We start from the raw sequence: 63,693 nt of genomic DNA, 5'->3' as shown, positions 1-63,693 counted from the left end.
TAGCCGCACCACGCATGCGCAAAGCACAATACTTAACCTACTCGCATGACCACAAACAAAAACTGAGGACATTTAAAAAGCATATCTAATCAAGCAACGAAGCGCAAAAATTAAACTCAGACATGCGCAAAACGACTGACGTGCCACTTATACGCAAGTTCCTGTTTCTCTTTATCCAGAACTCTTCCATTATTTCACGGGTCAGATCATCTGAGCTTTTTTCAAGGACAGAAACACTTTAAATCATCGCCTCACAAGAACAGGAACGGCACTCGCAGACAAATGTGCTCCTGAATTATTTCGAATTGAAAGCTCACGTTCCCTAATTCTGACGTTCGAACGCCGTCCAGTTTAGCCGATGTAAACCCGGCCACAACTTAGTGGGATTAAGTACACCACACCCACCACGCAAACCTTATACATCGAATGGTGTATTTTTCCACAGGTGCAGGCACTTGGTGTTTTAGAAATACGTGGACATAGGCCAGCCAGCTTTGGTGGCGCAGAAAAAGCAACAGACACATTGTACCTGTTCACCACGTTCTTAAGGTTGACGGCTACTTTATGAACATATGGTACAACCATAGGTCGTTTATCCCTCGGCTGCCTGCATTGTCGGGTGCCCTTCAACTTTGGAAGGAGGGTTTCGGGAGCGGATACATTGAGAAAGCTAGGATAGCCAGCTATAGCCAGCTGAAATTTGGAGACAAATCAGATTTCTGCAAGACTCTCTACGGGCAAAATTGCTTCAAGTGCTTCGAGGTGGACAAGGGCTTGTACGCCCCTTGTCCACCTCTGTCGACAAGGGGCGTACCCTTGTCCACTGAGTTATCATCGTGTAATCACCCAGACAACGGAGTTTTGGTAGCGATGCACACTAAACGTTTTGCCAAAGAAACCCAGGAGGGTATTTGCTGATCCAGCCAAGCTTCATTTGCCAGACAACGTGGAGCTACCTGAACGGATTTCTAGCCGGTTGAAGAAAGGGACGAAGTTTTCAATACCACCGACCCTTTGGTTTCATGAACTACTGGCTATTAATAAGAGGATAGCCGATTGTGTTCCGGGAAAGGACGGAGAAACATTAGATGGGGTGGACGTCCTTTCGAAGAACGTTCAGCGAACGCATCTTCGCCCTAAGGACCCTACTAAGGCTGTTGTAGCGCGCTTTCGAAAGAACCACCTACAGCTCATGCAAGCCGACAAGGAAGGTGGTTTTGTGGTACCGGCAGCAAAAGGCTTTGGTGAAAAGGCTATTCCAGCTCTACAGAAGAACTTCGTACCAGCGAAGTCGCAAGCAAGCAAGGTGAAGGCCAAAGCTATTCTGTTATGCAAAGGTCTTGAACTTTTAAAACTTTCTAAGGCTATGAGCATCTCCAAGCTAGCAACCCTGTCCGTGTTATTCAGTGCAAAAACACGCAAGGTCGACATGGCTTTCAGGTTTATTGTGAGTGAACGTGACTGTGGCCGTTGCATGTAAGTAAATTTCTACTCAAATACCTTAGCACGGCAGAGGTCAGAGACCCGTTTGCAGTGCAGAACTCGAATGACGTTACGCAGACTCTGCACTGCCTCAAAGGTGATGCGTATGGCTTTTCAGTCGATGTTCAAGACCTTTTCTATTGTGTGCCGCATTCGGAGCTATATAAAATTGTTATACCTTGTATTGAAAAGAACGGAGTTTTAGCGTTCGAGAAGGTTACAGACGTGTCTATAGATAACTTTATGACGCTGTTAGAGTTTTATCTCACCTCAACCTTTGTATCACATGATGGCAATCATTACGTTCAAAGAAAAGGGATCTGAATTGGCCCTTGTTTCACTCCAGTGCTGTGTAACAGGTTCTTATCTTCCTTTACCACTGTTTCAGCTCAAAAACTTGACGATGCTAAGGTGCTGAAAGTCTTTCGGCATGTGGACGATTCTTTAGTAATTTTAAACGCTAACCCTTTGACAACCACTAGTAGTTCAGTGGAAGAAATATTACCACTTTTCAGTCATGCTCACGACCTTTCGTTTACGCATGACCTTCCTATTAACAATGAATTGCACTTTTTAGACTTGAGCATCATGTTCTCGGAACGACGTGTGTGCTGGGCGTACCACCCACGTTCACGCAAGGAGCTTTTACCTTTTGGTTCAGCTCATTCTAAACTTGTAAAAAGAGCCATTGCGACCATCTCTTCAGGGAGCGCTAGTGAAATCTTGCCATAACAGGATGCAGGATAGCTAGTTGAATCAGGTTAGGCAGCTGCATTCAGCTGACTATCCCAACTCTGTCATTGTATCCGCTTCCGAAACCCTCCTTCCAAAGTTGGAGAGCACACGAAAATGCAGGCAGCCGGAGGATAAGCAACCTATGTTGCACCATATTGCCGCGACAGGTTGGCCACGTCCAAGTAGCCCGCCGCAATCATCATGGCAAGAACACCAGCAAGACCCGGCTGGCAGGCGCCACGCGTTCGTGCGCTCCAACAACGAGAAAGAGGAAGTTAGTTGAATCTGTGCCTCTCGGCTACTCGGACTCGACGATCATAGTCATTAGACTTGTGGGCACAAGTTCGCCCTAATAAAGTTGCTTGTTTTTTAGCCTGTCTGCCTCAGCATCGCTACATTTCTGGTGGAGTTGCTGGGTTATGAATCGAAGCCCCGCGAGCTCAAGACAGCGTAGCCCCGACGACCAGCGTATCAACCCCGTGGAAGTGACTCCTGTACACCAGAGGGCAAGTCGCCGTCTTCGAGGTGACTCACCTGAGTTCGGTCCTCTTCACTTCATACCAAGGGGAATTCAAACTATGGATGCCACCACTATGACTACCCAGGTAACACCGGCACAAGTGTTCATTAGCCAACCGCACCAGCCGCCAGTATTCCACGGCGACTCGTACGAGGATGTTGAAGATTGGCTGGACCTGTTCGAGAGAGTGGCGAGCTTGAATGGATGGGACGAAAGAGAGAAGCTCCGTCGCGTATACTTCGCCCTGGAAGACTTCGCAAAGACATGGTTTGAGAACCATGAAACCTCGTTGTCTACCTGGGAGGTATTTCGACGACAAGCGGTGGCTACGTTCGCGAACATGCACCGAAAAGAAAAAAGCGGAAGCTGCTCTTCAATCTAGGAACTAGCTCACAAACGAGAGTGCTGCCATGTACATTGAGGACATGGTCCGTCTGTTCAAGCGTGCGGATTATAACATGGCTGAGGATAAGAAGGTGCGCCATCTAATGCGCGGAGTGAAGCAAGAGCTGTTCGCCGTTCTCGTCCGCAACCCTCCAAGCACTGTTGCTGAGTTTTATTCGGAAGCGACGGCCATCGAAAAAACACTAGAACAACGCGCTCGGCAGTACAACTGGAACCTTAACTGCGCATATGCACAGGTATTCTCTGGAGGCGTGCGAAACGACGTTGAAGCCCTGCGAGAGCTCATTAGATCAGTCATTAGGGAAGAACTGAGCAGACTGCAAATGCACCAGACTCCAACTGCACTATCTGTTACAGACGTTGTTCGTGACGAACTGAGGCAGGTCATACGAGAACCAGAGCGTGAGCTGCAGCCGGTTCGACCTATCCGAACGTACTCTGAAGTTCTCCGACAACCCACAGTACACAACAATGCAGCAGTTGCAATGGCGGCGACTACTCTCCCATCTACAGCACGCAGCGCACCTCGTCCACGAGAACCAACGGCTACCTATCTGTCCCCAGGAGCACGTAGCACGCATCGCTATGTGGAGCCTAGGCCCAGGAAAAGTGACGTCTGGCGTGATCACGAGCGCAGGCCTCTTTGTTTCCATTGTGGCGAAGTGGGTCATTTGTACAGATTCTGCCCTTACCGACAGGCCGGATTAAGAGGCTTCCCGTCGTATGCACCGTGCCCCCGAAACGGTGAACGACCAGCAGAGATTGAGAAGTACTTGTCCACGCGCCAGAACTCGCCACCTCTACACCAACGTCGGTCGCGGTCACCATCGCCTATGCGCTACCGGTCATCCAGCCCACGTGCACCTTCAAGGCAGCCTGGTCATCGCTCTCCAAGTCCACTCCCGGAAAACTGAAGCAAGCGACCTGTGGAGGTGAGGCCGCTGATAACATCAATTACGAAGATCCTCCAATATGGCTTGAGGGAGACGACGGTGTATTTCCGGTAAATGGGTGCAGCCACGAAAGCGTTACTTCATATTTGCGGTTGAGAATGGAAGGATGGGAGCTGAATGCCTTAGTCGACACCGGTGCTGATTATTCAGTGATAAGTCACAAGATGGTGAAGAAGTTAAACAAAGTTGTGACACCGTGGAGTGGATCGCAGATACGCACGGCAGGTGGTCACATTATTACGCCCCTTGGCAGATGCACCGCAAGACTTGAAATACGGGGCTTTATTTACGTAGCCGATTTCATTGTGCTACCAGAATGTTCAAGAGACCTCATTATAGGAATGAATTTTTTGCGAGCTAATGGCGCCGTAATTAACCTGTGTAGGTCCAGCGTGTCGTTTTCGACTGAACGAGCTATACCTGTAGAAGAATCTGAGGAGCGACGCCTAACTGCTCTACGCGTTGTTCATGATGACGTAACTGTGCCGCCACGCTGCAGTATAATGGTTCTCGTAGAGAATGACGCATTTTACAACCGCGAAGGCATAGCAGATACAAATATAGGGCTGTTTTTGAACAAAGGTGTCTGCGTAGCTAGGGGTCTTGTTCACTTGACAAAAGGCCGTGCAGATGTCCTACTCACAAATTTCTCCAATGAACTTCAACACATCGCTCAAGGCACGGCTATTGCCTACTTACACGACTTCTGTACGGCGACTGAACTATGCAGCTTAACGACATCAACCACTCGACCAGTGGCCTGCAACATCGACACATCCGTGACCGTCAATCAGAGCCTTCCGGACAGTCAAAAGAAACAGATTTACGCCTTAATAAAAGAATTCTCTGATTGCGTTTCGATTGCCTCGAAGGTCCAGCGCACGTCAATTACGAAACACAGAGTTATAACGCAAGACGACACGAAGCCTATATGGCAGCATCCATATCGAGTGTCACAGAAAGAACGGGAAATCATTAAGAAGCAAGTGGAATAAATGCTTTCGGATGATGTCATCCAGCCTTCTAATAGTCCATGGGTGTCCCCCGTAGTGCTCGTTAAGAAGAAAGACAATACGCTTAGATTCTGTGTCGACTACCGAAAACTAAACAGTCTAACTGAACGAGATGTCTACCCCTTGCCACGTATTGACGATACACTAGATCGGCTGCGATCCGCAAAGTTTTTCTCCTCCTTGGATCTGAAAAGCGGATATTGGCAAATAGAGGTAGACGAGCGGGACCGTGAAAAAACGGCATTCGTAACACCAGATTACCTCTACGAATTCAAAGCGCTTCCATTCGGCCTCTGTTCCGCGCCAGCGACGTTCCAGCGAATGATGGACACTGTCCTCGCGGGATTGAAATGGCAGTCATGCCTAGTGTATTTGGATGACGTGGTGGTATTCTCAGCAACGTTCGACAAACACCTAGAGCGACTGCGCACTGCATTACAAGCCATCCGGTCAGCAAACTTGACAATCAAACCCGAAAAATGCCACTTCTGCTTCGAAGAGCTGAGATTCCTTGGACATGTCATTAGTTCTGACGGTGTTCGTCCTGATCCCGAAAAGACAGCCGCTGTTCAGAGGTTCCCTACACCCAAAGACAAAAAGTCAGTGCGTCGATTTTTGGGTTTATGTGCCTACTATAGGCAATTTGTGGAAAACTTCTCAAAGATTGCGGAACCTCTTACAAAACTAACGAAAGACGACGTGCCCTTCACATGGGAAAGCGAACAACAGAAAGCTTTTGATGAATTAGGAAAACGGCTACAGGGTTCACCAATACTTGCCCATTTTGATGAGACAGCCGACACTGAAGTCCATACCGATGTCAGCAATGTCGGCCTCGGCGCCATCCTGGTCCAGTGGCAAAATGGTCAAGAGAAAGTGTTAGCCTATGCCAGCCGCAAACTATCAAAAGCTGAGGCAAACTACTCTGCTACTGAAAAAGAGTTCTTCGCAGTCATCTGGGCAATAAATAAGTTTCGACCCTACCTTTATGGTAGACCGTTCAGAGCTGTCAGTGACCACCATGCTCTATGCTGGCTAGCAAATCTCAAGGATCCGTCAGGTAGACTAGCCAGATGGAGCCTTAGGCTGCAGGAGTATGACACTACGGTCGTATACAAATCTGGAAGGAAACACAGTGATGCCGACTGCCTGTCACGCTCTCCCGTTGATCCAAGTGTACCTGAAGAGGAAGACTTCCCGTTACTAGGCGTTGTCGACGCATCCGAAATCGCTCAACAACAACGATATGACCTGGATTTGCTGGCGCTTATACAACACCTGCAGGGTCTCGACGTTCAAGTTCCTCGCATATTCTCCAGAGGGCTCTCCACGTTCTGCCTTCGAGGAAGTGTCCTTTACAGGAGGAACTTTGAACCTAATGGCGAAACGTTTTTACTAGTCGTGCCCACAGCCATGCGACAGGAAATTCTGCATGCATGCCATGACGAGCCAACATCTGGCCACATGGGTGTGAGCCGAACATTCGCCAGGATTCGCCTGAAGTACTATTGGCCTAAGTTGCTCGCATCAGTGCGGCGCTACGTGAAAACTTGTCGTCAATGTCAACGGCGCAAAACTCCAGCCGTAAAACCAGCCGGCCTTTTCCATCCAATAGAGCCTCCGGATGCCCCATTCCAACAAGTCGGCATGGACTTCCTAGGACCTTTCCCGACATCATGTGCAGGCAAGAAATGGATTGTCGTAGCTACAGACTATCTGACCCGTTATGCTGAGACTGACTCTCTGTACAGTGCGACAGCTGCCGAAGTCGCCAAGTTCTTTGTGAACAACATAGTGCTCAGACATGGTGCGCCCATCGTCGTTATTACGGATCGGGACACCGCATTTACTGCAGACCTTATGCAATGTCTGATGCGCATGACAAATACCGATCACAGAAGAACAACGGCGTATCACCCTCAGTGAAATGGCTTAACAGAACGCCTCAACCGAACTCTGACCGACATGCTATCAATGTATGTCGATGTCGAGCATAAACAGTGCGATGAGATATTACCCTACGTAACATTCGCATATAATACGGCCGTTCAAGAAACAACCCACGTTGCCCCTTTCGAACTAGTATTCGGCCGAAGAGTGACCACCCCACTGGATGCCATGTTACCACTACAGGACGAAAACAGCTATCCACCTGACTTGGATGACTTCTTGCAAAGAGCCGAAGAAGCATGACAAATGGCAAGGTACCGAATACGCCGTCAACAGCGCATCGACTCTAGTCGGTACAACAAGCGACGCAGTGACGCACTCTATCATCCCGGTGACAAAGTGTGGATATGGATCCCAGTGCGCCGCCGCGGACTCTCTGAAAAGCTTCTTTGTCGATACTTCGGCCCTTATGAAGTACTCAACCGTATCAGCGACGTCACTTATGAAGTGAGATCCGCGGGACACGTGAGCTCAAGACGCCGCAATACCACGGAAGTAGTACACGTAGTCCGCATGAAGCCCTATCATGACAGATCGTCGGAAAATGAGTGAGAGGGCGCATGTATCATTTCACTTTCTCAAGTATCGGGACGATGCATCTGAGGAGGGGGATAATGCCGCGACAGGTTGGCCACGTCCAAGTAGCCCGCCGCAATCATCATGGCAAGAGCACCAGCAAGACCCGGCTGGCAGGCGCCACGCGTTCGTGCGCTCCAACAACGAGAAAGAGGAAGTTAGTTGAATCTGTGCCTCTCGGCTACTCGGAATTTACGACCATAGTCATTAGACTTGTGGGCACAAGTTTGCCCTAATAAAGTTGCTTGTTTTTTAGCCTGTCTGCCTCAGCATCGCTACAATATGTTCATAAGGTAGTCCACAACCTTAAGAACCTTAAGAGTAGAGGCATGATTCTTTCTCATGAGAAAACATCTGTACTTCCATTCACAAGGAAATGCCTTAAGAAATTCAAACTTCAGATACACTCTCAGCGCTTGCAACTTGTGCGACAGCACAAATTTTTGGGGGTTACGTCTGTTTTGGGCACCACAGATAAAATCATTAGAGGACAAAGTCAACTCCCTAATCAATATATTACGTCGACTGACCGGAGTGAGATGGGGAAGTTCATGTTCTTCTTTATTGCGTGTACATTCAGCAATAATTCGACAAAGACTAGCTTACTCTGCCCTGCTTTTACATGGAATATCACGTAACTTAGAGGAGAGGAATCAAAGATTGTTGGCCAGAAGCCTTCGTATATGTCTTGGTGTACCGCGAGCGTCTGCCAGTGCTTTAGTAATTGCGCAGTCTCGCCAACCGACTTTCCATGCTATGAGGTTTACAGAAACTTGCCGGCATTATCTTCGGTTGGCAACTCAACATGCTAATCATCCCCTATACCGAGCTATTCAGGAGAGATCAGCTGCAAGAATGCACAAAAAATATAGTAGAATTCAACAGAGTATTGCCTACACTCTGAAAAATATTACACCCTTAAAGGTGTAAAGCGGGTGTACGCATTTAAAACACCCATATGAACACCTTTTTACACTTCATTTTTAAAATTTGAGATGATCGTAAATAAAACACCCCATTTACACCCTTATATTCGGGGTGTAATGGACAAGGCTACAAACAATTGATTGATATGTGGGGTTTAACGACCTAAAACCACCATACGATTATGAGAGACGCTGTAGAGGAGAGCGCCGGAAATTTCCACCACCTGGGATTCTTTAACGTACACCCAAATCTGAGCACACGTACCTACAAGGCTGCAAATGCATGCGTGCACGACATTTTCGGGCCGTTTTGCTTATACTGTGCGTATACGTTAACCATATTGATACCAGCAAGGCACCCACTACTAGCTGCTTGCTAGTCTAGTAATGAATTGAAGCAGAAAGTAATGTGACCGAAACGCAGTTTTCATCGATAAAGCACGCAAACTTCTATAAGATGGAAGATGCAATAGGAGCGACGCTTGTTCATTAGAGTAAGAACCAATTCTCCTGTACCTGTTTCTTTCATCTGTGTCACTTGCGTGAATAGTGAACAATCCCAAAGTGCACTGATTTGCCTGAACAAGGTGATGTTGCGCACATTGGTGTAGCCATGCATGGAACACTCCTCCTCCCCCGTTTCCCATAAGATCGTAGCTTTTAAAGCTGAAGATAAAACATCCACCACCTGCAAAAAAAAACAGCACAGTTGTTTATCATAACTACCACGTCAGCAGGCCATCAGGTCCCTTAAAAACGAATATTGACGTCATGAATTTTAGCAGGCATGTTTTATTTAATTACTGTAGCGAATGTTCCTCTTCATGTGTCCTTAAGAGTGCGTCATGAAAATTAGGAAGAGGACACCGACCATAAAGAAAAATGCAGAATAAGGACATTTCGGTGACCTTGACGCAGCCTTGCTCACAATGACGGGAGCCTTGTAGACTAAATTGCGAACGAAGCTCTCCTCAGGGGAGCCGAAACGCATTCTCTAGTTCTCTCTCTCTCTCTCTCCATTTTTTTGCGGATCCCCTTCTTTTAATTTATGTAACTTCCCCAGCAGACGTGCTCCGGTCAAAGCCTTGACTTTGTATGTATGAGAAAACAGCATTGATGAAATATTCTCAGCCATGGTCTTGTTCCAAGGGCTGCCAGCTAAGAAATGTATTGCCGCAACGTGAAGACAGAAGTAGTAATTAACAGGTTGAGAAAGTAGCAGCAGGTCCGTATTTTTGTTTACTGCGTGCCAGAGCGTTCCTCTTCCTTTTTATTATTGCTTGCTGCATAAAAGCGTGCAGATGCGCGTATGCGCTGTCTTCATCTTCCTAGTAGTACGCACGTGGCAATATGTTCTCATCGAATAGTGTGACGCCGATGCATGCAATGTTGCAATGTGTTTACCGAAATGAAAGTGCTGATAAAATATTGCCTGCGTGACCTTGAATGAGCAGTCCCTAAAGACCCATAGAGCTAAGCAAAAAGCTTCAGCTTAGCTTTTTACCAGTATTCACTACATTAGGTCAGTGAAGGTGCGCTAAATATTGCTCCTGAATATTACAAATGTGCGTTCTGACTAGTAGCTCGTGCTGACCGCACTGCACCGTCACAAAGTTCACTGCGATTCGGATGTACTGTTAAAGAATGAGTATAACGCAACAGATCGCTGCCGCAAAAAAAAAAGCAGCGCACGCAATCAGCAGAGGGCCGGAGCTAGCGTTAAACCGCATCTAGCCGGTCTGAAAGCGCGCCGATGCCATGAAGTCTCGTCGCCTAGACAACCTTGGCTTCCCGGTATTGCTGCGCGCCGGGCGCACAGCACGGGAAAGGGGTCGACATCGTCTTACATGTCACTGCGTGCGCTGGCGAAAAACCCTCCCGTGTGTGTGCGTGTGGTGCGCGTGGCTTCTCGATCGGTAGAGTTTATTAGTCGGTGTTCTGTTTGAAATGTGCTTGCGCTCTGTGCTCCACCAGTGTGTTCTGTCAGTGCTGATTATTGCGAAGGTGCACCATCCTGAAGACTGGACCTGTGGATTCATATTGTGGAGCACTCGAATTGAAATAGTGAGTACCGCTCTCACGTTGTTCCGTTCAACGCTTTCTTAACTGCGTGAGCACGAGAATAACGCCTTCAAACTATTTTGTTTTCAACTAGTTGATGACAAATCAGCATTTGTTTACTTAGCGAGAATATTTGTCCGAACTGTTTCACGGGGATGATGGCGAAGTGTGATTGTGGGCAAGTTTTTGTGTTTGTTTGTTTGTTTAGATTGGTTGGAGTACAAAGCAGAGTGAGCGTGCGCCGCTGAGGTTCAGCGAAGAAATTGAACAGATTTTTGCGGTGCCCTGTGTTGGCAGCCGTTTTTAACGGGGCCCGCTCGTGCTACACATCAATTTTAGTTTACTAATTAATACGTGTGTGGGGACGGCGCCTGTAAGCCTAAGCACCAACCGTATGTAAGACGCATATGCTTGGGCATGTCGGTAGTTCATTTACTTTCTTTTTTTTTTATTGCACAAAAAGACCGAGAACGGAAAACAAGGGCGTGCTGTTCATGTCGTTCTTCTCGGTTCTTTTTCGTTTTGTGCGGTAACGCTACCGTGATAACTCGGGTTGATGCATTGGGTGACAACACAGCATATTGCTTCGCGTTAGGTGCGCCTCGCGAAGTTTGCCTGCTTGCTTATACATTCAATTTCGTTAAATTTGCCTATACACCGGTATTTTCATTCACCCGCAACGTAGCGTGACACTGCCGACAGCCGTTCCTATGTAGCGGATCGAGCACTGAAGCTGGACTTTTGTTTGAAGAGACCTTTAGTGTGTGTGTGTGGTCGAATTGCCTACTTGAACAGTTGAAACGCTTGTTTGCACATAACTGCTAACGTTCGAGCACATTTTATTCAGATTGCTTTCATCATGTATAACTTTCAAAATATTCTTGTTATTCAGAGTTTCATTGCCATCGCCTCGCTTTGGCGTTTAACTTCGCTAAGTACTTCAGATGTTAAAGGTATTTTCACTATGTGAAGCGTATTATTAGTTTTTTGCTGCACAAGAACACTTTAATTTTTTACATATTGCACGGTATCTAAGCATGTTTTGCACCCAAAATGTAAGACTGGGCAGCACATCTATCTAGGAACACAACATGCACAGCCACTGGACAGCCTAATCTGCATCGGGAAGGAGTTATGCTTTCTCACCCTGACAGCATGATTGAAACAAATAGCCCTAATTTAGCAGTATGCAATGGTCATTGAGTGAAGGAAACAGGGTCACTTTCTTCGACATTTCCCAGCCAATTTTGTGGCTATGGCAAATGTGTTTGAAAAAAATCGTGCTGATTTAATGCACTAAAACACTGAACTGCTTGAATATTTTGGAGAGAAAAAAGTTTTTGGTCACATGGTTGCCTTTCAAACTTTCCAGACTGTTATTTGTCAAAAAAATATTTTACAAGTACCACACCTTTTTTATACCAATTTTGGTACATGTTAAGTAAAGGGGCTTATGTAAGGTGTTTGAAACTCAGCAATATTAATACAAATGTTCGGCCACATACGTCTGCAAGAATTTAGCCAAAGTGTGTTATGTTTGCATTTTCTCATTGCTATACTGCACTTTGTATGAATATCTATCTGAGCTGTGACTGCTTCACAGAAAAGATGTTTTGATGAAAAATTATTTTTAGGCATTTTAAGCTGTTAACCTCTACGAGAAAAGATCACTCATTTCACAAATATGTCATTTTTGTCCGCATTGAGACACAATTTGCACCATGTGGAGGTACAATTAAAAAACACCTTTTACCTAAATTGAAAGCAAAAAATCAGTTCTTTGTATGTGACGTTTCATCATTACAATTTCTATTTCAAGGAATAAAATATTTTTTGAATTTTCCTATCCACGGCAATGGAGAACTTCGAGGCGTCGGCTGCTGTATGACCAAGTATTGAATGGGGAACTTGGAACATTAAAAATCATTTAGGGGCAAAGCTCTTGAGGCCATGAGTCATTCCCTCCTCTGTAGTCGTACTAGTATTATGTAGCCACTTGATGAGTTGCACAATAGATAGCGTTAGTGATTTTCACAGCATATACACGGACAAAATGATGATTCGTGGGCGAATCGTTCGTCCGTACATTTGTGCTTTCGTCCGTTCGTCTGTGCATCCATCCGTCCGGGCTTCCGTGTGTCGGTCTGTCCGTGAGTCCTTCCGTCTTTCTGTTCGTCCACACTGGCGTCAGACTGTCTGTCCATCCGTTTGTGCGTCCGGACGGACGAACGCTACGCCCCACTCATCCTCATCACTCCGTGGATATGCTGTGATCTTTTTCTCAAAACATAAATTGCTATGACAAAATTCGGCCCATGAAAAGAACTGTTTATTTGCTTCAATTTAGGTACAAAGTCTATTTTAATTCAACCACCACATGGTGCAAGTTGCGTCTCATTATAGACAGAACAATTAGTTTGTGAAATTTGCGATTTTTTCTCGTAAAGTTTGACAGCTTGAGAGGTCTTATATATTTTCCCTCCAAATATACCTTACCCGGCTGCGGCGGCTGCATTTCCAATGGAGGCGGAAATGTTGTAGGCCCATGTGCTCAGATTTGGGTGCACGTTAAAGAACCCCAGGTGGTCAAAATTTCCGGAGCCTGATATAAACTGGTCTCATGCATCTCATTCAAGACCATGGCACCTTATTTTATCAGCTGCATGCATGCAGGTATAAGTGCAGTGGGTAAGACCAGTATCTTCCTTCTTCCCTGTCAGCCGCAGAGAAGGTTCATATAAGATTCTCCCTGAGAACAATTGAGGCTTGGGCCAGTTGGTGATGCATATTTGATGGAATGGAGTGCTGTGAACGGCTCTCTTCAACACACAAGTCTAAGCGTCACCTCCTGTGTCTCTGCTTTTGTTGCCCGTTAATTGCGCTTCATTTGATCAAAGTAGGCTCATTCATATAACTGCCATCGTTTCAAGGGGGTTTTCAGTGTACACCCCACTGGCATGAGTGTAGCTTCATCCTACACTCATAGTTTAGGGGTGCTCATAAACACCCATTAAAGTAGGGTGTAACGTTTCTTTACACCCTACGGTTTCAGGGTGTTTCTAAACACCTTATTGTTTAGGGTGTTCCTAGACACCCTAAAAAGGTGTTAACCATGGGACAAAACAAGTACACCCTGATGGGTGTAAAAAACTTTAGAGTGTACGCACGAATATTGGTCTCCATGTGCATCCCTTCCACCATGGCGACTTTCTATCCCAGATATTACAACTTCAATTCCGGGAACAAATTGTAAGAATGATATGCCCATAATTGTAATAAAGCAATTAACTTTAACACACTTTACACCAATTATGATGACTATATTGATGTGTACACCGACAGATCATGTCTGAATCAAAGCTCTACGTCGGCATTCTTTGTACCTGCATACCAAGCGAGAAAATCTTTTAAACTCAGCCATTTCACGACATCCACAACAGCAGAAGTATATGCAATACTCTGTGCTTTATGCTTCATTTGTTTACAGTCAGGTCCACTTCGATGGGTAGTTATCAGTGACTCACAGTCCTCATTAGTTTCTTTAAAAGGAATCTGCTTGGGCAACAAAGCTAGCGAGCTCGCATATGAAATACAGAGGACGTACGCTAAAGCAAAAGATTGAAACCACACGATAACGTTCCAGTGGGTGCCAAGCCACTGTCGAATCACAGGAAATGACATAGCTGTTCACACTGCACATGCAGCACATCAAGAAAATAATATATCACTGCTACCTCTATCGATGAGCGATGCACGGTGTCTAATAAATAAGCAGAGCTGTCAGCTGTCTAAGGAAACCTGGTTCGAAAATGGTACGCAAAACTCCCTGCTGTATAACATTATTCTTGGTATAGAATTTAATATTCCGTTGAAGGTTAGCCGATCGGTAGAAACAGTCATCCATAGGCTTCGACTTGGTACAGCCTACACGAAGGTTTTCCTGTATAGATTAAGGAAAGCTGGCAGTCCTACCTGCTCATGTGGAGAAGCTCAAGAAGACACAGAGGACGTTCTCCTGCATTGTAAAAATCATGACGTACCTCGAAAGAACCTTTCTCAAAAACTCAAATCTTTGGATAAGCGACCTCCATCAATTGCAAAAATCTTGGGTCCATGACCAAAAGTAAAGCTAAAAGCCACTGCAGCGCGTGCAGTCACTCACTTTCTGGAGGAATCAGAAATAGCTCAAAAGTACTAAGCAAAAAACAAATGCACTTCACTGTTAACCGCGGTATGTTTCAAAACACTGTTTTCGTGTTTCACTACGATATTTTTGGGGAAACTTTTCGAAAAATAGTTCAGTATTTAAGCGACAAAATCACCTTAGACATTTCATTGAACTTTCAAGTTTTTGTGTGAACACTTAAATTGACGTGATTCCTTGTGTTTTTTTACAAACTCAGTATGATGCGGACACATTTCTATGCAGTGTGGACCCATTTCTGTGTGGTGTGGACACTCAGTGTTGAAAAACGTGAACTCATTGTGTAAGTGTTGTGCTATGTACATATTGTTACGGGGAGAAGGTGTCTAAAAAATACATTTACTTTTGATAAACAGGCTGGCATACAATATGGAGCCCGGTCTGCACGAGCTCGCCCTAAACATCGTCCTCTTTTCTACAATGTTCATTTGTGGCACCCCGTAGCATCACCCCCGATGGCGAAGGCACCGTCTCGGTGCTTGGTTGGTCAGAGTAATATCGTTTCAGCCGAGTGACGTCAACAACGTCAGAACGCGATCACGCGCTGGTGCCGTTAAGAGGTTCAATTTCATATGTCACGTTGGTGACTTGGCGCACCACACGGTACGGGCACGAGTACGGTGAAGTCAGCATTTCGCACAGGTCAACTCCCCGCAACGGTGTCCAGAGAAGGACTGTGTCACCTTGCCTGAAGTCGACATCACGATGGCACGCGCTGTCGACCTGTCGTTGTCGTTCCTGCGAATCACTCAGATGCCGGCGAGCTAGCTCACGTGCTTCTAGAGCTCTAGAGATTACATCGCGGGCATATTCCGACATGTGGCTAACGGCAGGAAGGAGCGTGTCGAAAGGCAACGTAGGTTCTCTTCCGTACAGAAGGAAAAATGGCCAGAAACCTGCAGCGTCATGCCGAGACGTCTTATAGGCAAATGTTACAAATGGAAAGGTGGAGTCCCAGTCACAACGGTCTGAAGAAACGTACATGGCGAGCATGTCCGTGTTGGTTTTATTTAGCCGCTCCATGAGCCCGTTGATTTGAGGATGATACGCCGTTGTGAACTTGTGCTTTGTAGCGCAAGAGTGTAATATGTCTTGGATAACTTGTGATAAAAAGTAGCGACCCCGATCGGTAAGCAGTTGCCGAGGAGCGCCATGGTGTAGTATGACGTCTTCTAGAAGAAAGTCAGCGACGTCAGTCGCATAACTGGTAGGAAGGGCCCACATGATGGCATACCGAGTGGTGTAATCCATGGCGACTGCTATCCACTTGTTTCCGCTGGCCGATAAAGGGAATGGTCCTAGTAAGTCAACACCTACCCTATAAAATGGTTTGGATGGGATCTGAATGGGCTGAAGGCGTCCCGCTGGAAAGGTTGCTGGTTTTTTGCGGTGTTGACAGGATTTGCATGAGGCGACGTAACGGCAGACGGATCGGTAAATACCGGGCCAAAAGAAGCGACGTCGAACACGGTCATAAGTTCTTGAAACTCCCAGGTGACCAGCTGTCGCAATACCATGCAACTGTGCAAGGACAGTCTGATGCATATGTTGTGGTATGACCAACAGCAGCTCAGGTCCGTCAGGATGCATGCTGTAGCGATATAAGACGCCATCTTGGAGCAGGAACATACGGAGAGACGGAGGAGTTGTGGGACCACTAAGCCAAAGGATTATATCTCTGAGGTGAGGATCACGCCGTTATTGACCTCTGATGTTGCTAAACGCAGAAAGTGCCAAAACGCAAGTAGGCTCATCGCTCTCAGAAAAGTCTGCAGGGTCTACTGGATGACGCGACAAGCAATCAGCATCCTCGTGGTGGCGACCTGATTTGTAGACAACCGTGTAGGAATATTCCTATAGCCGTAGAGCCCACCAGCCGAGACGTCCACTAGGATCTTTGAAGGACGACAACCAGCATAAGGCGGGGGGATCAGTGACAACCGTGAACGGGCGTCCATACAAATACGGCCGAAATTTAGCCACTGCCCAGACGAGTTCGAGGCATTCGCGTTCTGTGATGGAGTAATTTCGCTCTGCTGGCGATAAAAGACGGCTAGCGTAAGCAATAACGCGCTCGCAGCCATGCTGTCGTTGTTCCAAAACGGCTCCGATTCCGTGGCCGCTGGCGTCGGTACGCACTTCCGTTGGAGCGCATATATCAAAGTGGCCGAGAATCGGTGGTGTCGTAAGTCTACTCGTCAGTTCAACGAATGCTCTGGTTTGTCCCGGTCCCCACACAAAAGTCACATTTTTTTTAGTAGTTCCGTGAGCGGGCGTGTGACGTCAGCGAAATTCCGCACAAATCTACGAAAGTACGAACAAAGACCCACAAAGCTTCGAACGTCGTTCGCAGAGGTCGGCACAGGGAAATCTTTGACGGCGCGGATTTTCTCAGGATCAGGACGAACACCAGAAGAATCGACAAGGTGTCCAAGGAGAGTGAGCTGCCGGCGGCCGAAGTGACATTTCGACGAGTTTAGTTGGAGCCCTGCTTTGCGTAAAACCGAAAGAATTGTTGAGAGACGCTCGAGGTGAGTTTCGAAAGTTGGCGAAAAAACAATGACGCCATCAAGGTAGCATAAGCAGATTGACCACTTGAAACCGTGAAGAAGAGCGTCCATCATTCGTTCGAATGTAGCCAGGGCATTGCATAACCCGAACGGCATAACTTTGAACTGATAGAGCCCGTCGGGAGTTATAAATGCCGTCTTTTCACGGTCCAGATCATTAACTGATATCTGCCAGTACCCAGAACGAAGGTCGATGGAAGAGAAATAATTTGCTCCACTAAAGCAGTCAAAGCGTCATCTATCCGCGGCAGAGGATACACCTCTTTTTTGTAACCTTGTTAAGGTTTCGGTAGTCGACACAGAAGCGCCAGCTGTTATCCTTCTTTCTCACAAGCACAGCGGACGAAGCCCAAGGACTTTAAGAAGGTTCAATGATGTCTCGGGCAAGCATCTTGTCGACTTCTTGCTGGATCACGTGGCGCTCGGTGGAGGAAACCCGATAGGGTCGCCGGTGTACTGGATTTGCATCACCGGTGTTGATCCGATGCTTTACGACGGTCGTTTGACCTAGGAGTCAATCGCAGAGATCAAATACGTCTTGATACGACGCAAGAAGGCCCCGAAGCGCAGACACATGCTCGGCCGGGAGATCAGAGGCAATCATTCCAGTTATGCAGTCTAGTATACTGCGCGACTGAATACTTGCAGATGACGGTGTATCCTCTGTTAAGGCCGATATGTGGTAGTAGCCGGCCGGGGTAAGGGTTGCAAGGGATTTTCCTCGTAGCAAGACTTCAAAGCAAAGTTCAAAGTTCACAATAGGGAGACATGCCGCGTTGTCCTTCATTGTGATGATGGTGGGGGGGGAACGCAACATTGAACGAACAGAGTACTGTAGGATTAGGTGAAATGACATAATCGCCGTCAGCCACAGGTGGATCAGAAGAGACGTCGATTTACGTCACTGCTCGACAAGATCGGCGAACAAAGTCGGCGGAGCATAGGTTGGTGGCACAGGATCAGGAGGGTCAACAGCGTGTGGTAGGACGAGCTGAACAACACCAGCAGAACAGTCAATTAGGGCGGAACGCTCCGACAAAAAATCGAGTCCCAAAATGATGTCATGTGGGCAGTGGTCCAGTACGTAAAACAGAACAGTGGTATGACGTCCAGCAACAGTGACAAGGGTGGCACACATCCCAGTGACCGCTGGTGTTGCACTATCAGCTACTCGGACAACAGTGATTGGAGCAGGATAAGCACTTTCTGGAGTCGAGCACAAAGGCTGGAGTTCATGACCGATATGATAGCGCCGGTGTCAATGAGTACTGCCACAGAAGTACCGTCAACTTTTACTTTAATCAAGTTGTTGTGTCCGGGTATCGTGTGCAGAGGAATTTTGGGTCGGGTCGTCGAAGCAGGCTCACCTCTAGGAGCTGCGCCCGTCAGTTTTCCGAGGACTGGTGGTAGGAGGGTGAGAGGGAGCGACGTCGGTTAGTTGAGCGGGACATGCGTCCAGGGGGCGACGGGGAGCGGCTTGGTTGGGCGGTCCTGGATGTCGAAGCATCATCTTGTGCAGTGTAGATCGGCATCCGAGAGCCAGCAGGTGGGCGTCGGGTGTTGGCATAATGCGACCATGGCTGCCAACCCTAGGAAGTGCGGCAATGACGTGAAATATGGCCGACTCGTCCACAGTTAAAGCAGATCGGCCTGTCATCGGAAGTTCGCCATTCTGCCGGGTTCCGGTAACGTGGGCGGTTGTTCGGTCCGCGGTACATATTAGGTGTACTGAGCAGTCGGTAGTCAGGTCGGTTAACGGGGCATAGCGTCTGAAGTGAGGCGTTGGCCAGTTCCTGGCGTACGACACTCTTGATCAAAGAAATCGTAGCACGGCAGTCGTCAGGGGCCTGGACTTCGTCAGACAGGGGAGATGCTGCCTCGATTTCGTGGCGCACGATGCGCACGATATCGTCGGAAGCAGCAGGGGCTGGTGGCAAACGGGCGTCCTCGCAGGTAGATGTTGCAGCCGTGTCGGGAAGACGCGAAAACTGTGAAGTGATACGGCGACTTTTCGCGTCTTCCAAGCGTCGGCATTCATTAATACCGTCGTCTACGGTCGACGAGTTTCGAGATACGAGGAGATTGAAGGCGTCATCGGCGATTCCTTTGAGAATGTGCACGACCTTTTCAGATTCCGGCATCTTGTCATCAGCCTTCCGGCAGAGGGCGAGCACATGTTGTATGTGTGTGACGTACGACTCGGTGCAGGACTGGAGTCTGCACGCTAGTTCTTTTTGCGCAGCACGACGACGCCCGATGGGCTTGCCGAAGAGATCGATGAGTTTCTGCTTACAGATTTCCCAACTCGTGATATCTTCCTCGTGGTTGGAAAACCAATTTTTAGCTGTACCATCAAGGTAGAAAATAATATTGGCCAACATGAGCGTCGCATCCCAGTTGTAAAGAGCGCTCACCCTTTCGTACAGCTGAAGCCATTCCTCCACGTCAGTACTGTCATTGCCCGAAAAGGTGCCTGGGTCACGCGGTTGAGTCAGGACGACGGTGCGGTTAGTAGCAGCTGGATGCGGTGCTCTTGGTTGCTGCGTAGTTGGACGAAGCACGGTTGGGGTAGTCTCCGAAGAATCCTCGTGCTCGTCTTGATCAGGCATCGCACAGGCAGCCAAGGAACGTCCGCTGCGTAAAATTGTCATGGTGTTGACTGTGGGAGGACCCGCACTCTCCACCAAAATGTTACGGGGAGAAGGCGTCTGAAAAATACCTTTACTTTTGGTAAACAGGCAGGCATACAATATGAAGCCTGATCTGCACGAGCTTGCCCTAAACATCGTCCTCTTTTCTACAATGTTCATTTGTGGCACCCCGTAGCAATATGTATAGCCTTGTGTTTGCTACAAAATGTGCGATGTTAACTTTTGTGCAAGAGAAGAGGAGTAGCTGGCGCCACGCATTGGCACCAACCTCTCCTTACATACATTGAATTAAAAAAAACGGGCCGAACTGGTACAACTTGCCTGTTGTTTTTTCTGCGCCACAAAAGCTGGCTAGTCTACGGCCACGTATTTCTAAAACACCAAGTGCCACTACCTGTGGTAAAGTACACGCTCCAATGTATGTGGTTTGCGTGGTGGGTGTGGTGTACTTAACCCCACTTAGTTGTGGCCGGGTTCACATCAGCCAAACTGGACGGTTTTTCAGGGTCAGAATTAGGAAACACGAGCTTTCAATTCGATGATCATTCAGGAGCACATTTGCTTGCGCCTGGCCGCTCCTGTTCTTGTGAGGAGATGTTTTCAAGCGTTTATGTCCTCACAAAAAGCTCAGATGCTCTGGCCCATAAAATAATTGAAGCGTTTTGGATAAAGAGAAAAAGTGACTTCTGTTTAAGTGACACGTGAGTCGTTTTGCGCATGTCTGAGTTTGATTTGTAGGCTTCGGTGCTTGATTAGATATGCCTTTCGAATGTCCTCAGTTTTTGTTTGTGGTCATGTGAGTAGGTGAACTAGTGTGCTTTGCTCATGTGTGGTGCTGCTGTATATTTCCTGCGTTTCCCCTGCAAATAAATCAGTGGCGAGTTGACGCTCTTTTTTTCTGTGTCTTTCTTCCTGTGGAGGTTTAGGCGTCTAGAAGTTTCCCTCAGTATGACGAACTAACTAGCCCAGGAACAAGTACTTCCAAAGTGCTTAGTGTGCCTGCGCGAAATTTGTTGCGGCCGCGTATACCGTCGGAGGCGCCCGCCGGTCACCACGCGCTCCGATGCTCTCTTGCTGCGAAACGCGATGTTTTGAGAAGGTGACTGCTGGCGACAAGCGTTACAGTAAGGACGACAGCGTTGGATGGCGCATGTTGACTGCGTCCGGTAGGCGACCGTTCTGTCTGTGGTTCTCTGTGGTGCTGGCGGAGCGCTGCAATGCTTCGCAACGCACGCCCACGAGCTCATCCGCGTCGTGTCACGTGATCACACGGTTTGAAACATAGAGTTTACCAATATACACTAGAGGGAACTCTGGCGCAAGTGTCTATGGGAGTCGCAACGCAGGGTGCTTCAGCGAGCATAGGAATGATGAGTAGTACACAGCTTTGTCTAATCTTCGTACTTTTGGCCTGCGTTTGGCTCCGTGTATGTTCGTGTGGCTTGGAACTGCTTCCTCACGAAACAAAAATCAACAAATGTATAGCGGTTTCGCTTCATGACCTTATTCTTTTAGGCTTACTTATCCAAATCGGGACACGAAGTTCGAACGGGTTGAATTTTTCTTTCAAAACAAAACCAAAACAGAGCAATAAACGAAGCCGCAAGTACGATTCGCTGCCCGCAAGTACGAAGACTAGGGAAATGTGTGTACTACCTATCCTTCCCACGGTCACTGAACGATCGCAGCGACAGAGTTCTCTCTAGTTAATTTTAGGAAACTCTATGGTTTAAAAGCCTTGGCAAGGAACGCTTCGACACCGCCATCAAGAACCACTGACTGAGCGGCCGCCTACCGGATGCAGTTACGATGCGTCACGAGCGATCCCACCCTCACCGTAACCCCTGGCGCCAGCAGCCACGCTCTCCGAGTATTGCGCTCCGATCGCCCAACACCGGACAGTAATAACCACGCGTTGGATGAACACGGAGGCACGCTCACCTGAAGCCTTACCCGCACTATGCTATCAGCAACGCCTCCATTCAGTGATGTTTTGGGACAGAGATTTTTTTTCCTTTTTTGGGGAATTTTCGCCCGTCATTTTGGGCCAAAAGAAAAAAAGGGAATCTACATGATATTGCAGAGAATTTCAGAAATGCTTGAATTCTCCTATGATGACCGATAATTAGCGCTCACAGTGCGCCTTCATCTGCTGTAATGTATACGTTCTGGCCCACGCACCACGCAAGCATCCCTTGAGATTTGTTTCTGATATTTACGTGAAGCAATTTCAAGTTCACGATTGGTGTTCGACTTGACGCCCCCAATGTGCAATGTATACTAACGGTATACGAATTAATAACATCACGTTTTGTTCTGCGGTCATGGAGGGGCTAGTCATGATTTCAAAAGTCGACAGTACGTAAGGCATGTGTAGTTATAGTATGTGTGTGCATGTATGGGGTGGAAATTAGTAGCGTAGTGCAGGGAAATGTGTCGATATGTTCGTCAGCATTTGCAGGGTAAAATCCTAGAAATAGAGAATTTTCTTTTCTCTGAATGGGAATTCTTCGGCGTAGTTGAGAACGTCACTGCCTGCATCCTCACACCAACGCGCCTTGGCACGGTGCATTGCGTTAGCGACGACACTATCCTGAATCCGGGCAGCGCCACGGCGTGTTAAAACATTTGCAAGGCTTTTTGTGTTTTTTTTTTCAGCGCGTAAACACAGGCAAAAGTTTTTTTCAGCACATCAACTATCCCAAACTTCCACTCATGTGAGCACAGCTTCGTTGAAGGCGCTGACAGTCTGTTGTCACGAGGTACGTCACTGAAAAAAAGCACCAAAAACAAACTGCGCATGTGCAGAGCTAGGTGTTAGTACACGATGGCGACGTTGATGACACAGAGCTGCACGCGATCCCGTGCTCACCGTGATCTTCAAGCACACTTCCCCGACTGAGGCGCTGAAATCACTTTCCTTTTAAATGAAAGGCACTTAGCTGAACCACTTTGAGAGTTTCTATCTATTTATTTATTTTTCTAGCCCACTACGTGTCGACATTCATAGGGTCGCCTCATTGCGCTCGTAACTTGGTAACATCGCAACTTGACAATTCGGTAATGCAACTTGGTAAGGCTTTAGCTGGTCCTTACCACAGAAGACATAATTATACATCATCATCAATCATTCCCAACTTTACAAATGGACCTGGCACCCACGCCTGCGACCTATAGAGGTCAGATTCCATCTTTATGCTGCGTTGTACTTACATCCCTGCGGCAGCTCCAACAGATAGCCGAGTCGGGTATTATCGGCCTTTCTAATGTGAGTGGGTCCTAACACACAAGGTGAGTTTTATGTCCCGCGGGAGCCATAAAACTTCACATTGCCCAAGAGGTGCTAAAGTGCGTTCTTATCAGAACATCAACAACAAATCACCGTTGTTACGGAGGTATCCGGAAAGAGTTTCTTCAATGCGCTCATTGGAAAGACACAGAGACGTATGTCTATGATGTGGAGGCACGTCAAGACTACCGTATTAACCGGGACAGCACAATCTTGGTTGTGCTCTTGGTATAGATGATACGTACGTACATCGTATAGTAATGCAAACGTAACCGTAAATTGACGCCCGCTTTGTTTTTTGTTGTTGTTGTTACGTGCGAAAAATTTTAAAGCGGGGTTCAATCCGGTATGTGGAGTGACCAGGGCGCACACCGGACGTGCCGACACAGGCAGCGCCTACTAGCCTACGCTCGCTCCACTTATCTCACCCCTATTGCGCATGCGCGCCCCATCCGCTTTCTCTACTACGCTCCTCCTCTCTCGTCTCGTAAAGACGACGCAGGCAGCGTCTGCTTGCTAGTTTCTTGTTTGAAAATACCAACTGCTTGCGCGGCACTACCTTTCACCAGCCACATCGCATACATAAGCACTGGATTCTAAACTCCAGGGTAGTGCTGGTGGGAGATTTCTTCTGTGCATTGTTGTACTGCAAAAATTCGCTTCGTGAACTTAAAGCGGACAGTGGCTCTGTGTGTCCAATCAGAGTCTTCTGTCTCTCATCGCCCATTAGCAGCGATTGGCATGTTCCAGTAGTAAACACCGGTCCATCACTACGTGCTTGGCGCCACCCAGGTTTTTTTCCTGGGCAACGCCGTGATGAGCACCAGAGTCAACGCCACCGGCAAGGTAAGCGTTAGCGCCCACTGTTTCAGATCCATACATGGTTCCCTTTTGCGGAAGATGGCGTAATCTTTAAAACTTCGTTGTCTAATAGAACAATCATTATTAGTACTATAGTACTAATAATAATACCTTGACTCACTATAGTGAGTCAAGGTATGCCGCAGTTCCACCGAGTCGAAAGCGATGCTTTTCGCGCCGTTCACGTCTCAGTGCATCACTATAGTACGCCGTTAAAATTGTATACGTGCACGGTGCTTGCATCCGCGCGTGAGTCATAATACATCCTATTATTGGCATGCAGCCGGCGAAAGAGTACGGCAATGATTTGGTGCCATGCAGCAATACTGCACGCAAATCGCTGCTGTAAAGCGCAACAGCTGGCGTAGCGCTAAAATGCAATAATTATATTTACTCGTACACTTTTACTGGACCCGTAGTTTTTCCTGCCGATTGCGATTATATCGACTGGCGGTGGAGCTCAGGGTTTTTTATTGCGGATGGAAATATGTGCAATCAGAAAACACCGCACCGGCACGGTTGCCGCATGGTGTTGGGATTTCACAGGCAGTTCTGAGTAATATCTTACTCTTGCGCTGGTTGTTTTTGCATCCGAAGATGGCGCAGTGGTACCCAGAAGACTTCGTATAAGCTGGCGCAGCGTGAACAGGCGCTTTTCTTTAACATTTTACAGTCCCAGAGCCGCTTCTTGGCATGCAAGCGAGGCACGCCTTGGCAGTTCTAAACAAATTATGGCGTCTCTGGGAGCGAGGGTATATCGCCGAAGGCGCCTGGGTGCGAGATAGACGTGCTCTCAGCGACCGGCGCGACCAGCGTCTGTCGGCGCGGCAAGGCGGCAACCGGCGCGAAATGCGACATGCTGCCCTTTGCGCCGACGACGTTGCCCAGACAACTACCGCGTTTGCCTCTCTTCGTGACGGAGGGACGTCAGGCGCACTCAAATGCGCATACGTCAAAGCAACGCAGCGCGACCACTGATCTCTACTAGGGGGAGCTGGGTGGCGCATTTAGCTAAAGCCCAAGATCAAGGGGCTTTACATTGAGCGCGCGCGGTTGAAGCTACCGGAAGACGCCGTTGGTGTCCCGTAAGCCACCCCCCTGAACAGTCGTCTGCTGCGGGCACGAGGGCTTTTCTCTCTTTTTTAAAATGAAATGCTGGCCTGTAGAGAGCTCTGAACTTCACGAATAGACCGGAAATGTCATGGCGAAGACATTTTACGCATAAGTACCTCAAAATTATATTTCTTTTTACATATTATGGGAGGAAAATATGGTATTTGACATCCTATTTTTTTTATCGAGGCGGGTTGAAGGTGCTTGGTTTTTTGATATGCAGTTTCCCACGCTCAAGGCCTCAAATACACGGGAAGTGGGTCAGTTATGTCAAAAGGGACAACTGGACGCTGTCTCCAAGAAGCAGACTGCGAGGAACATTTTGCAGTCATGCTTTGGCCCCTCGGTTCCCGAAAATCATCCTCGAAATGATGTCATGCCAACGTTGATTTCTTTCCCGGATTAATCACAAAAGACAAACCTTTGCGCTCCTGGCTATTAGTGCACTGCTTTCTTTTCTTTTTCGTAAAAAAATGCTGCGACAATTTGTTTCTGTCACCTTACGAACGAGTGATTGTAACGTTGTATGTAACAGCATAGAGTTGCCTAATATACACTAGGGGGAACTCTGGTGCTAGTGTCTATGAGAGCTGCAACGCACGGCGCTTCAGCGAGCATGGCAATGATGGGTAATGCGAACGATCGCAGCGATAGAGTCCCCTCTAGTTAAATTTGGGAAACTCTATGCGTAACAGCAGCGCGCCATATCCAAACGGCGTCGCTACGGCGTCTGTCATTTTTCGTGTAGCGTTAATCAGCGTTCCAAGTGATGCCTAATCGTAGAGTTTGTTGCATGCACTAGTTGTAGATCCCAGCAACCCGACGTTTTGGACGGCGTCGCTACCACGTCTGTCATTTTTCGTGCAGCGTTAGATGACCACAAAAATGTTATATTATAAAAACAAAATACAAAAATTACAATCACAACAGTTACCACCAGATATCATAATAATTACACGTTTAAAACGTCTAGAAGACGTCAGCTTCTGGTACACCGAAGGGACCTTTCGGTGCCTTCACAAGCGCCCGCATGGGTGAGCGGGTATGCGTCGTCCAGCCTTTTTAATGGAGGTCAGTGAGCGCGGCGCGAGTTACTATCAAGGAGGTTAACAAAAATTGCTGGAGTAGAAACTTTTGCCCAAGAGTGAAGCTGTGCCAACCGTAAGATGGCGGGTGCGGCAGCCATCTTACTAGGGGCAGGATGAGCTGTTGGCGTTCGGTGATTGAGAAAGAGTGTTTCCCTCGCACGCCCAACGAGTTTATTGTGGCAACCTTTTCGTGTCTGATAGTGCTCAAAGTTCGTCCTTGTGTTACTATTTTTCTTTATCAAGCCTCGAATTCAAGGCAAAATTTAATGGAGATTAAGTCACCGATATCAGTCTCTGCGGATTATTTTTTTAAAGCAACTATCTTTTAATTTATAATTGACGTAACCTTTAGACAAACAAGTCAAAGCCACTTGATGTCTTAGTGGGCACTACCAGGAAATAGCATGTTTCTGAGATCTTTGGAGGGCAAAAGCTGGCTTCACTATTGCTGGCAAAGCATTGCAAGAGATTCCACTCAAGCAATTTTTTAAGTGTGAATACACTTTATAAGCGACCCCAAACCATCCACCGCCGTCGGCGGCGTCCGCAGTCTTCTCTCTATCTTTAAAAGAAAGAGGACTTGGTGGGCCGCAGCTCGACGCTCTACCGAATAAGCCACGGACGCGACGCTGATATCGGTGTCAGTAACGCGCCTTATACCCCCTCCCCCTTCGCTCGCTCCTCCGCTCTCCTCTCTCGCTGCAGCTGCACGCGCACCCCTCTCTCTCGCGCGCCCGCCTTCTCTCTCAGTCTCCAGTCGAGAGCGGGTCGTGAGGGGTGTAAAGTTAAAATCCGTTGGCATTCGCTAGTGAGTTAACGTAAACTCCTCCGTGTGATCAAATTGCGATTCCCAGGAACCATTACACCTTAAAGGCACCATAGTGTGATTAATAAATATAATAGTGAGAATTAATGAATACCCCTCATAGCATCACCCCGTGTATTCGCACTTAACCATGCTCACCCCCGGGGAAATGCTTGGGAGTTTTTAAACCTCCATGGCCACCGTCCCCTGACCAGAGGGAGCTGCGTTGCTGGCACTATTTCATCCTAAGTTCGCTGACGTTGGCCGTTAGGCGCAAGCATAAAACAGACGCACGCACGCGTCCGCGTGTATCTCTACTGCAATTCGCCCACTCACGTCGGCACGGAGACATGGGCATCGCGTTCCATTCTGACTGACCCCAACCCATTATTGCATCTTTTCTCCGCTAGGCATTGCGTTTTAGCGCTGCAGTCGCACTAGAAATAGGGAGCCTCCATGTGCGCGCGTGTCTGTGTGGAGACGCGTGCACATAAAGGCTTCCTAACCGGAAAACTCAACTGCACGTCATCGCCGGCGGGGCGCTACGAAACGAACGCTGGCGTGCACGCGCGTCGGGTCATGTCGAAGTGTATTGGCGCCTTGAGTGCGGCATGTAGTCATGTTCTTACATGACACAAATCTCATGATTATCATGTTTGCATCAGTCACATACCTTCGTCATCCATTCACGTGACGTAATACCGAATTCGGCATATGTGAAGCTAGTGAAACGACCGCGAGCGCATCATGAGTGTGGCGCGTAGTCATGTTTTCGGTGCGCAGCTCCTTAATGCGTGGGCTGAGCGCCCGTCGTTATCGTATGTAGCCACCTCTCGTTAGTTCTTGAACCGCCCGTAGAGGGTGGTACTTGTACATATAACGAAATGCATATACGGACTGGTAAAATTTTTTATCCCTGTAAAGGCGCGTTTTACTTTCGTGTTATATGCAGATTCCCATGACGGAAGGATCAAACATGTTTTTTTCAACTAATGATTGCTGTCATATTTATATAAGTGACTTTGTAAGGAAAAATGAATAAATAAGCACAGTTTTGTTACTTCCTCTCTCTCAATGGAGGACACCTCCACAATACCGCGCAGGGGATGTGGGTAAGGAGGTATTAGAAAAAGAAAGGGAGGAATTAAAGTTATAGAGATAGAGTGGGGCAGGGATAGTCACATACGAAATGAAGAAGGTAGAAACGATGGACATGGTCACAGGAGTCCGAGGACGGGGCACCATTGGGCGAGTGCTCTTGTCGGCGTCAGGAGATGGCGTAGGGCGAGCCAGTCGGCCAGAGCTGCGCTGTCGTCGGAGATCGCGGGGGCAACACCGGTCGGCACAGAATCCAGCGAGCGAGTCCTGCTGTAATTTTCATAATAAGTATTACACTTTCTTGGATGTATTCAGGCTTGTGTGTGTTATAATTCTCCTTGTTTGCTTCTAGTCTGAACACAGTTTTTGGGGCGTGCAATTATTAGTAATATTGTTATTGTTATATTACTGCTAATAATTTATCATTAACTTCTAAATAATTTTGTTTAAAATGTATATTTTGTGGTGTTTGAAGCGGACTACATTGTGTGTACTCATTATATTTGTATTAACGTTTCTTAAGGGGCCCTGGGCACCTGCATAAGTATGCCAATACAAACGAGGTAAACAAAACTTTCCTTCGAAAGACCAAAACGTGAATGATTATAACGTTCAACTATTTCTCGTTGCTTCCTTTCGAAATGGTCGTTAGCGGTATATGATTGGTGCAAACAGTTATTGTCATGCACCGAGTACCAGCTTGTTACGCGAGGCAACCAATGACGCGAAAATGATTCATTGCGTAATGACCACTTATGCACAACCACGTAAAAAAAAACATGAGGACAAGCTATTTTCGATACGGGATATTGTTTACCACTGGTTCTTCGGTATTTGAAAATTTTCGTGTGCCACAAAATCGCCTGCTTGTTACACCGCGAAGCCGGAGAGCATCTCCTTCTAAATGTAGTTCAAGTAGGCTAGCTGCCAATCACGTAAGCGGCGGCTACTTATAGCAGCTGGCGAGATGGATTATCAGTATAATACTATATTTCCACTTGCAACATAATGATGTTTAGTAGTTTGTGCGCGTATACGTCTCTGTGAGCTCATACTTTTTGAGGGAAAGAGGAATAGAGAGAAATAAGCAGCGCTGCATGCGTGTGTTTCTTTGTATTTGTATATGTATTTTGCGCTGTAACAGACAATCCAAGTTGAGTGAAAACCAACTAGCCCGACTCTTAGGTCAGCCTTCATAGTGCTAAAAACACCGGCCTTTCAGCTTTTCTCTGGTCCTGTGGCCGAAGTTGTGGGGAAGCTCAAAAGTCAAGCTTCCATACTGAGAGCGAGTCAACTGATTTATTTATTCGTGACTACTTTGCATGCTGCCGCTATGACTCCAAGTTACCACAATGAAGGCTGATCAGGTTTATCAGAGTCTAAAGCGGAAACAATTTTTGGCGTTTCAGTACGGAAGAGCTTAAACATCAAGAACGATTCGTCGCACTCATCGGCTCGCAACACCTTCGACAGAGCAGCTGTGATGACATATTTTTTTAAGAAATTTATTTTCCGGAAGCACCAGATAATTTGACTGGTCTTTAAAAGGTAGGCTCGTTCCCATCCGTAACTGCATCAACAAGTTACAGGAGAATAAAAGTATGAACAAGTGATGCACGTGGTAACAATATCATAGGGCCCCTGTTCAGCGCTTGACTACTCTACAGCATAAATAGACGCGAAAACGTCGCAAAGCCGACCCGCACCGCAAAGAACATACGAAGAAAATCATCTCAACAGAAATTTCGGCAAAAATTCACAATGTTGTAACATTGCCTCGTAATATTTTCATTCTCCCGTAAGAACATGACTGAGAGATTACTGTTGGGACGAAAAACTTCGCCTTACTTGTTGGTTTCTCCAGTGTGCAGCCAAGAGTCACCACTGTTGATGGTGGGGGGGGGGGGGGGGGGCTCAGCCTTCCAACTTTTTTCAGTGGTGAGGCTCGCGCCTCCTTGCCCCCCCCCCCCCCCCCTGCTGATGCGCCTATGCCGGCTCCATCCTCCACCAACATTACTCAATAAGCCACAGTTGCACATTGGAATTGCAATGGAAAAGAGCGATCGCGCTTCACCACGCAGACACCATGGTCATGACAGGCTTACGTAACTTCGTTTCGTGTAATCGTCAGCGCATACGTCGGGACGAGATAAGAGAGAAAGCATGCGACAAATCTCTGTATAGTTAGGGTTGCTAGAATGGTAAAGTTCCGCTCGTTTTATTGCGGTAGCAATTATATGGACACTCTCAGCTGGATTTAGCAGCTGGTGTCGCCGTCACTCACCGTATATGTATACGAATATATATATATATATATATATATATATATATATATATATATATATATATATATATATATATATATATATAATAACGAGCCTATGTGCCAGTGGTGAGGACAACGAAGCAGCGCGAGTGTCCTTGGCCGAGGGCAAAAGACGAAGAAGTCGTTGCAGTCTGTTTCCTGCGATCGATAAATCGTATTTGTTTGAGGCGCTTTGTGTGCTCGTCAATCTCGCGTCGTCACACTGGTGGAGGTGCTGGGTACGTCTTCATGCTTGGCACCCCTTCGCGGACCCGACATTTAAGCCCGGAATCACTACCACCCGTCGACACACCAGTCCACCGTTCCAGCCGCCGTCTGCGAGGCCTAGCTCCCGAGCTCAATCCCTTTCCAGAAACTGCCAGGAATCGCTTGCCTCCTTCAACCACCATGGCCACTGCAGCTACATCGCACATGACACTTCAGAATCCCATGATTCCTGACTGCTTTCATGGTGAGACCTATGAAGATGCACAAGACTGGCTGGACCAGTTCGAACGCTGCGCGAAGTTCAACCAGTGGGCCACCCCAGAAGACAAGCTCGCGAATGTCTACTTCTACCTAAAAGACAACGCCCAGACGTGGTACATCAACAGGGAAAGAAGCATGGCTACGTGGGATCACTTCCGCAACCAGCTGATTGACACCTTTAGTAGTCTTGACAGAAAGTAGAATGCGCAACGTCTCTTGGAAGCTCGAATTCAAAAACCAAACGAGAGCGTCGCTATGTTCGCCGAGAACATGACCCGTCTTTTCGGCAGGGCGGATCCTGAGATGCCGGAAGACAGGAAGCTGCGGTATCTAATGCGAGGCGTGAAGGAGCAACTGTTTGCTGGGCTTGTGAGAAATCCGCCAACAACAGTAGCTGAGTTCACGAAAGAAGCCACAGCTATTGAACGGGCCCTACAGCAACGGTACCGCCAGCAGAACCCGGTCAACAATCGAGCGAGTAGCCCTGTTACGACTGCGGCGAGTCTCTGCGACAACGACAGGCCTCTGCGGGAAGTCATCCGGGAGATTTTGAGGGAGGAGCTTCGGCAGCTTGGTTTAATTCCAGTGACTGAACCAACGCCGGCATTGTCTTTTGTCGCTGATGTTGTCCGGGATGAGGTCCGCCAGGCTCTCTCTTCATCCGGCTATAATGGTGTGCGACGACATTTTACTTATGCTGATGCAGTCCGACGCCCCGTCGTCGCGCCTTCAGCACAGCAGGCTAAAATGACTGGACCACCACCAACCCTGCAAACACAGCCACTGTCAGCACCGACCACTTTCGCAACCTCACCGATTCCTCCGACAAGACGAATGCCGTATAACCAACATGCCCCACAACGTGGCCCCACAACGTGGCCCAATAGTGAGTCTGCACTTACCTACCAGCGTCGGAAAACCGATTTGTGGCGTACCGCTGACCGTCGACCGGTATGCTTTCATTGTCACATACCGCCCTGTGAACATACCGCCGCAGAATCCAGTAATGCCCAGATCACGTTCTCTATCTCCTGCGCGGCCCAGTTCACCTAATCGTCGCAGTTTTGCCGACGTCACCAGGGGCAGGTCCCCTAGCCCGCGACGGGGAAATTAGACGCAGCGACCTCGGGGGTGGGGTTGCCAATATTCGAAATTCTGAACAGCCCCAATTGCAGACAATTGACAGCTCGAAGCCATCGATACCGAAGAAGACGACAGCAACGAATAATTCGACGAATGAGACAACTTCCGAAGTAACCGACGTTATCAGCGCTGACCTCGTCGTTCACATTGACGGCCACCAAGTGACGGCTCTTGTGGACACTGGCTCCCACTTTTCTATAATAAGCCTACAGCTAGCCGAAAGACTAAGGAAGGTGAAAAAGCCATGGCAGGGACCAATTATAAGAACTGCAGGAGGTCAGTTGATGACACCGGTTGGAAAGTGCACGGCCCGACTCTTCATTGCTGGTTGCACCTTTGTCGCCACCCTCGTCATTCTCCACGAGTGCTGTAAACAGCTCATATTGGGAATGGATTTCTTGCGGGAATACGGGGCTGTGATTGACATCCGTGACAGAAGCGTAACGTTCACTGTAAGCTCGGAGACTGCTATAGATGAGGAACACCAGCCACCTCGCTTCCGTATTGCCGATGACGACGTCATACTGCCGCCACGAAGTTGTTCTCTCATATCCTTGCACTGTGACAAATTACAAAATGGTACTGGCATCGCTGAACACATCAAAGAGCTCGCATTCACTAGCGGCATTTCTGTTGCCAGGGCTGTCATCACTGTTATTGACGGATGCGCTCAACTGCTATTGACAAATTTCAGCAGAGAACGCCGACAAATAGTTAAAGGCACGGCTATTGCCTATTTTGACGAACTCTCGCAAACAGAGGATTGTCATTTAGTGGAGGAAGCAGCAGCGTCTACTATCACTACGCCGACACCTGTCGACGTTGGTCCAATGTTATCTCCCACTGAGCGAGACCGCCTTCTCACGCTGATCAACAAGTTCCACGGCTGCTTCTCATCCACATCAAGAGTTGGTCAAACGGCACTGACAAAACACCGCATCATCACGGATTCTGATGCCAGACCCATCCGGCAAAATCCTTATCGAGTCGCCCCAAAGGAGCGTGAGGCAATTCAAACACAGGTGAAAACGATGCTAGAAGATGGTGTTATTCGGCCATCTAACAGTCCTTGGGCATCACCTGTAGTACTCGTCAAAAAAAGGGCGGTAGCTTGCGTTTCTGTGTCGACTACCGTAAGCTTAATCAGATCACAAAGAAGGACGTCTACCCTCTGCCGCGTATTGATGATTCATTGGATAGACTACGAAACGCACGCTACTTTTCGTCTGTGGACTTAAAAAGCGGCTACTGGCAAATTGAAGTGGATGAGAGAGATCGTGAGAAGACCACCTTTGTTACGCCCGACGGACTTTATGAATTTCAGGTTCTTCCTTTCGGTTTGTGTTCGGCGCCAGCAACATTCCAGTGTCTCATGGACACGGTTCTGTCGGGACTTAAGTGGCAAACCTGCTTGGTGTACCTCGGTGACGTGATTGCCTTTTCGGCGACTTTCGAGGAACACTTACGAAGGCTAGAAGCAGTTTTTGAAGCAATACGCTTGGCCGGTCTTACTCTAAAACTAGAAAAGTGCCACTTCGGCTTCCACGAACTTCAATTCCTCGGTCACGTCGTGAGCAGCCAAGGGATCTGACCCGACCCGGATAAAATTGCCGCCGTGGCAAACTTCCTGACGCCATCAGGCAAAAAATCAGTGCGACGTTTTTTAGGACTCTGTGCCTATTACCGGCGGTTTATTGCTAATTTTTCGCGCATCGCATGCCCATTGACACAGCTTACTCGGGAAGATACCCCCTTCAAATGGGGCGAAGACCAACAGCAGGCATTTCACGAGCTTCGTCAGCGAATGCAAACACCCCCCGTGCTGGCCCACTTCGTTGAAGACGCGCCGACAATACTTCATACAGACGCTAGTAATGTGGGTCTTGGATCAGTGCTCGTACAGTTGAAGGAAAACAACGAAAACAAGATCGCCTACGCCAGCAGGACGCTGTCCCGAGCTGAAGCTAATTACACTACGACGGAAAAAGAATGTCTTGCAATGGTATGGGCAGTCCTGAAGTTTCGTCCTCATTTGTACGGCCGCCCATTCACCGTTATCAGCGATCACCACTCTCTCTGTTGGTTAGTCAACTTGAAAGATCTGTCTGGCCGCCTTGCACGATGGAGTCTTTGGCTCCAAGAATTTGATTTCACTGTTGCCTACAAGTCGGGAAAACGACACACCGATGCCGACTGTCTTTCTCGGTCTCCTGTTGAGACGGCATCCCCGGACAACGACGATGACGACACGGCCTTTCTCCGAATTGTGGACACTCCGCCTTTTCTCAACAGCAGCGTGGCGATGCTGAGCTGCAACCACTTATAGATTACCTACAAGGGCGAGCGAATAGCGTTCCGAAGTTATTTGCGAGAGGGCTGCCGTCGTACTGCTTGCGAAATGACGTTCTTTATAAAAGGAACTTTTCACCCACCGGCAGCAGCTACTTGCTCGTCGTTCCTTCTTCGCTTCGCCGTGAGGTACTGCAAGCCTGTCACGACGAACCTACCGCTGGTCACTTGGGTTACGCAAGAACATTGGCGAGGATAAGGCAGAACTATTACTGGCCAAGACTTGCCGAAGTTGTCAAAACTTACGTGCAGGCATGTCTAGATTGCCAGCGCCGCAAGCCACCATCCATCAAACCAGCTGGCCTGCTGCAGCCTGTTCGAGTGCCGGCGACACCGTTTGCACAAATTGGCATGGATTTTCTGGGCCCCTTCCCAAAGTCGGCCACTGGAAACAGGTGGATAATCGTCGCCACGGATTACCTGACCCGATACGCGGAGACAGGCGCTCTGGCACGCGCAACGGCAGCTGAAGCGGCGCAATTTTTTTATCGAAGCCATTGTCTTAAGACACGGTGCTCCCGCAATAGTCATCGCCGACAGAGGTACTGCGTTCATGGCCGAGCTTATGGACACCATTTTCCGACTAAGTGGTACAGCTCACAGGAAGACAATGGCTTATCATCCCCAGACCAACGGGCTCACCGAACGCCTCAACAAGACCCTGGCTGACATGATAAGCATGTACGTAGATGTAGAGAACAAGAACTGGGACATCATTTTGCCCTACGTCACGTTCGCGTACAACACGGCTCGTCAAGAGACCACTCGGAAAACACCCTTTAGTCTCCTTTACGGACGCGAGGTTACAACAACGTTAGACGCAATGCTCTCTCATGAAAATAATGGCAATGACACAGACGCCGAAGAGTTTACCCAGCTAGCAGAAGAAGCCAGACAACTTGCCAGGTTGCGAATCACCAAACAGCAAGACGACGATGCCAAGTATTACAACCTCCGGCACAGACCCGTCATATACAACGTGGACGACAAAGTATGGGTCTGGACACCTGTTCGTCAGCGTGGGCTCTCCGAAAAGCTGTTGCGAAGATACTTCGGACCCTACAAGGTTCTGCGACGCATTAGTGACGTCAACTACGAGGTTGTTCCGGACGGCGTGCAGTGTTCAAAGCGGCGCAGACATTCACCAGAAATTGTCCACGTGCTTCGGATGAAGCCTTTTTTTCAGTGACTAGCTGTGCAGTTTTGCTTTCGCCTTGCTTCTCAAACGTTTAACATCGGGACGATGTTTTTTTTAAAGGGGGAATAATGACGCGCGTATGTGCCAGTGGTGAGGACAACGAAGCAGCGCGAGTGTCCTTGGCCGAGGGCAAAAGACGAAGAAGTCGTTGCAGTCTGTTTCCTGCGATCGATAAATCGTATTTGTTTGAGGCGCTTTGTGTGCTCGTCAATCTCGCGTCGTCACAATATGCAAGAAAAAATTCAGAAAAAAGACGCCGGTGCGCAGAATCGAACTCGGGACCTTTGAAACGTGCAGTGCGAGGCGTTAACCACTGAGCCTCGGAAAAGCACGTCCCTCAACACTCAAACGGCAAGATATTTATATCTACTACTTAACGATGGTGATGGGCATCTCGGGGGATATTGTGTTTACAGTATTACCAGTAAGATGGCACAATGAGCGCGCGTCGCCACATTGTCACGATGCAGTGGCGCGCGCTCTCGTCTCCCACGCGTACTTTACCCCGCGGAGAGGAGGGGGAGGAGACGCTCAGTCGCACTCCCTTATCTCGCAGTGGGGAGGATCGTACGTCTTGGCTGGCCTTTGGCTTTTACCGGAACGATTCTGTTGTAGTTAGTGGGTGCACAAAGGTCACTGCAATTGTTGCACAGTCTCCAGCCGTTTGCGAATAGAGCGTGCTTTTTAGACACAGCGTAGTAACAGCTGAGACGTTTATTCGCGTTTATATGTACCTTCGAGTACGTTTTGTGCGTTATTTGAACGTGAAAAACGCGGGACACGTTTCGATATGCTTGCCATTCTGCGCGTGACCTTCCAATTTGTCTCTATCCCATTCATTGCCCCGCTTTTGCGGTAAAGCTGTTACTTTTTTGAAAGATTCGAGAAAATATCGTGGTAATCGACCCGCGAGGCAATACATATATGTATGCTGATGCCATTAGATGATTGATGATTACTTGGAAAAGTGAATTAGGAACCCTTGAAGCATACGTGGGTTGGACGAACGTCACATCCGGGAACAAAATGACGGCTGAAAGCCGCCATGTCATGAAAGCCGCCATGTATAATTGCGCTTCAATCAGCCCAAAGCGGTTTCTTTCTCCGGCTTCACTCAGAATTTACCATCATATCCCAAAATAATGATACGTATTAAAAAAAGGGCAGCTACGCCCAACGCGATGGCTATACTGGTGTCACCCTCTTCTTAATTGTCAAGTCGCTTTCCCATCCCTTGCTATATTGTACTATAAGACTATGCAACACACACACACACACACACACACACACAAACACACACACACACACACACACACACGCAAACACAAACACACACATATATATATAAATATATATATATATATATATATATATATATATATATATATATATATATATATATATATATATATATGAAAGTAGATGCGCTTTCACATAACAACTGTTTATTGTGCCGACGTTTCGACAGGAACCCGACAGGGTTCCTGTCGAAACGTCGGCACAATAAACAGTTGTTATGTGAAAGCGCATCTACTTTCATATTTATAACCTTGCGGCAACCGAAGTTATTCTTCTGCATATACATATACATATATATATATATATATATATATATATATATATATATCTTAACCGCTCTCTTTATGCATTTTCTAACCCTCACTTCGATGGTCTACATATACATGCTGGTGGTCTGGCAGTTATGGCCTCGACTGTTGAACGGAAGCTTGCGCGATCGAATCCCGGCCGCATTTTTGGTGCAGCCGAAAATGCCTGGGGTCTGCGTACTTGGATTTTGGTGCACGCAAAGAACATATAAAAACGTCCTAGAAGAAATCTACAGAGGATCGACTGCTACCATAATGCTTCATAAAGAAAGCAATGGAATACCAATCAAGAAGGGTGTAAGGCACGGGGATACAATCCCGCCAATACTATTTACCGCGTTCTTACAGGATTTTTTCAGAGGCCTAGAATGAGAACAGTTAGGCATAAGAGTTAATGGAGAATACCTTAGTAACCTGCTCTTCGCTAATGACATTGCATTGCTGAGTAACTCGGGGGACGAATCGCAACTCATGAGTTAGACAAGGAGAGCAGAAAGTAGGTCTTGAAATTAATCTGCAGAAAACGAAAGTAATGTACAACAACCCCGGAAGAAAACAGCGCTTCTAGATAGGTAATAGTGCACTTGAAGTTGTAAAAGAGTATGTCTACTTAGAGCAGGTAATAACCGCGGAGCCGAATCACGAGACTGAGTAAACTAGAAGAATAAGAATGGGGTGGAGCACATTTGGCAAGCACTTTCATATCATTACAGGTCGATTATTACTCTAACAGGTAGATTATTAGAAATATTTCCTTTCCCATCCCTTTGTCTGCTTCAATCTCTCATATCCTACTATCCATCCCCTTTCTTTCTCTTTCTCAGGGGCGTATGCAAAAAAGTTTGCGGGGGAAGGGGGCACGGGCTCGATGCACCAGCCTGACGCTACATAACTACCCTGTTTCTGGTCCTCTCGTTCTTTTCCCCGAAGCAGCGTCATGGCTCGGCGCTGCTTTGTCCGTTCACAACAGCGTTTTTTCTCTGCCTTGAGCTGCTCCGCTGTTTAAGGACATCGTCAGAATCGTTTTATTATTAATGTCAATTCTTTAACATTCATTTAGATAGCTTTGCATCAAAACACACCAAAATAATAGAAAATATTTTTCTTTCCCTATAGATTATCTTTTCCCCATACCCTTTTCCTCTCTCTCTCGCTCTCTCTCTCTCTCATTAACTTCCTAATTTTTGGTTTCACAAATTCTACTGCCACACGTTTCATGGTAGATCCGCCGTGGTGGGTAGTGCTATTCTTCCGGGTGTCATCATCATCGTCATAACTCACGCGTCGCGTGAGCAGCTGAGACAGAAGAAGAATTCCAGTGGTCGTGTCGGTCGCCATTCCTCTTAGGTCCAACGAACCAGCGGGCAGCGGACTATTTAACCCACAACGCACCGTGAAGCGGGATAAGCAGTCATGCCTCACCCCAAGCCGCCAACGAGACACGGCAGCCTGCCCCGGTCGTCCTTTGTCACGAAACGGGGCTCATGGTCGTCCCTGGACAGCGGCAAGTCACGGTTGTCCCTCGACAGCGACCACCTGGCCCGCAAGCACTCGCAACCTACCGCAGGTGACGCCGGAAAAGCGGTCGGGCATGTTGCTGCTGCACACGATCAGGACCAGAAAACGACTGATGCTCCTCATCGTCCTGGCCCGCACACAAGTATGTCAGCGGCACCTGCGCCTTGTAGCTTCGACAAATCGCACTAGTGAGCACCGGGGCTACAGTGTACCCGGGCGCCATGGTGCGCCGTTTAAGCCAACTATCGTCCGGCGTGGAAACCCCGGTGCGCAACAGTGCGATTGGTCAAAGATCTACTCACTCGGCACTTTGCGTGGATGGGTGCAGCCGGCGCACCTCGTGACGGGAATGGGACGGTGGGGGGGGAGGTGATTTTCCGAAAGAAAAGAAGAGAAAAGTGAGCCCTGTAACTGTCTCTCAGTGGGAGGACACCTCAACAGTAGCTCATGAGGGATGGGGGAGAGAAGGAAATAAAAGGATAGGATTAAAACGTAGAGAGCTAGAGAGGAAGGAGAGAGTAAGGTAAGGTGGTGGGACAGGGAGCGACGGAAGTGAGGAGAAGACAGGAAAGAAGGACACGGTTGCATAAGTCCGAGGACGGGGCACCACTGGCGAGAGCTCTTGTCGGCGACAGGAGATGGCGTAGGGCTAATCCGGTCGGCCAGAGTTACGCTGTCGTCGTCGTAGGGGACCGGCGTCAGGAGGTGGCGTAGGGCCAACCCAGCCGGCCAGAGCTGCGCTGTCGTCGGAGATCTCGAGGGCACAACCGGTCGGCACGGAATCTAGCGAGCCAGTCCAATGAAACAGCTGGTTTTGCGTGTCACACGTGGAGTTCATGCGTTATGCCTGCTGGCTGCCAAAGCTTTCGCCTAAAATGTGTAACGCTTCTGTTATGGCATGCCTGATTCAGAGGTCACGTTGGTGCTACTGTGGTTTCTCGCTGAAAGACGATAACGGTGGCACAGTGGCATGCCGATACCAAGTTTACGCGTTACGCCGGCTCTTGTGGGGTTTATATAGCCCGATGAGCATAAGATATTGCAGTGGCAAGTCGGATTTATGCGTCACGCGCTAGGCTTGTGCTTAACGATGGTGCGGCTGGGGTTCCTTTATAAAAGAGGATGACATACGCGCAGTGGCACACCGGGCGTGTGCTTTACCTTGGGGCTGCTGGAGGTTCTGCCGAAAATGCTGAACGTTATAGCGTTGTGGCGCGCCGGACTTATCGGTAACAGCGGTGTTGCATGGGCATCTCGCCAGAAGAGTGAAACGTTGACAAAGAGCCTGCCGGATTTATGCGTCACATGCCGGGTTTGCGCAATATGCCGGTGCTTTTGGTGTTTATCACGTAATTAGATTTCACCCCTCTCTCAAGCCGCCTGACATTGGTGAGAATCGAACCCGTGTCTTCGCCGTAGCCAATGCCACAGCCGTGAGGCCGCCATGGTGGTTATTTACACGTCCTTTCCGTGTATAGACAAACGTGTTCAACTCCCAATGAATTGCGATGCTGTTCTTGAAAAACTATGTACCTTTTTGAAACAATCACGGAAAACTGTGTGATCGACGTATGGCACCGAAATCACTTGCGGCAGGGACGCTAGTCACCGGTTCTAACGCCAGCGCTTGTCGTGGACAGTTGCAGTTCCGGTGACGACAGCGACCACATACGCGGCAGCCCACCTGGCGCAACACCAGGGGTCGACACGGCGCCTCAGCTTGGTGGTAGAGCCAACTCACGGGCATGCGCCGGACGAGAAAAGGCCAGCCCGCCACGAGTCGAAGACGTCGCACTTGAACACGGCGGCGTCGAAAACCCACCATGACCTCAAGAACGACATCGACGAGCCAGCGACGACTACAAGGTGGCCGACCTGGGTAAATCTCGTAACGCCATTCATGGTTGCAATTTCTTCAACAATCTTTTCAGCTCTGTATTTGATTTAACAAGCAGAAATTTTTGTTTCTTGTTGGTTTGGTTCTAGTATACAGCCACAAGAGCACGAAAACATCATTTTTTTTTCTGAGCAGCCCATCAGTATACAAGTAAAATGGTGCCATGTCCGATATATAGGTCACCCAGGCTTAGTGGCTGTAAAGTGAAATATGGTGAATTTAAATTTATTTATTTTTAGTCTGCTAGCACAAGTTATCTGTGTGAAACTAACATGCGTGCAGCAACAATGTATTAGAGACAGCTCCTAACAGGTCCAAAAGCAAGTTTTCGCGCTCATGGTACACAGCTCCTCATTGCACTTGAAGGGTCAATGTATAATTATTGACACTTTGTGATGTACAGCATCATGAAGATTGCTGAATCTTGATTTGAGTGCCAAAATATTCCGCCCGTGTCTCCATGGGCAAGCTGATTGAAGTTCACTTTGTCGTCATCTTCTAGATCCATTACGCACCATTCATATACTGCGGAAAACGGATTCAAATTCATTAAATATTTATTTATTTATTAGAATACCCTCAGGGCCCGTAGGGCATTACAGAGAGGGTGGATACAACATTTATAACACACAAGAAAAAAAGACAAAATAAAGAAACAAGTGTCAGATGCGCAAATCAGGAAGGCAACATAAGTCAACTAAAAATGTATAAGAATTCAAGCACATACAAGACAAAGATAGATAATGGAAACTGCGTATAGTTACAAGCATTGCTGAGAAATTGCAGTCTTGAATAACAAAGAGTCTGTTATTGTTACAACGGAAGAGGGAAGGTGGTTCCAATCGGCGGCTGTTTTCGGTAAGAAGGCTGCTGAAAAGAATTTGGTGCGGCAAAACGGAATGGCAACCTTATGCTGATGATCAATGCGCGATGAGTGGTATGACGGTTGTGAAATGAGGTCTCGCTTCATTGATGGAATGTGAAAAAATATCTTATCAAAAAAATGCAGTCGCGCCAGTTTCCTCCGGACAGTTAATTTGGGTAGGTCAAGGTTAGATTTCATTTCTGATATGCTAGCAGTACGGGAATAATTAGAACGAATGAACCGAACTGAGCGGTTCTGAACAGATTCTAACGCGTTAATTAAATTTTGCTGCACGGGATCCCATATAGCGGACGCGTACTCAAGCTTTGGGCGAATTAGTGATCGGTATAATAGAATTTTGAGGGACAGCGGAGCGCGAGAAAAGTTGCGGCATAAGTATCCTAGCGTTCGGTTAGCGTTATTACAGATGTAGGTAACATGCGTGTGCCAAGATAGATTGTTGGTAGTGTAAACGCCGAGGTACTTATATGAAGAGACATGCTGGAGGGGAACGGCGTTAATTCTGTAGGTACAGGGGGGAGAAATAGATCGCCGGGTTATTGACATGCATTTAGATTTGTTAGAGTTGAGAGTCATAAGCCATTTATTGCACCAGGTTGAGACAGTATCAAGGTCTGACTGTAGAAATTGGTTATCATATTCATTGTTTATTTCGCGGTAAATTACAAAATCATCTGCAAATAACCTTATAGCGGAGTTAATGCTGTCTGGGAGATCATTATATATATAAGAAAAAGTAAAGGGCCTAATACGGAACCTTGGGGTACGCCGGATGTTACTTTAGAAAGAGGTACCTCTAATACTGAGGTAATATTACCTCAGTATTAGAGAATCCTTACATATTATTTAAGTGATCTGTACAAGTTTCTCGACTAGAATAACAAAAAATTCTTGCCGAACCACGAGATTGAAGTAATTAGAAGAATAAGAATGGGGTGGAGCACATTCGGCAAGCACTCTCAAATTATGACAGGTAGATTGCCACTATCCCTCAAGAGGAAGGTATATAACAGCTGTATCTTGCCGCTACTTAGCTACGGAGCAGAAACCTTGAGACTTACAAAGAGGGTTCAGCTTAAATTGAGGACGACGCAGCAAGCAATCGAAAAAAAATGGTAGGTGTAACCTTAAGAGATAAGAAGAGAGCAGAGTGGATTAGGAGACAAACGGGGGTTAATGATATTATAGTTGAAATAAAGAAGAGGAAATGGACATAGGCCGGGCATGTAGCGCGTAGACAGGATAACCGCTGGTCATTAAGGATAACTAACTGGATCCCCAGAGAAGGGAAGCGGGTTAGGGGGAGACAGAAGGTTAGGTGGGCAGATGAGATTAAGAAGTTTGCGGGTATAAATTGCGGGTTGGCAGCAGCAAGCACAGGACCGGGCTAACTGGCGGAACATGGGAGAGGCCTTTGTCCTGCAGTGGACGTAGTCTGGCTGATGATGATGATAATGATATAGTGCGACGTAGAGGGTAATTCGATTTACCGGAGTTAGATACAGTCGGGTTCAACAGTGATCACTCGACCGGCTTGGTCGAATCGTTTTCAGCACCGAAATTTTTGTTTTGTTTTTGCTGTTGTATTCCGTAAGAAGACCCCGTATGAAATTGCGGCGCTCTCAATGCATTTCCTGTTCCGTATTCGCAGATGGCCTATATGACGGCTCGAGGTGGCTTCAAGACGGTCGTCATCGTCGTAATGCTCAGCGCCATCGTGTTGCTGCTCGTGGGGCTCGTACTTTTGCGACTGTACATGCGCGGGACCGAGACGACCACTCCGCGGAGGCCGTTCGCGGTGTGCAACACGACGGACTGCGTCGCGCACGCCGCCACGCTGTCTGCGAGCGTCGCCTCCGCCCGAGATCCGTGCGACGATTTCAGCCGTTTCGTGTGCGCGGCCTGGAAGCGCGAGCACATGGCCGCCGTCAAGTCCCTCACTGAGCAGGTGGAGTACGACTTCACACGATGCCCGTCTCCTCGTCTGTGCGTGTGTGTTTGTGTGTGTGTTTGTGTGTGTGTGTGTGTGTGTGCGTGCGTGTGCGTGCGTGTGTATGTGTTTGTGTGTGTGTGTTGTGCATGTGTGTTGTGTGTGTTTGTGTGTGTGTTGTGTGTGTGTTTGTGTGTGCGTGCGTGCGTGTGTATGTGTTTGTGTGTGTGTTTGTGTGTGTTTGTGTGTGTGTGCGTGTTTGTGTGTGTGTTTGTGTGCGTGTGTGTGTGTTTGTGTGTGAGTGTGTGTGTGTGGGTGTGTATGTGTTTGTGTTTGTGTGTGCGTGTGTGTGTGTATGTGTGTTTGTGTGTGTGCGTGTGTGTGTGTTTGTGCGTGTGTTTGTGTGTGTTTGTGTGTGTGTGTTTGTGTGCGTGTTTGTGTGTGTGTGTGTGTGTGCGTCAGTGTGTGTGTGTGTGTGTGCGTGCGTGCACACGCATTCTTCGGCAAATACTTTTGGCAGGCCCGTAATCAGGGTGCGGTGTCCTGGCCTCTCCCCTCCCAAAATCATGATGGGAAAACGTGTTTAAAAATAATGAAGGCACGTGTTCTTCCGAAATAGTCGGGGCTTTTAGCTAGTGAGTCAGTGAGTCAACTTTTTCTTCTAGTTCTTTTTTTTTTCTTTGTCATCACGTCATACCCGTGACAGAAATACGTCAGCGAAGGGTTGACGGATCGCAGCGTAAAGCACTTTCACAATAAAAAGATCTGTCATTGATAGTGTTACGTAAGATGAGATGGGACATGACTATTTGCCAGTGTATTTACACCGATAAAATCGGAGCGCCGCACACAGAGCGAGCAAACCAGTCCTCTTCGTCGTCTTCTGTCCACAGAATGGTTCACCCTTCATGCGATAGCTACGTAGCAATATGATCAGAATTTGCAAGTTTATTGGGTAAAAACACGGTAAAGTGAACGCGAGGATGACTACCGCCGTAGGTCAGTTTGTAGAGCATCGGACGTGTCTATTGAAGATTGCAGGTTTCGTTCCTGATGCAGGCAAGATGTATTCTCGTTCATTTTACTTTCTGTACATCTATATAGTAATTGCTACAATGAAATTAAGAGAGCACAATTAACGTCCTCTATACCCTCTTGGCTGCGTTATCTGTCGACCTTTGCTAAGGTAATTTAAAACACAGAGGCGAGCCCTCGAAATTCCATTTCTTTCATTTAGATTTTACTATAGGCAGCACGATCCTACGCGATGCGCTGGCGTTGCCTTATTATTGGGCCCGTGGTGTCGAAACGCAGCTGATCGCCGATTCCTTGTTGGCGCTGACTCGGATGAGCGGCAGCTGGGGCGACGGCGCCAAGTTGGAGGACCGGCCCACTCAGTTTACGGGGCTCTGCCTGACTGCACGGCCGGACCAGGACTCCGCCGGTTTGCAAGCCTTCAAGGAGTTCCTTATTGGTGAAGTCAACTTCCTCGTGGCTCCCAAGGACCGCAATGCCACGTACGCTGGGCTGCTCAAAGCACTTGCCATCCTCAGCGGAAAAGTAAGTCAAATTTCATTATAATGAACTAGCATGGTGACCTATAGCAACCGTGTCACTCGTTATTATTTTTCCTTTATCATTTTGAATGCGCTTTGACATACGATGGGCCTTCATCATGAGTCCTTTCCAACTAGTTCAATTTGCGGTCCTGCATGACACGGTGGCAAAGTGGTTACGTTGCTCGGATTTAAAATGTCCCCGAAACTGGTTTTTTCACATTCCGCTTTTTGATTAGCCTAGTTCTGGAGCAAATCATTGGCACCATAATTCAATCGAAACACCCATTATTAATGGAGCTACGAGTACTAAATGGGTACCCTCCTCCTCCGCTCCGCTTTTCACCCTCAACTCCGCTCAACTCTTCCTCCGAGTGCTCGGGCCTAAGCTCCGCCGTCACGGGGCCTGTGTCACGACGTGGCGTGAGATATACGCGTAAATCCCACCGCCAATCCGATACCGGCAGTCTGTGTGGCGCGTTCCGCAGCCAATGAGGTCAGCTGAAAACGACGACGTCAGGGGGGCAAAGCGTGTCGCTTGTTGTATGGGCGGTTGAAAACGTGTTTGGCCGAGTCCCAGCGATTTGCAGCGATCTGGAGCGATTTGCAGCTTTGAAGCAGTGTAATAAATTACACTTCATGCAGAGAGCTCAAATCCGTCTCTAAATTACTCCCGAAACTTGGTCTATCAGCCCAATCTGTTTGTAAAAAATCAAGACAGTTTCAGGGTGCCTTTAAGGGTTCGATTCCTGCTGGTGTGGTCGCGTTTCAATGGAGGCGATATGTTATCGATGCCCGTGTACTGTGGGATGTCTGTTCGCGCTAGTTAAAGAACTCCAGATGGTCGAAATTTCCGGGCCCGTCCACTGTACAGCGCGCCTCACAGACATACCATGTGTGGTAGGCCCGTGTGCTCAGATTTGGGTGCACGTTAAAGAACCCCAGGTGGTCTAAATTTCCGGAGTCCTCCACTACGGCGTCTCTCATAATCATATAGTGGTTTTGGGACGTTAAACCCCACATATCAATCAATCAACAGACATACCGTGGTTTTGATGCGTAACACGACCGATATTTTTATTGATAATTGCTTACGTGTTATTATAATAAAAGGCTCTGATGTTATTACTAATAAGATTTGGGTGTTTACCTTCCCAAAACAACGACATGATTACGAGGGACGTCGTAGTGGAGGGTTCTTGAAATTTGGACCATCCGGGTTTTTTTTTTTTTTTTTAACGCGCTTCTAAATGTAAGCACACGAGTCTCAAGCATCGAAAGTGAGACTGCGTGGATGGGAACACACGACCTTCGAATCAGGAGCCGATCACTCCGCTGTGGTGGATCACAGCTAAGGTGTTCGGTGGCTGACCCGAAGGTCGCAGGTTCGATTCCGACCGCGGGGGTCGAATTTCGGTGGAGACGAAACTGTGGAGGCCCGCGTATTTTGCGATGTTAGTGCACATTAAAGAACACCACCATGTCCATATTTCAAGAGCCCTCCACTATGGCGTCTCTCACATGGATACCGTGAGTTGGGGAGTTAATGCCCCAGATATTATTGTCGGGTACATTAATATCTTGGTGTCTAGAAAATAATGTCGTGTGCATTAATGTCCTTAAAGCAGTCGGGCACTATATATCAGCACCTGCCTGCCTTGGTGGTCCAATTATTATTATTATTATTATTATTATATTATTATTATTATTATTATTATTATTATTATTATTATTATTATTATTATTATTATTATTATTATTATTATTATTATTATTATTATTATTATTATTATTATTATTATTATTATTATTATTATTATTATTATTATTATTGTATCCTAGTTTCCCGTAATAGTCCATATTGCTCTTTTAGCGTCCACATTTAACGCCAGTTAGTACACACAACTTTCGGTAACTAAGTATTAACGGCTTTTTCGCATCCCAAGTGGCTCGTCCCACTGTGGTTCCGGCTCGACTTAGCCATTATCGGCAACGCCTCCAGCATCATCATCATCAAACCGGAGCCGCTGGCGGTGTTCTGGCGACAACTGCACGCGATGCTTAATGCGACGTACGCCACGTACGTGGAGCAGTTCATCCAGGTTGTCTACGACGGCGGCGAGAAACCGTCCTTGGCTTCCGCTTCCTACATAAAGTTCCTGAGGGAAGAGAGTGCAACTGTGCAGGTAAGGTTGAGCCCTTTGGGCGGCTCTTAATCTCTAATCTGTCAATATGACCTGAGTTTTTTAAGTGAAAGCCTCAGAATCCCCCATGGAACGCGAAAATTGAACGCGGAAATTGAGTTGGCGTTGGTCAACGCAAGTGATGCAAAAAATCACTAGGTGACGTGACCGTATGGTGTCATTGTGACGTCACACATCACAAAAACGTGCGAGTCTGTCACGTAACGTAACGTGACGTGACGTGAGCTGATCTCTTCATCACATGAAATAGTCGTTTGATTGAAGGTAAACCAATCTTGGAGACACCTGAAAAAAGAAAAAAAAAGAGAAAGTGGTTGGTTGGTCCCCTCGTCATAGGTATAACACGAAAGTGAAAGTCCTGCTTAATTTTATATGTGGGGTTTAACGTCTAAAAACCACCGTATGATTATGAGAGACGCCGTAGTGGCGGGCTCCGGAAATTGTGTGAGGTTCTTTTACGTGCACCCTAATCTGAGCACACGTACTTACAGAATTTTCGCCTCCATCGAAAATGCAGCCGCCACCGCCGGGATTTGATCTCGCGACCTGCGGCTCAGCAGCCAAGTTGCTTAGCCATTAGACCACTGCGGCGGGGCTAAAACTCCTCCTTAAAGAAGCAGTTTATGGTTTACTGTACATTGGTATAAGCGGGCTTATACAATGTCTGTTGGTGCTTGACAGCTAAAGCACCGTTTACCTTAAATGAATCCACGTTTACGCTCAGCGATACTTCTCCGTCATGATGACTAACGTCCATGGTTATTGATTGATGAATTATTAAACATTTTTTTGTGAATGCCTGTGGTAGCTGAGAAGCTAACGGTGAGAGCGGCACCAAAGAAAGCTGTGTGGCAGCCAGAAGAGTGCGACTAACTGTACCCCAAACTTGGACTCAGGCCGTATTCTCGCGAGCGACATGTCAGAGTAATTGAACGCCACTGCTCGTTCACAGGGAAGCGCGATTCGCGTTGCGTCTTCGCTGTTGGCCGGCCACAATTTTTCGCGGGGCGAGCGTAAGACGGGAATGCGGCCTCACATTCATTCGAAAGAGGCACGTTGCTCTATGCGTCGCAGAGCTATTTTTGGTATGGATGGATGATATGAGCCTCGCCGACGATTTGAATAAGGTGGCCACCTGGCGGTGTCTTAAAGCGTTGACAAAATTGCACTTCTATTGGAAACGTGCCTAATAGGGCGGACGTGTACAAACGATGCGTTGAAGGAACTAATCGTCGATGTCACGGTCATGGTGCGTTACTACACTTTATGAAGAGCACCGAGAGGACAGCGGTAAAATGCGACAAAAGGCGTGTTTTTAAAGCCAGAAAAGTATGGAGCCGTGGCGCAGTAAACATCACGCCTAGCATCTGTTGTCGCCGACTGAGAGGTCGTGGGTTCGACTCTCGTCGATAAAACTTTTTTCCTTATTTTCTGGTCGTATCTTTGTGTCCACGTCATTTCCGTAACGAAAATACGTCACCGAAGCCTTTGTGGGCCCCGCATAAAACACTTTCACGTTAAAACATGGGAGATACAGAAAGCGTACAATGCCAGGGATCACGGAGGCAATGGAGAACCACGTAAAGTGCAGTATAGTTGCGTGGTGGGTTGATGCAATCAACTAAGTTGAAAAAAAAGTGGCTTTAACCTTAGGGTCGTCTTTAACGACTGCATAAGGGACCATGCGAATATCGTGGCTGTGCTGTTAGGTGCTGCGGCTGTTTGTCAAGTATATTAAAGACGGCAGTTTTTCTTGAGATACTTGGGCCAAGGAGGATTGAAAAAATTGCTGAAGTGGAAATGATTGCCAAGGAGTGAAGCCGTGCCTGTGGCAAGATGGTGGGTGCGGCGATCATCTTCCAAGGGGCATGATAAAGTATAACCGTTCAGCGATTAAGAACCGTTTTCCTCGCATGCCCAACGAGTTTAGTGTGGAAACGTTTTCGGGTCACATAGTGCTCCTAGTGCGTCTTAGTGTTACTAGTTTTCCTTCGTAAGCCTCTAATTGGAAGCAAAGTTCTTTGGAGATTCAGTCACTCATACTCGTTTTTGAGTGCTATTTCGTCGGGAACAACTATCTTTAATATAGACATAACGTAGCATTTACATTACCATATCAAAGCCACTTGACCTTTAAGTGGGCACTACCAGAAAAGAGCATGTCTCCACCATTTTGGCAGTGGCAAAAGCTTGCTTCACTTCTGCTGGCAAGGAATTGCGGGATATTCCACTCCAGCAATGTTTCTGTAATTCTCCTTGACTTGGATGCAAAAATTTCGGTCTATCTGTCTGTCGGTCGACTTGTCTGTGTCAACTGAAACGGCTAAAATCCAGCCACATCCGCAGCGCCCACCAATATTGATCTGGTTTCGGCGTTTATACTTGTACGTATATTTGATTAAAAAATATTGTTTGCATCTGAGGCACAGCTTCAAGGCACACGTCAATATCTTGCACACGTCAATATCTGTGGCGTGTTTCTTTATATTATAAAAAGCATACATAAGTGGAACACGAAACGTAGCGTTTATCACATTTCGTTGACGATGGAAGGCTATGCACGAAAAGGCGGGTGTTTCCTGCGCTTTGCTAAGACGATACAATTGTGGCAACTACCGTCGCCTTGCATTCTACAAATTATGGCCTCCGAGATTGCGCCACACGCAGCGCGCTTGCTATATCGGAGGACATCCTTTGGTTTTCTAAGACTACTGACAGGTGGCGCTCATGTCTCACGCAGTTCCTACAGAATCCCATTCACCAATTGTCTGGCGCAGAACATCAAACTAACGTTTTATTCGCTCCCTCCAGACGCAAGACTGTCGTCTTTCGACTACATTTGCATTGAAACATGCAGATAATTGGCTCCGACAATGAACACTAATGTCACTGCTGTCATGGTGATGTGACGTCACAGCAAGGACTCGCCTGCTCCCCCGTCTTTTTTCGCTCTTTTTTGCGCCCGCTGTGAGCCCGATCTTCAGTGATATTGTGGCGATGAGTCCTCAATTTTGCTATACAAATATTTCACGGTAGTAGTTTGAAGGTTTCATAACCAGAGATATCTATTATTCTGTAGAAAGTTTTGGTAATTTAGGTTACACAAACTCCCATTCAAACGGGAGACTCACGGTGAAAATAGTGATGCAGGAAAGCAACACGCTGGTTATTAAGGCGTACTCCGAAAAAATCGGTGCTATAAAAATATTCTGAGTTGTTTTAACTTGAATAAAACTAAGCGTAGACTTTGGGTGCCTAAATATTCCAAATGATATTCGGACGTCCTCAATTTACTCCGCTGTGGTTTATCACGAAAGTTAGGTCTGCCTCTTGTTACGCCTGGGAGTCCACACCGAACGAACGTCAATACCTTGCAAAGGTAGTCTGTGTCAAGGCCAGTGATCGAGCCCGCGTTACGCGATCAATTCAACGACGTCATCAAGCGACGGCGCCGGTCTGTCTAACGCAACGCACAGCGAGCTCCCTCAGCCCACGAGCCCGAAGAAGTAATCGGCGCCTTCCAGTCTGGCGAGTCTTACGCAATGCGTGGCAACATCCCTCGTCCTTAGGTGCAACCCCGCGCAGAGGCTCCGGATTTGATGATCATGTCGCAGCCCAGCGGCGGGTCCCCATTTGAGAATTTCGATATCACGGCCAGCGGCGCTTCTGGTTGGACGTTGATGACTCGGAGATCCACCCGGTGCCTATAATGAAAAGCCAAGCGGCGCGTCGCCAGCAGCTGACCTATGTGGCAGAGAGCATCCGACGTATTCGTCAGAGAGAAGACATGTCGGCTCTTCGAGTCCCCAAGCTGTTGGCCCCAGCGCCGAATTTGTAACGCCTCTATTTATATGCTGTACATAACCTCGCCTTAACTCACCGTCGTCTCGTCCGCTCGCCTATCAGCTCTGCGGAGAAGCAGTCGCAAGCTGAGAAACACACGCTACCGAACGGCTGGTGACCTTGGCGGCGAGTTTCGGAGCAGTGGCGCCTTCGGGACCGTGTTGGCGTCGTCGCTTTCGTAACACTTTGCAAAAAATGTCGATGATTTGACAGAATGGCGCTTTCTTTAGCAGGAGATTTCAGATGAATCTGTCCGTCGTACACACTCACATTACACACTTTTTTATCGTACGCAGTCTGAGTGCCTACCAAGTTCAGTGTGAAAATTTGCGCATTCCTTGTGCTAACTGCATTGATAATTTGGTATTGTATTTCTTTTTTGAGCGTACTATGAGTGCCCTTCCTGCTAAGACCGAATTCTTGTCTGCAGTATGTTATAAAAATAAATAAATAAATAAACAAAATTAACTTAGCATATTTGGAAGAAATAAAAATAAATAACACGGACACACACAATGATTTTAGAAATGCTGAAATGTCCGTTTAGTCGGATACTATACACATAATTTTTCTCAACAGTCATCAAGGATTATGGAGTCGTAAACCGTACTTTACGTCAAATGCGGAATAGATCTACTTGCAGCCTCACAAAACGTAATGCTAACTTCAGGTACGAGCACCAGATATATTAATATGTGCAAAAAAAATTGCCAACCTTTTCGGTGACACACTCAGCTAATGACGTTGCCCGCGGAATAACTAAACAGCCTTCGCCTCCTTGAGGCAACGACTTGTCTCGCACTTCACGTCTTCCTACGGGTCGGTGGTCAAATATAATTGACAGGAAAATCATTTTACGGGGTGGCTACGGCGAAAGTGCTACTTAAGAGCCTACGGCAGCTACAATTCTGCACGATGACACCATCAGGCAGCAATCAGAACTTCCGCACACAACTTCAACCACGCCGAACGTATTGCGAGAAAAGCGTGAAACTAAAGAACGTGGTGACTGAGCAAGTACGCGAGAAAAAACTGACACTGCAGCTGTGACGGTATTCTAGGGTGAGCGCAATTTTTTCGAGACATGATAGTGGACATCTGCGCGATGCTTGGCACACCGAGAAAAATGCTGTCTGCAGCTGACCTCAAAGCTTAATAGTGTTAAAGAGCAAACATGAGTAACTTTAAGGGCTCGTTCCGCTTTGTTAGGCACAATATTGTTTTGTTACAAGAGTCAATGATACCAAGGAAAGTGTACATATCAGAATTGTAATGTAAACGTGAAGAAAGAAAAGTTGTGGAAAGGAAAGAAAACTTATGGGCGGCAAGTAATGTTTTCCTGCAGTTTTCTTTCCTCACAGTTTACATTTAAAATTACTTGTAATAACATGCCAATCGCCTCTGTAGTGAGCGAAAAGTCCCTCGTGATCTTAGTAAATTCAACGCACACTTGCGGTGAGTGGCCAGGACGTACAAACCGCCCCGATCACGAGATAAGTGCGGGCGCGTCAGCGACCGCGCCTTGTTGAGGTGCGCGCGCATCACTACGCGAGGGGCCCTTCGCGCCACCTCGCCAGTGATAACAAGCACACTCCGAAGTCATCGATCTCCGAGCACTGCTAGCGGTAATTGGTCCCCGTTAGACAGCCGAACAAAGGAAATTTTGTGGACAAATCAATTTGCGCCATGCGCTCCGGAGCGAGAGGTGGTGAACAGAGTCCCGGCGACGAAACTTTTCTGCTACTTTTTTTTCTTTGAAATCTCTTAACGTATATTTTCGACATCATAATCGTGACGGAAATACGTCATTAGAGTCGTGGTAGTCCCCGGCACAAAGTATTTTTGTGCTGAAAAATTCTGGCAGATCCCACGCCTTGTGATCATCGATTTTATGCCAAGCTGTTGGCGAGGTGTATCAACGTCTTGGTTAAATTTTGTAGCTGCGCACACCTCGTAGGCATACCGTCTATACCGAATGCAGACCAACGATAGCTCATATGGTTCGACGTAACGTGGGCACTGTCTTCACAGCGGTGTTCGTTTTACCGCAGCAACGTGCACGCTACAGTGTGGTGGTGCCTATTCGAAAAGTATAGCGGGCCTTGGGGTATACGAGCTAGGCTCGAATATCATCATCATCATCATCATCATTATCATCATCAGCCTGACTACGTCCACTGCAGGACAAAGGCCTCTCCCATGTTCCGCCAGTTAACCCGGTCTTGTGCTTGCTGCTGCCAATTTATACCCGCAAACTTCTTAATCTCATCTGCCCGCCTAATCTTCTGTCTCCCCCTAACCCGCTTGCTTCTCTGGGAATCCAGTTAGTTACCCTTAATGACCAGCGGTTATCCTGTCTACGCGCTACATGCCCGGCCCATGTCCATTTCTTCTTCTTAATTTCAGCGATGATATCCTTAACACCCGTTTGTTTCCCTAATCCACTCTGCTCTCTTCTTGTCTCGTAAGGTTAAACCTACCATTTTTTTCCATTGCTCGCTGCGTCGTCCTCAATTTAAGCTGAACCCTCTTTCTCGACTATACTTTGCGCTAAGTGTCATTTGCAGTACGCGTGAAAACGGTAATACTAATAAAAAGCTCGAAACTGTTTTTGCTAACCGATCCGTCAGCTTTCTCATTGAAATTCATTGCCCAGGTTTGTTGTTCAAATAGTTATAGTCATTCTATAGTGACCGAAGTGAACTTGACCTTATCGTGAGTGCGTTAGTGTATTATTAAACTCCGTCTGGAGTTCACTAGAGCACCCTGAATGCACGATCTAAACATCATCTAGAGCGCATAGACTGCCGCTAGCTCCCGTGTTTGCCTGCCTCCACGACAGACCTTTGTGGGAACAGTCTGTGCTAAAATGCCCACCCGAACTGTCGTTGCACCAGAAAAGGATTAAGGCCTTATTAAACTTTTTGCCTGACAACGAACAATTGAATGGGCTCTAGTACTCCTGCTCTACACATCAATTTTGTTTATTTGTTTTTTTTTGCACGCCTGCTTCTCTCCCGGCGTTCCTACCCACCTTTCTATCCCTTTCTCTTTCCTCTTAGTGGAGGGTAGCAAACCGGGTGGTACGAATCTGCTTGACCTTTTCCTGGCTCTGTCTCTCTACTAGAGCGACGTGCTCCGCGTGCTGAGCGTGACAGCGAGCAGCCGTCTCCCGGTTCCCCTGGATGGCCGGCTCTCGGATCTGCCCGAATTCGCGCCCAAGTTCACAGGCCACGCCTGGGCAGCGGCGGTGTCTCCGGTTTTGGGCTGGATCATCAGCGATGAGTACGTCGTGCACGCCAGTACGCGCCAGCTTCTGGACGCCATGAACGAGTTAGCCGGCTCGAAGTCAGCCGAGCAGCTGCTCTTCCACACCGCCTGGTGGTTCGTCCAGCAGATAGGCGCCCTCACGAGCAACGCGCTCTTCGAGGCTACCCGCGTCGCCCTTGGTGGAGCCGGCAGCCTGTACCAGGGACTTCTCTGTGGAGTGCAGGTGAATACCTGAACACTTTTGCGAGCTTAGGTCGGAAAAAATGTTGAACTAACTGATAGTGACACAAACAGTATGGGGGAAAATGACGAAACAAATGATGGGGATGTAGCATTGATATATGGCACAGGCAGGAACGCCAGTGAAAGAAAAAAAGGAAGGGTGTTGTTACTGCTCGCTCCGCTTGACAGCTGGTTGGTTTTACCTCTGCGTTTTCCCCAGTAAACGTGTCTTCGGCTCACCGCTAAGAGCGCACTAACAGAGACATTGACCAAAAAGAAAAAAAAAGAAGACTCACACACTGCAATTCCACTCGGGAGACAATACTGTTCAGATAAAGAAAGTTTAGTTTAAATATTCTTGCACAGTGCGCAGTATTTTTGGATAATTGTAAGCTCGGGGGCAGCTGGGTATTGATATCCGTGATGTCAAGAGTCTTTGAGGCGGAAGCAGCTTGCATGCTTACCTGTGTGCATCTGCTCCTTGCTCATGTTGCGTGAATTTACTGGCTTTTTTCTTCAACACCACCCATCTGGCTCAGATTTTGACTATCTTGCAGCACTTTCCTGTCCTGCCAGTTTCCTTCTCCGCGCTTCCCTTGCATTCTACTCTCTCCCATCCACAAAGTCACTTAGAAGTGCCCTAAGCAGGATCATTGTTCTATACCAGTGTCGTTCTTATTGAATACACTGTCGCTAAAGTACAAGTTCTCAAAATGAAGACGAGGACGACGACATGGGTGGCAAACTATGCGTTAATAGATATAACTATGCGTTATAGCTCAGCGTTAGCGTGATATCGGGGGTTCAGGAAATAGCATTAGCGTGCCTCAAACGTTCGTTGTCGGCAGTGTTGCGCGTCGCGGCGACCGCAGTCTGCGGGTAGCGGGGCCGATCGCCGTCGCTCCGTCGAGCCAAGGACCAGGGGAGAGCTTTGAGCAAACTTAACGGGTTTATTTACATCTTTACATGGAGTTGTCGAGATGACAGAAGAGAAGAGAAGAACTAGTGGTTTCACAAACCACGAGCGTGGTGGTTGAACTTTACTGAGTTCAGAGCAAGGTTTAGAGCGACGTCCAGCACTTTGCCGCGTCGTTTTATGCCCTGTCGGGCTCCTCCTCTACGAGTCGACCACCAATCACGCACACACAGGTGAGGGGGGGCGAGCATGCAAGGTCCACGTGAACACTGCACTTTGGTGGCGCCAGCAGGGCTCTTCCTCGTCGTGTGTGAGCCTTTAGTCGAGAGTGCCCACAATCCTGGCCGCATACTTCAAAGGGTCCGCCGATTATGTTCGCTCAATTAGCGGGGCGATCCGCGGCAGCCGCCGCGGTCTCCCCCAGGAAGACGCCGTCCCTGTTGTCCTCTTGGTGGCGTCTTGGCGACACTACGTCTCGTACTCCGGGACAATGCCTGGCGGGCATAGGCAGTCAGCCCGTCGGCTACTTGACAATGGATTAAACAAGCACCGATCTTTTGAGAGGTGCCCGGTTCGTGGAATCCTCTGGGGAGAGCCCTTTGACCAGCGCCATCGTCGTCTGCCGGTTGACGCGCTAACGATGCGTGACTGGCCCAGGCGGGAGATAGAGTGGCGGCTCCAAAACCCTCTTTGGCGACATTCCATCCCGTTGGCGCCGCTGTCAATCAGCAGGCGACGTCTCGTGGGGCCGGCCTCTGTCGCTTCCTCCGTCCAGACGTGGCGAGACTGTCCTTTTTGCACTAATCCGGCGTGGCAAATGACTCGCTGGGTCAAGGCATAGCCCGATCGCTACAGCTCCTCCGCCGACGGGAAGATCTCGGACGTCGGGTAGTATCAGCTGCTCGACGGGAGAGATCACAGTAACCGCAGTCTCCCAACACCATTTAAACCACGAAGACCAACCGCTAGAACCAGCAAGCGCCGGCAATGAGTTTTCGGCAACCAGGCTGGTCTTTCAAATGTGCCACAATGCACCTACGCTTTTTTTTTTCTTTTAAATGGCAACCACACTAATACTCTTGCCCATAGCTAAAAATTTCGATTACTCCCAATACCCCTTAAAATCATTACGGAAAACGTCCCTCAACGTTCCGTATAACACGACGCTCAGCTAAAGAATTCAACTGATCCCTGAGCACATACCAAAATAACAAAGGGTAATGCAATTTCGTATACTAATACGCTTATTTGCTGAATGTAGTTTCATGTCAGCCCATGGTTTTAAAGAACGCACAAGACTTTGCTGTGCGCTCTAGCATGACATCTTACTCTCATCCAAAGAGCGCCAGCATACCCACACGCACCTAACCATAGACGATATCTCTCTCACTTAGGTATTCTTAAACCCTCATCGGAACGTGAATTTTCTCAAGGAACAACCGCAAGGAACAATAACACTTCATGTACACGTCAGGAGTGCGTAACAAAACAGGCGTTAATTTTGCGCTAAAACTCCCGTACCGAATGTTTCTCCCCATGAGCATTTCGAAAATTGCTTTTGTTTAGTTTTATTCTAAAACCTTCCCAAACATTGCTCATTTACTCTATTGAAGACGGCATGCGATGCCGCACTTCACTAAAGGGCACGAAGCATAGAAACTCCGGCGCCGCTCGACTACGCTACCGCGCTTTCAAAACTAGCGGGCGTACCAAATCTTCATTTGCGACTTGCGTGCTCGTATCTTAAAAAAAACTCCTTTCACGCAGTCGGTTGACTGAGGCGGGCCACTGCTTTCTCATAACGCTGAACAATTCAACTCGAAATTTTGACAAAGCTTACACGCAAACAAAATCTAGAGGGAAGAAAAAAGTATGCAAGCAAACTAGCTGTGGAGATGACACAGGTACACCACTTTAAAACCAAATATAACCAAACAAGTATGTTTCCAAAAAAACTCCTGTGCCTGACTCTCCCGTTTACAGCCGTCGCTCCCCCTTCAGCCGTACACGCGGCGGTCGTGGTCTTCGATTCTGAAAACGCGCGAGACAACAACGTGCACGAGCAACAAGCTGAACTGCAGCGTTCCGCCTCATTCGCGATTTTGGCGGTTTTCTATCAGTCCGGCGTAGGAGACCGAAGCGATGCGTGGGACAGCGTGGCCATGCTTTCTTTGGGCTAGCTCGCGTGTGGTGCTTAGCTATTGTGGCTTTTCCTTTTTCTCTAGGACCCCTTCTACAATCCCGTTCCCGCAAAGCTTTAAATCTCCTGCGTACATTCCGTCGCGGGGATGCGCGCTGGGGCCTACCCTTCCGCCGTTGGAACCTTACTTTACGCCACAAAGGACCTTTCTTTGAACTGGCTGGTAACCTACTCTTGGGCCGCTCGCCCGGCTGATTGCCCCCTCTTTCACCCCTTCGCTTTGTCGCTCGCGTACGCCTCTCTCGTTTCCGGCGACGTCTGCGACCGACCTGTCCTGCACCGCTGGTGAATTCGTTGCCGGTTGAGTTATCAATGGTTTTACCGCTCAAGGGTGCCTCTGCACCACCTGCCACAGTGTTTCGGCACTTTGATTTCTTGGCTCTGTCGCCCTGTCTGGCCGATTCACCTGTGCTAACGCTGTACTCAGGTGCGCCCTGAAACGTTCTGTGGATAGAACGGAAAGACCGGCGCTCTCCACGCAATTCCATTCGCGAACCCGCTTTCCTCTTACTTTTCGTCCGGTTGCTCGGACGCATGCAATGTAATTTTGACGCTGCTGCAAAGCTCTTATTTGCTACGCTGACAGGTTTTGCGCCTTCTTTTACACGCGTAGTACTGTTCGTCTTTCTCGCGGATTTGCGACGTCTCTTTCGTCTGCGCCGCTTTTTGCGTGTCGCTTCCGAGCCTCCCGATCGCATCTCACACTCGTGAACCTTCTCACAGCTTTCGTCAGCTGTCTCAGTCGCGCGGTCTAAATGATTTTCGCCCTGGTCATCTTTATTCTCACCCTCTAGACCGGCGGACTGGTTAACACACTCAGGAACAATGCAGCTGTTTCCCTTCGAAAAATCTTGCTCGCATTCCTGAGAGCTGTCTGCAACTGCACTGATACCCTTCTCTACGCTCGCTGCTTCTGAGCCTTCTCCGGTGTTCTTGCCTACTTCGACCTCATTTGCAAGATCCACCGTCGCGACAAACACAGTTGAGGTCTGTGCCAGATTGTCTACAGCTATTCTAGCTGTTTCGCTAACAGTTAACTGGCTAAGCACCTCGTCGCACTCGCTCTGGCCTTCGTCGGCCTCTCTACTCAGCGCAGCCTCATTCGCAGCACTCAAACTCAATTCGCCTTTGAATCCGCTGCTATGTTCACACGTGCTAGCCTTCTCTAAAGCTCTGGGCTGCACCTCGCACTTCTCGTGCTCTACACTTGCGGATGGCTGAATCTTCCACTGCGTAGCCTCGACTTTTTGTTCCGACAGTTCACTATCTAGGCTGAGTGCTCGCTCGAACTCTTCACCTTGCTCCCGTTTTTCTATCTCCCATTTGCTCTCACTATTCACCTTGGTGCTATGAGAGACACGCGGACCCCTCTCAGGCTTGGTGTTAATACCAGCACCCCGCCGCGCGTTCTTCAACGGAGTGTTCATGAGCTTGCATTCAATTTGCTTTCTGTAAATTCTGGTGCCGAAGCACCGCAGTAAGGCTGCCTTAGCTACATTGTAACTGTTGAACTCGTCCTCGGAAAGGTACCCTATTCTACCAATTAAGTCGCATGGAAAGACACTCAATAAGGCGAAAGACCAATAGTCTTCGTCGAGCCTTAGGTCTGTGCAAACCTTCTCGTAAGAGGTTAGGTAACTCTCTATATCCTCGCCCTCTTCGAATGCATGGATCCTCGAATTTACTTGAGACCATCTAAGGCACTGTATTTTTCTTCTTGTCTCTTCCAGTTTTACCTTTAGGGTTTCCTTCCACTGCTCTCTCTCTTGCTCTCGCCTTTCCCGACGCTCCTGTTCCTCACGCCTTTCCTGACGCTCCTGTTCCTCACGCCTTTCCTGACGCTTTTTCTCGCGCTCCTGTTCCTCACGCCTTTCCTGACGCTCCTGTTCCTCACGCTTTTTCTCGCGCTCCTGTTCCTGTTGCTTTTGAATCTCGTTCCACGTTTCTTTAATATCTTCACTGGTCAGATTCAAGCACTCGATAGCGCCAACAATTGCGTGTTTCTTCATCCCCACATCTACTTCTGCTCCCAGCTCCTCCCCCAGAATCAGTAGCTGATTCTTCAACAAACGCTTCCAATCCATGACAGAGAACTAGTGTGGTGCAGCTCACTCCCTACCCAGAAGTTCCGTAAACAACTGCTTCTGTGGTAGCCTCTACCAGCGAAAAGATTGCACTTCTATCTTATCAGCCTGGCAACCAAAAAACCAAAGCCAGCACTCACCAGTCCACAGCTGCCAGTCTCCATGATCTCGGCGTGTCGTTGATTCTCCGTCCTCCAGGCTCACATCCAACCGCTTGCCATCCAGTTGTTACGGATGGAAGAGGAAGTTGCTGCTGATGGCATCCCACCGCTGCCAACCAGTTGTTGCGTTTCGCGGCGACCGCAGTCGGCGGGTAGCGGGGCCGATCGCCATTGCTCCGTCGAGCCAAGGACTAGGGGAGAGCTTATAGCAAACTTAACGGGTTTATTTACATCTTTACATGGAGTTGTCGAGATGACAGAAGAGAAGAGAAGAACTAGTGGTTTCACAAACCACGAGCGTGGTGGTTGAACTTTACTTAGTTCAGAGCAAGGTTTATAGTGACGTCCAGCACTCTGCCGCGTCGTTTTATGCCCTGTCGGGCTCCTCCTCTACGAGTCGACCACCAATCACGCACACACAGGTGAGGGGGGGGGGGGGGGGGCGAGCATGCAAGGTCCACGTGAACACTGCACTTTGGTGGCGCCAGCAGGGCTCTTCCTCGTCGTGTGTGAGCCTTTAGTCGAGAGTGCCCACAATCCTGGCCGCATACTTCAAAGGGTCCGCCGATTATGTTCGCTCAATTAGCGGGGCGATCCGCGGCAGCCGCCGCGGTCTCCCCAAGGAAGACGCCGTCCCTGTTGTCCTCTTGGTGGCGTCTTGGCGACACTACGTCTCGTACTCCGGGACAATGCCTGGCGGGCATAGGCAGTCAGCCCGTCGGCTACTTGACAATGGATTAAACAAGCACCGATCTTTTGAGAGGTGCCCGGTTCGTGGAATCCTCTGGGGAGAGCCCTTTGACCAGCGCCATCATCGTCTGCCGGTTAACGCGCTAACGATGCGTGACTGGCCCAGGCGGGAGATAGAGTGGCGGCTCCAAAACCCTCTTTGGCGACATTCCATCCCGTTGGCGCCGCTGTCAATCAGCAGGCGACGTCTCGTGGGGCCGGCCTCTGTCGCTTCCTCCGTCCAGACGTGGCGAGACTGTCCTTTTTGCACTAATCCGGCGTGGCAAATGACTCGCTGGGTCAAGGCATAGCCCGATCGCTACAGCAGCGCCTTATAGTTTAGTGGGATGACGTAAACGTGGTTTACGTACCCCAGCTGGAACGGTGGCACCATCTATTAGAGGGTGAATGAGATAAAGAACAATGAAAAGGACAAAAGAAAAAAAAACGAGAATGTTTGCCTGTATCACCGCGCGAAGCAATGGTACAAGTTTATTTAGTAATATTAAAAGGAAATGAACATCAACCATGCACTAACGCAAAAACATTTATGTTGCCGATTTTTTTTTTACATCATTCTTCTGGTTAGGTTTAGAGACGTTCGATCCGGGAAGCTATCTCTGAAACTACGCTAACTTATTCGTAATATTCGGTCGTCGAAGCTAAATGAAGGTAAGCGAAGCAGTTTTAAACAGTCGTTTGCTGCGAATGAAGTCAATCTTTCAACAACTCAGCTGTTGTTCCCCCGAGAAAAACATTTATTGGATACGGGCCTGGTGTCACGTTTAGACGACCAGGAGAGTGCTCCGATTCATGCGACTGACATACATACATACATACATACATACATACATACATACATACATACATACATACATACATACATACATACATACATACATACATACATACATACATACATACATACATACATATATACATACATACATACATACATACATACATACATACATACATACATACATACATACATACATACATACATACATACATACATACATACATACATACATACATACATACATACATACATACATACATACATACATACATACATACATACATATACAGACAGACAAGCAGGCAGGAACAAAAGATCAAAGTGCATTTAAAAGTCCCAAACAAAAATTTCGCTACCAGGCTACCATTGAAACGCTTTCCGCGAATACGGCCCCAGGTGAGCGTCATCTACAACACCCTCCTCGCGTCTCGCCACGCGACAAGCGTCCCGCCTGCCACAAGGCAGTCGGTGTATGACACCCTGAATTTGGTGCACTCGGTGGCGGTGACGGCCGTGCGGACCTGGAACAGTCTCGGGCCGCTGGTGAAGGACTCGGTGTACTACATGCTGCTCGGAACGCACCCCGTCGTGTGGCCGCTGCCGCCGAACATCGACGCGACCCAACTGTGGAGCTACTACGGCGACATCGTGGAGGACTCGCGGGCATTCTTCGGCCACTGGCACTCGAGCCGCCTGGGAATCCAGCGCTCTTTCGGCAGGTTAGCGCCGACATATTCTAGTATGTACTGTCCAATAGGTTAGGTAAGGGCTTCAAGTTGTTACCATCGTACTATGATGGGCTTTTTCTCGTCAACTTTTGCCTAGTAGTCAGCGCGCCATTAGGTACTATAATGTATCATTAGCGAATGAAGAGAGTAGGTGATGATAAGGAAGAAAAAAAATGTAAGCCTGTAAGTTATGTACAGGGAGGGTGGGGAGTGGTCCTTAAAGGGACACTAATGACTGAAATGCTTTTTCACGTGTTAGTAAAGTACAATTTCACAATCCCGAAAGCACCACTCTTGCCGCGACGCGACACTTGGCAAGCGAGGAAACGCGCGAACAGAAACTCCTGGGGCAGACGCCACGTTGGCGTTCCCGCACCAGGCACTCTGATGTCATAAATTAGGCGTGTACTGGGTCCTACATACCTTCTGATTGATAAAATTCACGTACATAGTCACCGGTGGGTGCCATAGACTTAGAATTCGAAGTTTCATAAAATTTCAACGAGAAAAAACTTTTAGGGCAGACGCCACCTTGACGTTCCCGCACCAGGCACTGTGATGTCATAAATTAGGCGTATGGTGGGTCCTACATATCTTCTGATCAATTAAATTGACGTACATAGTCACCGGTGGGTGCCATAGACTTAGCATTCGAAGTTTCATAAAATTTCAACGAGAAGAAACTCCTAGGGCAGACGCCACCTTGACGTTCCCGCACCAGGCACGGTGACGTCATAAATTAGGCGTGTTGGGTCCTACATACCTTCTGATCGATACAATTGAAGTGCATAGTCATCGGTGGGCGCCATATACTTAGAATATGAAGTGTCATAAAAATTCATCGAGAAGAAACTTCTGGGCAAGACGCCCCCTTGACGTTTCCGCACCAGGTACTGTGACGTGATAAATTAGGCGTGTACTGTGTCCTACATATATTCTGATTGATAAAATTCAAGTAAATAGTGATCGGTGGGTGCAATAGACTTAGCATGCGAAATTTTATAAAGTTTCATTGTCACAAACGACTCCAATTTTCGGAGCATCCGCGGGCCCCATCTTCCAAGGAAGGGCGTTTTTGTGTTGGGAGACGACATCCGGCGACTATAACGACCCAGCGTGGCGCCAGCTCGTCTTCCCTGCCCCTGACCGGAAGGGGAACCGGTGGTCTCAACAAGGAAAATTACTCCCAGATGAGACGGGAACACGTGTACGCCCCTGAAGAGGTTTGGACTGCATCGGAATAGGCAGTTGACGTACAGACAGCAACCAGTGCGGTCGTCGGTGTCGCGAGTCTCGCGTAGGCGGCGAGCACGGAGTGGCCCGCGCAACGTATTGAGACGGCTGCAATTCCGGGCA

General features: G+C 48.0%; 1 protein-coding gene across 1 annotated transcript; it reads left to right on the top strand.

Annotated features, from left to right (window-relative positions):
* The first annotated feature begins 10,391 nt into the window (after positions 1–10,391).
* LOC142774750 (uncharacterized) lies at positions 10,392–54,829 on the top strand. The gene is made up of 6 exons (XM_075875752.1): positions 10,392–10,624; positions 40,550–40,788; positions 43,344–43,640; positions 44,937–45,182; positions 47,125–47,364; positions 54,353–54,829. Exons 3-6 carry the CDS (start codon positions 43,344–43,346, stop codon positions 54,728–54,730), a joined length of 1,161 nt encoding a protein of 386 aa, XP_075731867.1. The 5' UTR covers positions 10,392–10,624; positions 40,550–40,788; the 3' UTR covers positions 54,731–54,829.
* Positions 54,830–63,693: the final 8,864 nt, after the last annotated feature.

The sequence above is a fragment of the Rhipicephalus microplus genome, chromosome 10, assembly GCF_043290135.1.
Source record: "Rhipicephalus microplus isolate Deutch F79 chromosome 10, USDA_Rmic, whole genome shotgun sequence".
Lineage (NCBI taxonomy): Eukaryota > Metazoa > Arthropoda > Arachnida > Ixodida > Ixodidae > Rhipicephalus > Rhipicephalus microplus.
Note: the sequence above shows the minus strand (reverse complement) of the source record. Positions and strands in the feature narration are given on the sequence as shown.

What these genes read in the sequence shown, in the direction of transcription:
- LOC142774750 (XM_075875752.1), top strand. Translation starts at nt 43,344, where the DNA reads ATGGCCTATATGACGGCTCGAGGTGGCTTCAAGACGGTCGTCATCGTC. An exon ending in TCAAGTCCCTCACTGAGCAG is followed by an intron (nt 43,641 to 44,936) that starts GTGGAGTACGAC and finishes GTCGAAACGCAG; the next exon opens with CTGATCGCCGATTCCTTGTT. An exon ending in AAGAGAGTGCAACTGTGCAG is followed by an intron (nt 47,365 to 54,352) that starts GTAAGGTTGAGC and finishes TCTCTCTACTAG; the next exon opens with AGCGACGTGCTCCGCGTGCT.